Here is a 72,089-nt window from a genome sequence, read left to right as displayed (position 1 = left end):
TTTTTTCGTGATTTGTATGGATGACACACAGCGACATAAGTATTATCAGCTGTATGATGGGTTTTTACCCTGAAATGTTTAATTTCGAGAGAGACCCAGCGCGCGCAGTGCAGGGAGACTAAATAAACTAAAATTAAAGATATCCAGCGCGAGAGAGAAGCAAAGAAAAACGCATGATCTTAATTTATGTTGCTTGTTTGAACTATTTTCGTTTTGTAGACAAGCCTACTGTTTGTTTATTTAGCTGCAATTTCTTTGGCAATACAGATTTAAAATGTCGCAAGAATAAGATTCTGTTTCTTACTTAGAAAATAAACTCTAACTCGATGCAACCCTGTTTTAAATAAATAAACTGCCCCCGACACTTTATTTAAACCTTGAAATGCCCAGGATCTGTTTTTAAAAATTTCTTCCTTTGCTATGGCGGGTATCAATGTCATTCATCTCAATTCCGTGAATGATTCACAAAACAATAATTTAGCAGAATTAAGCTTCGTCATTTTCATTTTCTGACGCGATCGGCTGACAATCTTCCTTCATCAGTTTTCTCGTCTGTCCTCTACTGGAATGTAGCAAATTGATGTTGTAATGTGCCATTGATAACTAAACAAAACGCTTGACTTCAATAAACAGTTACCTATCTAAGCATCAAGAATGGTAAAACATTTAATGCTGTCAGCCAAGGCTGAGATTCGATCTCATTGCTTGAAACACCGCGAAGCTTGTGCTGTTGCGTTGTCCACAGAGCTATCGTCGGCCCGCTGTTAACATCACGTTTTATGCTCTTACAAAGCCTCATTGATGTAGCCTAATATTTTTCTATTGCAATGTTTTGTGCTGAAATGTTTTCATTATTTATTAAATGTATTACATTTAATTTCAGTCTTATGAGTTCATTTAACTACATGTTTCTCTTGAATTGATCTGTTACCACATTTCAATCACTCTCAATGAGCCGCGGCGCGGCGGCAGATTACGCAAGAGAGAATAAACTGACGCTTTTCAAAGTCTGCGAATGTTGCACCTCTTAGCGGTCGAAGGCAGCAAATACACACCCGCAATTTTACCGCCGCGGGAACGGCGGCGGTAAAAGTCGTATTCTGGTTGAGTACCATCTGTATAATAGCAGAGAGGGACAAAAAAGTACTAAGCCAACGCGTTTCCACAACGCGTTTTCGTTCAGAGCCAGCCGAAACCAGCAGAAACGCAGGTGCAGAGCAGTGAGAGGCGCTTGAAACTGCACCGGCAAGTTTAAAAGTCTGGATTGCATTGTTATTATATACCATACATATGCCGCGCCACAGGAGAAGAAAACATCGTCGCCAAAAAAGTCAAAAATAGAACGTAAAATGCCCGGTGGGGATAAATTTATCCTCCCCTCAAAGTGATCATAGTGCTAACAGACGGACCACAAAACTTATCACGGATCCGTGGTTTGATTAAAGTCAATTTTATTTTAAAATGATTAGCCTACTCACTCACTCTTGAGCGTCTTGCGCGAGTGATTTCAAAGACGCGTTTATGCGCGTCTAGTGGTCCTGCGGCGCGGTGTTTAGCGCGGCGCGGTAGACGCGAGCCTCATTCTACTCCAGTTTGCGCGAATGAGGCGAATTGCTATCACAGATAATGTCTTTTCTATCATTTCACTGTAGCTCAGCATCGCGATGTAAAGTTAACGTTATTGCATGATCACAGTTCATATGTGTGGGGAAAGATAAGCTATTAGAGTAAAAATATTGCGTTAGGCTACTTCAGTTAATAAGAAAAAAGATTTTACAATTCCTGCACATGCAGTGATGAAGTTCATGTTCTCATGATTTATTTTTATGAATAACAATGTTTCAAAACACCCCCCCTCGACGAAGTGCTATTAGAAGACATCCTGTCAAAGCTTTTTGGTACATATCGCCTACCGTAGATGCAATGCGCATTTGAAAAAGCGAGGCGCTGGAGAGCAAAATTAGTTTGGATGCAAAATACGAATTCACCACTAGATGGGAGTAATTCCTACTTAGTGTCCCTTTAAGAAAACTGGGTGAGGACTCAAATGCAGAAAGAAATAAAGATTTATTGTAAAAAAGGAAACAAAGTAAAACAAAAACCCACAAGGGGGAAAACCATAATATAAAACATAACCACAACTTTAAAAACAAACATACCACAGGGTCATGGAAAAGCAGGAGACGTATACAAGACAACGATCCGACACAGACTGCAAACATAAAGGAACTAATAAAAGGGACAAATCAGGCAGGTGATGAGGGAACAACAGGTGGGGCAAATTAAACCAATAATGAGATAACAAGGAGGGTTGGGATCGAGACAGAGGGCCTTTCTCAATCTGTGTTCTTGTCTGTACTTGTGTTCTTGTGTTCTTGTGAAACGTCATCTTTTGTGGCCCAAGTACTGTCCCAATACACAAGTTTGCATTATGGCAAGAACGGTTAAAAATCCCGGAAGTGTTCTTGACACGTCCATTTTACCGAGGATGCATCGGTTGGTAACTTGTGAACTTGACGGCTGAAATATCCCAGCATTCATTTCGAATTTCGAGGAAGGAGAGGCAGGTCAATACAGAAAGTCGTTTTTCTACAATTTCGTACGCTATTTCATCACTAAATTCACTTCTGAGGACATTTGATGCGAGAAATCAACTGTGTAGATTTTAAATAGTGGCATTTTTACGAAAATTTATGCCGAATCGAAAATGTGCTCAAACGTTTTCGGAAGTGAGAATCTCCATAAGCACCTGCGGGTGTTAAGTTAGCTTTGCGAGCCAACCGACTCGTTTTACCCCACAGTCAAGAGACCATTGCCTTTTACCGGCGTTTTTCCCCCGCCGTTGGTTAGTGATGTATACACAAACAAACAACAGAAGCAGAATGAAAGGAGACAGGCGTTGCTTTAATGTTATGAATATACATTACAGTGTACGTTACAGTTGTAATCCCTTGAGCTGAGGGTAGGCTTGGGCGATAAAGCCTGGCTGTTATCGTCAATAATTCTCGTTATGTTTGGGTACTGCAGACGGCGTTTGTGCGGGGGTATTATTGCGCAATACCAGCAAGAACACATCGTCTCAAACTGTCAGCAGCGTTCTGTGTGCTCGTCACCTTGTGAGTTCATTCTTCCTAGAACAACTAACAAGATCGTTCTCCCCAAGAACACAAGTCCGTTCTTTGCATTCTTGGTTTTGAGAAACACCCAGAGACAGGAACACAAAAACCCACATGTGCTACACGAGACAGGACAGGCATGTGACACGTATCCTCTCGCGTGGCCTCCTGGGATAGAAAAGTATCCATCCACGAGCTCTTCAGAATCTGGGCAGAAGCAGTAATCCATCCGGGAACTTCTCGCCTACTCTTTTATGAGTACTGAGGTTTCGGACATACTACTCCTTTCACGTACTGTTTTCTCCTACTATATAGTAGGAAAGTAGGCATATTCGAACGCACTATAAGTATACGTACGTCCCAATATCGCAAGAATTAGTACTTCACCCAGGTAATTCGTATACTAAGGATTCGGACATACTATTCGCACGCCTACTGCTTTTTCCCTACTATACTGTTTCGGACGCAGCCACTGTGTTTTCCACAAAATAAAGCTTTTTGTTGAAATGCCTCAACTAAATGGCCACAACTAAAATTCTTTCAAATTTTGAATGATGAAGAACATTATTTCTGAAAAAAATCAAGTGTTCATAAATTGTTCTCTATTTATAATCTCCACTGTAGGGCCCCGTTTACACGATGGGAAAACGCAGATATTTCTCTGCGTTTTGGCCTGTCATTTACACGAAAACGCCGTTTTTATCCCAGAAAGAGATTATTTCTAAAAACTCCGGCCAAAGTGGAGATTTCTGAAAACGCCGGTTATATGTTGTCGTGTCAACTGGGAGAAACGGGATTTTAGGTTCTCTCTTGTCGATTCTGAGGATTCTGATTGGCTTGCATGGCTTTATCCTTCTCCCTACACTGCCGCCCATAGGATTGGCATAGTTATGATGGCGCTCGACGGCGTATTTATGCGGGTTGTGTGCACGATGTTATTATTGAAAACGGAGGGGGGAAATATTAGTTTCTCTAAATACCCGACTAAGTGTAAATGTGGCCTAGGTTAATCCTTTGTGACATGGTAATAGAGAGAACACCCTTTAACTCACCTTACGTTTATGAAGGAAGCTGCTTTCGTCAATAACAGCAAATTCTCTGGCATCTCCAATAATTTGCGCACTTCTTCTTGTATAACGTTTCATAGCACACCTGCAAACCTTTCTTAATGTTGCAGCCATTTTGGACATAGTTCGGGAACTTCTTGCAATCCCATCTTGCATCATGTCGATTTGTCTGAGGTTGAAGCCCTGAGAGAACGTCTCAGGTTACGACTGTAAGCTATGTTCCCTGAGCACAGGGAACGAGACAATACGTCATCGACGCTTTGGGGAACGCCTCAGGCATGACAGGTGTCTGAAATCAAGTATCAACTCACAGCAAATCATCCTGACCGGCGACAGCCCGTGCATCATCAGCCTGAATGATGAGCGCGCAACCTGATGTATAAAAGGGGCTCCTTGAAACCGTAACAACATCCTATCGTCTTCAGGGACTGTTGCAGGCAGGCCCCAAGGCATGGCAGGGAGACGTATTGTCTCGTTCCCTGTTCTCAAAGAACATAGGTTACAGTCGTAACCTGGGACGTTCCCTTTCGAAGGAAACTCAACAATACGTCATCGACGCTTTGGGGAACGAAATACCCACTCTGCCATGCTGAGGGGAGTGCGCATGCCCAAAGGCAGAGACAACTGTCAGAACCAATAGTTCAGAGAACACTGGGACCACTCACCCTTAGGTTATATCGGGCTGTCAGTGACAGCACTCCCTACCGGTCATAGCCCGAGAAATGTACCCTTCATACAATTACATAATCAGAGAGTGTTTGTTTTCAATTCAAATTGGTAGACATTTGACAGACATTTCAAGATTTCTGTAGACATATGTCTCAACAATTTTGCACAATTTCATTTCATACATGATTGAAAACAGAAAGACACCAACCTCTGATGAGACTGATCACTGACCTGATCACGTCGATGTGGTGCAAATTTAAGTGTGTCCAATATCAGCTCTTCAAATATCTTCTCCAAAACTTTAGCATATGTGCGACGACAAGCCTCTCAAAAAAGTCACACATACATATAAGGTAAATTAAAGCAACACTAATTAACTGATTACATTGTTTCAATTTGATCCGTCTCTTCCTGAGCTGACAACATATGCTATCCTAGGCCTGAAAGATTAATCAAATTATACTGAAATGTGAGAAAATTCTGTCTTCATAAGATGTAATTAAGTATCAAGACATTTTATAAGCTTAGAGCATGCCAAACCTGTAGGTGGCAGTGTAACGAGAAGCTCAAGCCCACGTTAGCCAATCAGAATCCCGAAAATAGTTACATACTGTGACGTCGGCTGCCTTAAACTCAGTTTTTCTCAGTTTACATGCAAACGTGCAAAGTTTTCCAAAATCTCCACTCTGGCTGGAGTTTTTAGAAAGAATAGTTTTCAGAGGCGAATTCTCCGTTTGCGTGTAAACGAAGGGCACAAACGAAGGGAAATGTCTCCGTTTTTCAAAATAACCATGTACGTGTAAACGGGGCCTCAATTTCTACACAACTGGTCCAGGTCATGTGGTGTGTTGCATGGTTTCCCTAAAATATCTTGGACTTCTGGTAGTTCAGATGTTGGTTCTCAGGAGGTGTTCAATATTAAGGAGCCTTCCTTCAACTTTATCAAATCAAAGGAATACAGCTTTCTCAAACCTGGAATTTCCTTCTTTAATAGACAAACATATAATATTACTCTGTATGAATGTCATAATTTTTTTTAAACACCTGCCCATGGCCTTGAGTCGCAATAGACATTTTTTGCACTGTGTTCCTGCCCTCTGCTATTCTTTTTTTTTTTTTTTAAGGCATTCCTGTTGACACTCCAGCTACTGGTCTAATCAATTTGATTGTTCTAATCAAAATCAGTTTTGCTATATTGAAAAAGCGAACTAAAGCATATGGACAAAAAGCGAGTCGTTTTATTTTTCATTCTTCGGTTTTAACTAACTTACACATTTGTGTAGTGTTGTAACTGCTCTGTAAATGGCGGGAGCAGTAAACGTTACGTTACTCAATAGAGAGTTCACGCACTGTTGATTTAGTTAACTTCATTAAAACATTAGCAAATGCTGCAAAACTAAGTAAATTAGCATTGTGATAAAGGTATTATATTCATACAACCAGCAAAATTCGCTCAACTTACCTAAAATCTTTCGTCTCTGTCTCCGAGTTGTCTGTCGTCGTCCTCGTCCTGCTGTGTTTGATTGATGGGCGCTCCAAAACCACGCCTATCATGCTAAAAACCATAGACTGCACTGAACGTAGGAATATGGGGAATTGTCACAGGTCGGGGGGGCCAAATCAGGCTGCACCCTCCCCTGAAACCCAGGACCACCCCGAGGAGCGTACCAGAAGGAACCAGACCGACAAGAGGATAAAAGTAAAACAAAGTTTTATTTAGTAAAATCAGTCTAAAAGGAAAGTCTCAAGAGTTTCTTCCGTGTTCCCCACACCAGGACGGGAACGGGCCTTGGACACCCAGGAAAGCGTGAAGCACTCTTCGGGCTGCACGGGCCTTGTCGCACGATGCGGAGCCGATCAACGGTCCTCCTAGGTGGGCGCGTATTCCGGTCAGTCTTCCTTTCCCGAGGTTCCAGCAGAACTGGATTCTGCCGAAGGGCCGGAGGGACGTAGCACTGTGCAGGCGGCCGTTTTGCCCGGACGGGGCCTTCTACCCCGAAGGTAGGTATATTCCAATCAGGTAAGAGGAGCTTACGACTGAGAGGGAAGCTTCGGCGCACCCGATGCAAGATGCTGCTAACGTCCCCTTTTTCCTCCACAGGCGCCACAGGACGTCTCGGCAGAGAGATCAGTCGTCTATAAGACAAAAGGAAGGATCAAGACAGGTACGTACTCTTTATTCGTTGGTGGGGGCTTACGGCTGAGAGGGCGGCTTCGGTGGAACCGATGAAAGATGCTGCTAATGTCCCCTTTTTCCTCCACAGGCGTTTACAGGAAGTCTCAGCAGAAGGATCCGTTGTCTATAGGACAAAAGGAATAATCAAGGCAGGTATGTACTCTTTATTCGTTGGTGGGGGCTTACGGCTGAGAGGGCGGCTTCGGTAGAGCCGATGAGAGATGCTGCTAATGTCCCCTTTCTTCCTCCACAGGCGTTACAGGAAATCTCGCAGAAGGATCCGTTCTCTGTACAACAGGGTGACTCAACACAACATGCACAGCTCTCCAAGTTATATAATAAAATCTTCTTACTGGGCTCCGGGTTGTTAATTTGAGACAGGGGTAGGCTTTCGGAATGGTGAGTGTACGGCGAATTAAGACAATGAAACTTTCAATCCACTCTATCACCCCACTTCAAGCAATCGTCGTGTAAACTCTCCACTTCAGACACTGCATAACCACACTCGGTGAATTAAGGCCAGCACTCACCCCACGATCGCCAGCTCCCATGTCGAGCTGGATTCCGGTCACACCCAGTAGCGAGGCGGTCAGGGTACTCCGTCACTAGCACGGGGAATCAGCACTTATTCACTCACACTCAGAAGAGAAACACAGGGGTTCAATGACTCACTCAATACCCGCTCTCCCAAGCGGCGCGACACTCGTGCTTAGTTCGCTTTACAGTCAATGTTCAGTCTCGGTGCAGGTACATATGTGCAACCAATGTTCGGATCTTGGTACTTATCGGTCCTCCAAGGATAAAGCGTAGCTTAGTCTTCACTGACTCTCTCACAGCAACATCTCATTCCTTCTCCCACATCTCCATTCAGGACGATTTAATCGTGACTAGATCCATTCCACAGCCGCACAGCCAACCCCACAATAATCCTCAGTTACCTTCACACATCAGCCCAGTAGCAAGGGAAAATCCACTTCTCTCGAGGGACACGTCCAAAGGAAAGCCCATCCGAAGAAATCAAACATCCGAGGGAAGAACACACAGGAGGAGTCCACCCCCCTCCGAGGGGAGAGCACACAGGAAGAATCGTCCGCACCCCTTCTCTCCTCTCCTCTCCTCTCCTTTCTCTGCTTCCTTGCCTCCTTCCATGGCCTCTGTACTTCCTTTTTATAGAGCTGCCCCGTCTCCATAATCCTCTCGCAGATCGCCACATCACATCCTCCGCACCAGATGTCAATCGGTCAAATCAGGGTTGTTATGGTGACAACATTGTGTTATGGTGACAACGGTCCGGGCGGAACATAATTCCAGCGGGAACTCAGTTCCGCTTCGCTTTCGTCACCTCGTGACAGAATGATCACATAAGACGTGTTTTCTGATTTACTATAATTGTTGTTTTTAACATATTTTAAAGCCCCTAAGTTTATTCTCCTATATCATTTTCTAGCCTACTTGTTAAATAGTTGCACAATTGTATAGTTGTGACAGTTTTTTTACATCATTACTTTATTTTTTATTTATTTTCAAGGTAAAACCACATTTATAATTGACTGTAGTTGTTTATTTCCTGTTGAATAAATAAATATTCAATAGGCTTTCTGGGATTTTGTTTCTGACTGTAAACTACTTTAACGACAAAACAAAACGTTTTTCAGTGCATTGTGTCACTGGATATACAAATTACTTTTCCGAAGTTGTTTTGCAGAAGTAAAAAACTGTACTAATTTGTAATGACCAATTTTCTTTAAGTAATGTTGTGCTTTCTCGTGTTTGTGTCCGTGGAGGCGTGAAGAGAAGCACACTGAGAATCCGTTTCAGGAACATTACTTTATTTCTTAAGACACACTTGTACAACAACGGGGGTTTTATGCTCTTGCCCAGCGCCGATGGGTTTGTGTACAACCATCTGCACCGGAGCCTGCGAGCATCTGACGTAAAACGTAAACAAGTCATAAACTGATCCCCACGTAATGACATAGCCACATCTGATTGGCTAATAAGAACACATTATGTATACATGAAAATAACTGTAACAAACAATGTATTTTAACTAACACTATAACACCACCCCACTTTTTAGCTCTGCAGAGTCCCTTCTGCACAACTGAGGGTGAACAGTTAACTTTTTGTTGTCTTCTATTTTCTTCTTTAGTCCATATAACGACTTGGGGCTCGAACAAGTCGCCCCCTTTTTGTCTTCGTCCCCTCTTTTCCACAGGGATTAGGGTTACAGTTAGAGTCCATTACAAGGAGGGTCAGAGGCTCTTCCGACAAAGAGTTGTCAAATGTTGACAGGTTTGGTGATTCTGCCCCTGTGGCAACAGGTACCTGAACAGTTATTGGAACCAGGGAGCCTTCCTCGGTGCATGTGTATTTGTGTCGCAGACGCTGCATCCAGGCAGGTATGTGCGATCATGATGCAGTACTTTCTCAATTCGTCTGTCCCTGACTTAGTAGAGCACTGGTCCAAGGCATGCTGTGACGACCAATGGCCCTTGCCATGGGGGTTGGAGTTTTGGACTGTTGCCCTTTCTCTTGCTACTGACCCTCATTGACACAAGATCACCTACTTGGTAGGACTTCTCTCTGGCGAGTCTGAGCAGAGCGTAAGTTCTGGCGCGCTACTTGATGAGCCTGCTGGAGGTTAGCTTGCAGTTCCCTGGTAACCTCGTCCATCCTTAGCCAGATGTCATGTGGCTGGAAAACTTCTCGCCCCAGCATCAGCTGATTGGGTGTGAAGCTTGTCGCTGAATGCACAGTGCTCCTGTACACCGCAGTGAGTAAGGGAAGATGCTCATCCCAATTCTGCTGACTTTGATCCACATAACACCGAATCATCTGCAAGAGCGTTCTATTGAATCTTTCCACTTGTCTGTTCGAAGCCAGATGATATGTTGCGGTCCGGGTCTTGGTTACTTGTAACAGACGACAAACCTCCGTAAACAGCAAACTCTCAAAATTCCGTCCTTGGTCAGTGTGAATCTCAAGGGGAGCCCCAAAGCGTGAGATGAAGTCAAACACCAACCTCTTTGCTGTTGTCTCAGCTCCTTGTTCGGGGACAGGGAATGCCTCTACCCAACGAGTAAACTGTTCAATTATAACGAGGATGTACCTGTTGCCTGACTTGGATTCCGGGAATGGTCCAAGGACATGAAGGTGTAAGTTGGTCCATTGGTGCTCCAACCTGGTAGTTCTTGGCCCTACCCATTGGACTGGTTGTTTTAGAGGAACTACACTGTGGGAACTTTTAGACACATGTGGAGCTGCATGAGCGTCTTTTCCTCCCCTGCATGACCCGCTTGTGCCGGATTGTGACAGGATTGGAGAACCTCATTCTTCAGTGAAACAGGAACAAGTAAGTCCAGAGATGACATACCTTCATTGACATCATCCCAACGGTAATAGAGAACCCGATCTCGCATCTCCACTTGAGACCAACACAGCCAGTACTTGTGAACCGCTGGGCTCTGCATCATGACCTCTTCCCTAGCAGGCAAAAAACCACAAGACATCCATTTATGGAGAACTGAAAGGTCTGGGTCAGCTAACTGTTCTTCCCTGAGACTTTCGGGGCTGCAGCCAGTTTGAGGAAGGACCTGGGTTGTCATCACCTTCTTCATTAACATCACTGGGTGTGTTATGAACACCTCATGAACCGCCAAGGGGATGACATCATCGACATCTTCTTCGAATCTGGCCCATTGATGGGGGAGCTTTCGGCAGAAGCAACAGCCCTTGCATGGCAAGCTATATAGGTATTTTCCTGCTTGATAACGGTCACAAGGTTCTTCATTCAGAGTCCTACAGAGCGTCAGCGCTGGAATGGTGTGTACATGGCCTATGCTCGATGACAAAATTGTACTGACTGAGTTCTTCAAGCCACCTAGCCAGTTGGTCTTCTGGTCTCTTAAACCTGTATAGCCACGTGAGACTGTTCAGTGAGCGTTTCACTTGCAGAAGTTGTTGAAGATTCTATTATTTAGAAAATAAGTAATTTTGCTATATATTTGTACACCATTATTTCCTCTGTGTGTGACTTTGGTTTGACTTTTGGGTGCTTAAAGAAATGTCAGAATGCTGATGCAACAGAGAATTCTATTTAGGTGTGTCACATGGTGTCACATGGTGCCCAAAATAATCTATAGGATGTATGAACATTTTTGGAGGCGATGTTTGTATGTGAAAAGCTAAACGATGTTCGGGAGTCATCTCCTGCGGGAGGTTGCTCGGCTTTGTTTTGTTAAATAATTCTAAATATTTCTGGAATCAAAGATCTTTGAGAAGTGATTTCACAAAAAGATTGAAACCACAACAAATTAGGGCTGTCACTTTTTGTTCGAAAATCGATTGCACAATCGATCGGACCAACCAACACAAGTTTCGAAAATGAAAATAGGGAATCGATTTTAACGGCTTTCAGGACGCAGAATGCGCGGCGCTGGCCGCTGGGTTCAGCATTGCGCTTCAGATACAACGCGATTTGCGCGATTGAACTTTGACCGCGGCGTGCGCACCGCTTGGTCAACCCAGCAACAAAACGTCTCGCTATCTGTAGCCTATTGAATGGCTCAGCCATTGAACCGCACAGTCCAATGGCATAGATCTGACCAATTGTTAATGTGTTTGAGAGGTAAAAACAAAAGAGCTGCTTTCACAAAACAGAATGTCTCGCAAACCATTGAATTGAATGGGTCTCATAGCGCCGCGAATGCCGTGCCCTGTCTGAACGGCGCTTTCTCTCAGAGCGCGTCCAGCTCGTCACGATACGCCCGCAGCGAACGCGCATCACACAGCAACTGCAGGTTCTGATAAACACACATAACAGCAAATTATAGCCTACTTCTGCATAAGGTGTCGCCAGTATTTAGAAAATTTCAAGCATAGGCTACAGATAGCTTACAGACTCGGGCTACAGGCTACGTAGGTGAAATTTGTTTGACATTTCTAATCGTGAAAACAGCCATGCTAAAGCCTGCAGTAATGTTTTTCATTGAGGTTATGGCAGTCCACTCTGCTTTTCGAGAATGTTACACTCCTGTTTGTAATTGTACACGAAATTTCATGTAAATAAATCATCAGAAATATTGTGCGTCTCAAGCGCCCTCTTTACGTTCGTCCTAATGCCTGTTAGTTGTCCGTGGATTGGCCTATATTTGGCGTTGAAAATGGAAATGTTTTTAGACTTTAGACATGGAAAATCGATTTTACAATCGATTCAATGAACACTTATGTCTCGAAAATCGAAAAGGATTTTTTTCACAAAAGTGACAGCCCTACAACAAATGGCGACGAGGATGGGATATGTTAGGAGCTGAAGAAACCACGAAGGGCATCTCTGGTGACCGGCACAGACAACAGTGGCCACTGTACTTTGAGGTGAGCATTTTTGCTTTTGTGTAAAGTATGTGTTGGTCACCAGCTGCCCGGAAGTGGTAAGAAAAGCTTCTTCAAATTTAAAGAACTTTAAAAATTGGAAAAGGGGTCTTTGATTCCAGAAATGATTGCATGCATTGTGATTTCTAATAGGAAGGCCTTGTAGATATCAAGTAGTTTGTAATAGCGCGGGGGAGCTCCCAGTAGTGTTTGCCAGTGCTTATATAATCCTGTGTGGATTTTATGAACACTGGTGTTGCTGATTTGGCGCTAAGGTTTTGTTGTACGTACGCAAGAATCTGTTTGTTTATTAAAATGGCCTCGATGGATAATAACCAAGAGCATGCACACAGATGATTTGTATTTACTGATAAGGATATCAGTTATTGATTTGTGGTACTTGTCAAGAGGGCCTTGTAGCAACAATGACAATGACATCCGGTCAGCTGCTTTTCAAATTAGTGATCCTGATCTCGCAAACACATCTTTCATTGTCTGAAAAGACACGTAACATGACACCCCAACATTCCTCACACAAAGAAACACACACACACACACCAAACGTTTCTTTAAGTGAATCATATTTAAGACATTACCAAATGTATATGATACTTTTCTGTGTTGCAGTTTATGTGCCACATAACATTGGGATTGTTTACAATATTAGTATGTATTAATCAAACTTTAAATGCTTCTCATATGTATATCTTATGCAACGTTCTTCCTATAAGCTTTCATTGTGACGATAGAGATGCGGAAGCAATTGCAAGTGACACTCTTTTTATTATGAAAGATGAACAAGCTTATACAGTTCGTGAGAAACAGGATGGCGACGCAGGGACCCCGATGGTCAGACGAACCCAGTGTGACGAAGTGCAGAGGTGTGTTGAGACAAATCCAACGACGACAATAATCCAAGAATCCACGGGAACAGGAACACGGCAGGCACAAGACTCGACACGCAGACTGGGACACAACTGGGTAACCACAAACAACGATCTGACAAAGGAGATGGGAAGGAAGTGAGTATAAATACACAGTGATGAGATGAGCTGCAGCTGGTGACGGGAGTGATGAACTTGATTGCTGATGAGTGCAAATGAGTCGGCACGCCCACACAATCAACACACACACACACATAACCACAGAACACGATACAAGAAAGAGACAATGGATTTATGAACCGTGACATTCATATGACATGTTTGATATCATTTTAAATCTTGAGACCTAACGGAGTTGAATCCTTTTCAGTCGTAGAAATTACGAATTCCAAGCTCAATCATAAATTATTCAGCAGGGGGTGTTCTCGACAAGACAAAGACAGTTTTTCCGCTTCCGAATCACTGAAGGTGATTGGCCACTCGCGCAAAAGAAGGCGGATCCATACATTCTTTAAAGAGCTAAACCCCGGTTAGCTCCTTCTCTTCCGCACTCGTCTGCCCTTCATCCCGGCTTCGTCATGTGAAAGGTCTCCGGTCATGAACTCCTCAGGAGTTTGCGTCTTCTTTTATTTTCTTTATCTTAGTCTTTTGTTTTCATTTTCAAATTCTCCTTTGTTCGCTTCCACCTAAGAGTAAAACGAACTTAGCCCGAATTATTCCTTCGATAACTTCACTTCCAAGAGGCCTTCAAATCTCCCGCGACCAGCGCGCTCCGGAAACACGAAAGAACGCGCCTCAGTACGAGAACGCGCGCTCCCCTGGTCTCAGACACACAAACAAACGAACTATGCAAGTATAACTCCAACGAGTTTTAATGTTTTAAGGTTTGATTCGTTGTTGGCTCTCAAAAGGTCTGTGATTTTGCTACAGAGATCATTCTGTGATCTCTCTCTCATTCTCTCTCACTCTCTCTCACACACAAACCTCCACACACGCTGCACGCGCGGCCCTGCCCTCGCTCTCATCCTCTCTCTCTCTCCAAATCTCCCTCTCTCATCTGTTATCCGTTTTGTCTTGTATTGTTTAACTGTAAGTTATGTACATAGACATATAATCGGTGTATCTTGTGTAGTCCGTATATTCTGTAGTTTTGCATTTATTAAAACCATTATATCCATGACTGATTCTGTTTGAAGGTTCATAAATACAGTCAATGAGATTTGCCGTTCCAAGAGCTACCAGCGCTTATTATTTACTACATTGAGTAGTTTAATTTTATAAACACAGGAAAATTAATGTTCACGGCTGGAAAGTTAACATTTCTTGGAGTTTGTAAGAAAGGATAACTTTATTGAGAAATTGATAGGTTAATCTTGGTCGTTTGCTGGACAAACACCTATTTGATAATTACATTAATTTCCCTTAAAGGATTAGTTCACTTCTAAAATGAAAATTCTGTCATCATATACTCACCCTTAAGTTGTTTCAAACCTGTATGAATTTCTTTCCTCTGCTGAACACAAAGGAAGATATTTAGAAGAATGTCAGTAACCAAACAGTTTTTGGTTCCCATTGACTTCCATAATAGGAAAAAATATACTATGGAAGTCAATGGGAACCAAAAACTGTCTTCCTTTGTGTTCAGCAGAGGAAAGAAATTCATACAGGTTTGAAACAACTTAAGGGTGAGTATATGATGACAGAATTTTCACTTTAAAAGTGAACTAATCCTTTAAGGATTATCTCATACTCGATCTGAAATAAGATTATTGATATATGAATGAGGAATTATAAGACGTTGTGATTGATTATTCATATATTCATATAATCTATCTATTTTCAATTTTCGATAATTAAATGTAACTGTAATATGCAATATATTAATCATATTCATGATTAGTTATTAAAATTCCCTATAGATCATTTGAGCTAATGTTCAGGTATGACCCAATGCCGTTACAGCCTTGAGGATGACATGGTGTACTGATAAGGATATCAGTTGTTGATCTGTGTTTTACTTATCAAGAGGGCCTTGAGGATGGTAGGTATATAGCATGCGCACAGATGAAGTTTAGCCTATGGTTACCGTCTCGTTATGGGTTTAACGAGAGTCTGCTCAGGTAGGCTGTGTTGAGAAAGAAAGAATGTGTGAAGGCATGTAGTAATGGTCTGTATTAACAAATGTAAAGGAAAACAATTGTTTCAAGATATTAACTCTGCAGATTATTGCAGTATGAAATAAGTTAAAATAATAAAATATTTATTTAATCAAGAAATGTAGCCTAATAATATATATATATATATATATTAGGGGTGTAGCCGAATACGGTATTCGGAAAGGCACAAATAACGTGTTTTTTACAAATACTTATTTCGAACAAATACTTAAAAAAATATTTGTATTCGGGAATTGGAAAAACTTTTTAACAAAAAGCTGCGTTTCCTCATGAGACCGCAGTGCACGACGCCCGGATGAGTGAGTGACGGACACAGGCTGCTCCACAGCAACAGAGAGCGCTCGGCTGAGCGAAAAAACACTTAACTGCATCACTATTTTGGTTGAATAGATTTTGGTACCTTAACTGGGTTCCTGAGGAAGTTTATAACTTTCGGGAAGCGGAGTTTGATCGGGAGATTATTCCATTACACGGCATTATTGACGTCTGCAGTCGGGTGCTCTCATGTTCGCTCTGTTTACGTAACGTCAGCTGTTTAGCGCGGTAATTTAGACAATAGACTGTTGACAGAGTAACGTTAACGTTCGGTTAAAATGCTTGTGTAGTTGTGTCGAATTGTATGCACGTGTGGGAGTTATATGGTATGTTTAAGTTACTCTGTCTTTTGCAGACAGCAAGAAGTAGGCTGTAGGCTTCATCATGTTCACAATGGTATTTTATTAGGTGCCTCAGCCCCTTTGGGATGAGTATACCATTGTATCCGTTAGTTTTCTTATTATTATTATTCTTGATATTTTGGCCAATAACTTTTGTACAATTTGTCAGAAAATCATAAATGTGGTATCTATGGATTCCTAGGGAGGTACCACGTGTCCGCCATTTTAAATTGTGTCATAATTTGCAATAACTTTCCTTGGGAGGTACCACGTGTCCTCCATTTTAAATTGTGTCATAATTTGCAATAACTTTACTATTTAACTATTTGACATATCTTCACAAACTTTAGTATGGATCACTGACACAATGTCCTGAAGGTACATGAGAATATTGAACACAGCGCCACCTAGTGTTCCAGAGATATAAGGTCTTTTGCAAAAACGCGTATAACTTTTTAAAAACATTGTTCAAATTTTGATTGATTTATGTCATTATGTTCCTTGGCTTATGCCGATTCCGACGATATCTCATTTGTCAATTTCCAACAATGTGACTGTCCACCATATTGGAGCAAATGAAAAACAGTTTTTTCGCTACTCCTCTTTCAAATCTTGCTCAATTTTGTCCGAAATTAGATCAGATGATCTTTGGCCTGAGCCGCACAGAAATGACAGAACAGATTTTTGATAGTTGCCACCGTTCCCGAGATATTCCTCTCTGAAGTTGACTTAGCCTGTGTTTGTTGCCTTATGGTAGTTAGCTTAGCATAATAATTGGTTAGCATGCTAACCAGGTGCCATTCTTTCTAATGTGGCTCTTCAGCTATCAGGATAACCATAAGCTTCATTAGCATTAAGCTAGCTTAGCATGCTAATCTCGTTAACATGATTTTGTGTGCTTATTCTTACACTGAAGCCTCTCCTATGCAGCTTTGTAGTTTACGTCCTCTGAGTGGCGCAAGTTGCTAAACCACGTGTCATGAATCCTAAACCGTTCCGTTTGTGGGTTCGAATCCTGTGTGGCACATGAACAGACCGCAAGAAGTATTGTGGCCTTAAGTGGTGTAAAAGTTGCTTCTAATTGTTCTGTGACTTAAGAATACTTTGGTTATTAAAGTTTCCATTGGAAGACTTGGCCCCTGTAAGGCTGCTTGCAGCTTTAATTAGTTGTTGGTTTAACCATGGATGAGGTAATGGCTGATATGTTATTTTCTTTTCAATGACGTTCCTTGTTTTCACATGGATTTATGGAAAAACATCAATCAATATTGCATATCCATAATTATTATAATGGATATAATTAAAGAATACTTACTCTATAAAGTAAATTAGAAGTGTAACGCCAAAATTTTTTGATTAGTACGCCTATTTTAAATTTTACTCGAATACAAATACAAATACTTTTCCCCCCTCAACAAATACAAATACAGATACAAATATTGGCTGCTTTGCACACCCCTAATATATATATATATATATATATATATATATAAATAAGATTGCACATGCTTAATATATGTTATATCTGAAGACATCTTTGTATCTCATTATCCCTAAAGAAAGGGTGGAAAAAATGATTCCATTGTAGATAATTAAGTGTGTGAAGGTGAACAAAATTGGGTGACCAAGCTTCAACAGCCATAAATACTGTTCAGGAATCTTAGAATTGTAGTAAATGGGAATTGTTGATTCAATAATAAAAAATAACAGATAAAAGGAATTCCTTGATGTTGGTTGAGGAACATTTTATTCACCATGCTAGATTATTTTGAACACAGCATGCAAATAAAGTTAGATAATTGCTGATATTGAAAAACAGAAATAGCTTGCTTTTTCCTGCAATGAAGAACTTGCTTTACTAAAAATAGAATGGAAGAACTGCTGTTGTCAACCAGTGAGATTTTCTATATATATATATATATATATATATATATATATATATATATATATATAAAAACCTAGTAAAAAAAGTGACATTTAGATAAAGAGCTGATAGTTCAGACACAATTGGAACTAGTATTTTTAAAAGTTTAATTTGATTTATGCGGATCTCTGAGTGTTCAAATTTCAGATGGCTTCAATGACAGAGACGAATTGAAGCAACAAAAGGTCAAAGACACGACTGCAGAAAGAAGAAGAGAGAAGTGGGTGAGGGGGATTCAGCTCCCCTCCTGAAATTGACTCTCTGGAAAGCTCAGCAAGGAGAAAGACTGATTTAATGCTGGAAAAGGTGAAACTTTCACTTGAGACTTTTCCTAAGGACAAAGAGACTTTTCCTGAGATGCAAAATTTTGGCAGGATCAACTTCAACTTTCAAAAGCCCAAACTGAGAAGAGGCAGAGAAAACAACAGAGCCTAAACACCGGGCCTTTGAGTGACATCATCGGCTGACGACACATGCAGAGCGACAGCCAAGAAGCTTCAACAGACTGATGATCTAAAAACAGAAGAACTGACCCTTACGGGCAACACAGGTGTGGCCTCCTCAATGATCACTCTAGAGCCTGCTTCAAATTTGGTTAATTATTATATTAACTTTATTCATTTTGATTATTCACTGGTCTCATAGCAATTCTTTATATGCTCTGCTAAACTAACCCTCTCTGCTTGTTCAGTAGGTACAAGTCCAGCCCTATAAGAAAAAGAAAATATGTTGACAGACAGAAGTGGGTGCTCAAACTCACCAAATAATTAGAACGGAGGCTGGATTTGGTATAGTGAGGGCTATTAGATTAAACAACTATAGGGCTAAAAGCATGATAGAATTATTCTCTGGCAAAGAAAAAGATATACACAAAAGGTCAAAGAATAATTAGTATTGTTGGCAAAACTACGACACTGGTCACTCCATCTTGTTTTGGTAATTTTCTAGAGATAGATGAATGATTATGAAATCACAAACGTCAAAACTGGGATAATGAGGTGGAAATGTTATTGGCCAAGGATCCAAGATTATGCAGAGATCTCCAATTTTCTTCTTAAACGCAAATCTGCGGAAGTTCGATAAGTTGGATAGAGGTAGCGATATCAAAGCAATCCGATTGTTTTTTATAAAGAATAGTATCGGAGATATGTTCACATGCTGTAAAAATAGAAAAATGCTTGTTTATAAATGAGTGTAAAGAAGAAAATCAAGGATTTATGAATAAATTTGATGGAGCTCCAAACACAGACAAACACGCTGTCGCGACGCATGCGCAAAACAAAATCGTAATTTTGTGTTTTGTTTTGATTGTAAGAGGGCCTTTTACAGTTTCAATTATGTATTTCTTTAGTCTGTATGTGTAATGATGTGAGGATGCAGAAGAATCAATTTGCAGCTTTATTGGAATAGCCAACAGGCCGGGTAAATCAGGGGCAGACAGAACAACGGGGATAATCACAGAGCAGAAGTAGTTAACAGGCAAGGGTCGAGGCAGGCGGCAGGAATCACAGTCCAATGAACAATCCGGGTCGAGGTAGGCAGCAGAAGAATCAGAAGTCGATATAAACAATCCAAGGTCAGTAACAGTTCAGCAAACACAGGAAAAACGCTCAGAAATTGTACGCCGGGGCAATGCAATACTTCGCAATGAACTTGAGAGTGAACGGGGTTTATATGGGTGAGTGTGGATGTGCTGCATGGACTGTTTGTGTAATCAGTCCCAGGTGAGCGGCATGATGGGATATGGAGTTTGTGATGGTTAATATTCTGGTGAAAGTGTCCTACACTGGTGAAGAGGAGGTGAAGTGGAAGCCTGCTCTGTAACAGTATGACCATAAATGATGGAATATTTTAAGTCTATTTTGCCACAATGTGAAGAAAATCCAGCAAACCCCAAAGGGTTAATACATAAGTTTGAGTGTTTTATGTCGGTCGAAGCACGATAAGACGCAAAGGAGAATCCACTGTCCAAAAGAGAGGGGGGAGGGTTGCTTTCTGTAAACACTGATTTGAGTTCTGTATTGTGCCCCCTCAATTAGAGCACTGGATCACAACTGTCAAATATTAATGTTTTTAAATCAAAATATTCTCTTATCATGTTGTGTGAGAGTGTGATTTCAAAATACCCTCTTGTCGTTTCTGCAGGTAAGATATTTTTTGCAGCCTTGGCTTAATGTAGTAATGTGTGTTTCTATTTTTATACTGGACCCACATCTTTTGCCCTTACTGTAGAAGTGAATCTGGGTTAGCTAATGTAGCTTTTGAATTTAATCAAATATTTCTCTGGATGGGGGAATTCCCGGGGTGTTGTAGTCAATTATTTCTTTAAAGACTAGAATTTACTTTGTGTATCCACATCCTCGCTACGATCCCTTAATATTGAAAAGGGCAGGTGCCAACAAGGAAGTTTGCTAATGAGTAACTTTAATCTGTTAAAGAGCAACAGTGTTCAGCTCAGCCTATAAGTAAGTTATGACAACATTGAGTCATTGAAGGAGGATGTTTCTGGGGCTTTGCAGAAGAGCAAGAGATTCACCGTAGACCGTTAACGTGCATGGAGGATGACGAAGTGTAAAACAGACTGCATCGAAAGGCCTCTGTCTCTGGCCTTTGAAAAACTCGGTTGTGTTGTTGGTAGACATCCATGTGTTTTTATTTTATTTGCTCTATGTGTGTCTGCTGCCCTTGGACCTGGTTTCATCTTTCTTCACGAGAGGGAGGCAAATGATATTGAAGACCAGTTTACGCCTGCCAATGGACCTGCCAAGTTGGAGAGGGCGATCGTGGAGGAAAACTTCCCACAATCAGAAGAGTTTTCTCAGCTAAGACTTGCGTCTGATGGCACGTATGCCTCTTTGATCATCACAGGCTTGCACAGAGAAAATATATTAACTGAAGCAGCTTTTAATGACATTATAGAGCTAGATAGACAAGTGAAAAGTATAACGTCAGGAAACACTTTTGAAAACCTCTGTGCCAAAACAAAGGGAAGGTGCATGTCAAACGCAATTTTAGACATTATAAATTACAATGCTACTGAAATACTTTCTTCAAACATAACATATCCGATGAATAATCGCACATTTTTGGGAACAACCATCGGCGGAGTAGAGCCGAATAGCTCAGAGCTGACCAGTGCCAAAGCCGTCAGGCTTTTTTATTTCTTAGACGAGAAGAAGAAAGAAAAAGAAGAAAAGATGATGATGAAAAACTGGCTTGATGGCTTTCTAAATCTCCTCTCAAACTCTACAGAGCGGAAAACAGTAAGTCATGGAAATGATTGTGAGTTATGAGTTATATCTACATGTATACAGATACCTGATGACCATTGTGTGTGTAAAAGTATCTCAAATGACATTAATCAAATAATTTCCAATAACTATAACTCAATTACCAAAATTAATTTAAATAACAATATTTTAATAAAATGAACATTGATGTACATTTTCTTGATTTTTCTCCAGGCTATTCATGTCTTGTCCTAATTTGCCCTAACTTTTTCTTCACTGTGCTTCACCACAATGCAACACATTCATGTATTCAGTAACTATACTGAACTGTGTTTCGTGTTGATTTTCTACAGGTTCATGTGTCTTACTTTACATCCATATCAAGACAGAATGAGTTTGAGAGCAATTCAGACTCTGTCATCCCCCTCTTCTCGGTTACGTATTTCCTGGCCATTACCGTTTCAATCCTGTCTTGTTTGAGGTATCACGATTAATTGAAATAATCACATAAGCACATGTTTCTGTCACTAGCGATGTGATTGATCTCTATAGCATGTCCTCTTCCTCAGGCTAGACTGTGTCAGGACGAAGGTGTGGGTGGCTGCGTTCGGTGTGGTCTCCACTGGGATGGCCGTGTTGGCCGGCTTTGGTCTCCTGCTCTTCTGTGGGATGCCGTTTGCCATGACCGTGGCCACAGCGCCCTTTCTGATTCTGGGTAAATGTCATTAATTTCCTCACCTTAGGTGTCTCACAGCTGATGTCCACAGGCTCACCTCTCTGCTTTCCTCCAGGTGTTGGTGTTGATGACATGTTCATTATGATCTCCTGCTGGCAGAAGACTGAAGTTCATAAAGCCGTGGAGGTTCGTTTAGCAGAGACATATAAAGAGGCCGGCGTGTCCATCACTATCACCACGCTGACAGATGTGCTGGCTTTCTACATCGGTCTCATGACGCCCTTCCGCTCAGTCCAGTCCTTCTGCATGTACACCAGCACCGCTCTTCTGTTCTGCTACATCTTCAACATCACCTTCTTTGGCGCGTGTCTCGCACTGAATGGTAGGAGAGAGAAAGGCAACAGACACTGGCTGACCTGCATGAAAGTCCCAGAAGCCACTGGTGATGATGGAGGCTGTTGTGTTGGTGGGGCGTATGATGAAAACACAGATAAGGAATTTGAAATGCCAATAGATTCATTCTTTAAAAACTATTATGGCCCTTTTCTGACAAGAGTGTGGGTTAAGGCGCTCGTGTGTCTGATCTATGCCGGGTATTTGGCCGTCAGCATCTATGGATGCTTCCAGATGCAGGAAGGTCTAGATCTGAAGCATTTAGCAGCAGACGGCTCGTATGTTGGTAGTTACTATGACAAAGAAGATGAATTCTTCTCTGCCTTTGGGCCCAATGTCATGTTGGTTATAAAGGATGAACACTTTCAGTACTGGAACCCAACTGCTCGTGAAAATCTTGACTTGTGTTTGGAAACATTTAAAAATCTGACAGTGGCAAATTCAAGCATTTTCCCGATTTCTTGGCTTAGTGAATACATGAAGTTTGGGCTGAACTTCAGTTTAGACAATGAAACACAATTCAAACGCCATTTAACTGCATTTCTTAATCTGTCTGGTTTTAGTCAAGATGTTAATTTCACTAACAATCAAATTCATGCATCACGTATGTTTATTCAGACTGTGAACATCCGTACAGCGATCGATGAGAAGAACATGCTGGATGTATTTAGAGAAACCGCAGAAAAATGTGGGAAGTTGCAGACACCCGTTGATCTGATAGTGTACCACCCTGCATTCATCTATTTCGACCAATACGCCGTCATCGTCAGTAATACAATCCAGAATATAGTGGTTGCTACGTGTGTAATGTTAGTCATTTCCCTCCTGTTGATCCCAAACCCTCTTTGCTCTCTCTGGGTGACCTTTGCCATCGCGTCGGTCATCGTGGGAGTGGCCGGTTTCATGGCATTATGGGATGTTAGTTTAGACTCTGTGTCTATGATTAATCTTGTTATCTGTATCGGGTTTTCTGTCGACTTCTCTGCTCACATATCCTATGCTTTTGTGTCAAGTGAAAAATCCTCAGTGAATGAGAAAGCCGTGGATGCCATCACTAAACTGGGCTATCCCATCATTCAGGGTGCCGTGTCCACTATCGCAGGGGTGGTGGTGCTCGCGGCTGCTAAAAGCTACATCTTCAGGACCTTCTTCAAAATCATGTTCTTAGTCATTCTCTTTGGGGCCGTCCATGGCATCGTATTCATACCGGTGTTCCTGACCTTCCTCAGCACTTGTAGTAACAGTCATGAAAAAACCCAACAAAATCTTCCAGAGCTCAGTGACACAAGTGAACGGAAATTAAAGGCAGTCGTGATTCAGAATGTATGGTGTGCTGATCCTGACTGTCCATAGGCACCGTGGCAAGTGGTTTACAAAATGGATGGATGAACTTTTGTCTTTTTGTTTGAGCTTAGCTCTGTATGGCACTTTTATTTGACCACGCAAGTAATAGCAATCATTGTGTTCTGTTCTTATGTATACACTGCATCTTACATGTTTTTGTGTATTTATATTTTAATCAAGTTGATCTTTTTCTTTTATACTTTTTCATGCAGTTCTATTAATTATATGCACATCTATTCATTTAAAGCTGCAGTCCGTCGTTTTTCCTCTTTGTCGCCATCTCTGTTAGAAATCTGCAATTGCAGTTATTCGCGGAATTATTAACTGTGCGTGGGTAGTAAATCGGCATGAAACAGCGCGGATGAACACAATGTATTGAGGCTGCCGCGTCGCTGTGGATACTGTAGCCTACTGTCATCAGCAATCTCAGAGTATACTTTTTGAAAGTGTCAACATTAGAATTTTCATCGGAAAATGTCATCTGAACAAGTAAGTAACATTCACGTTTGTTCTGACCAAATTCGGGGGGTGGGGGGAAGCATTGCAGTAGCTATAGCATGCTGATTAAATCTAACGATTGCTTATACTATCACATCAAAACGTGAAAAATATATTTTTTCTGAAGTCCGAAGTCTTTGGGTTTTACAACTGGTAAATCTCCAGTTGTCACTGGTGATTGTCGCTTTAAACTTTCGGGATCCGCCATACCAAGTGCTAAGTTAAATCTCCACCATCATCCACACACGCTATATAGCCGACTAGCCGGGGACTCCTTCTCTATGTGTACAGAAGTGACGTAATGACGCAAAGACATGCTCGAAATTCCCGCGGAAATCCACCAGTACCACTGGAATTAAAATCATTATTACAAGCTTACCGTTTTGAATCGAGGTAAGGCAAGCAGATAGTTTTGAACACTGGCTGGTTACTTTTTTTTCCAAAAATGTCTTTTTTGATATTTTTAAACCCAAAAAAGTGCCGGACTGCAGCTTTAAACACGTCAATGCAAATACAACTTTGCATTTGTAATCCAGTTACATTCAAGGACATTGATTAGACCACATTACTGAACATTGGGAATTTTATGTTTGCATTAAAAGATCTTGATCTCAGCATAATTGTCACTGAAGTGAATGAGTCAGTAATTTATTGACACATTATATGCATGAATGCATAAACCCCTCTGCCGCTAATGTTCTCTCCTGGATGCCATTATATATAGCAGAGGCAATATTTCCTGGTCAACATTTCCTTGTTCCTGGTGGAATATAAATCAGCACTAATGTGAATTTTTTTTAGTTTGAAACAGTAAGTTGAAGAGTAATTCGTCTATTCTGTGTCTAAAGGTCAATTAAACATTAGCAAAAAGATCCTAACTGACTCTTGTGGTGGCAATTTTATGATATTCATGTATCTTTAGTAAAATATAGATGATTAAAAGAATGTCACATGTGTGTCTCTCACTTGTAGTCAGGACAGGAAGCAGACAGACTGGCTTAACCGACCGTCTGCTAGCGGCCTCAGGTCACCAAGGTCAGATAAATCCCATCATATATAGACTCTTTCACCTAGATATCATCATATAGAGACTGTGTCTGTTCCCCGAACTTGGAAATCAAAAAAACGTCCAAACCCATCTAAGGTTAAAAATTTAATTGATGTTCAACAAATAAAAAACAGATATAATACGGATGAGCAAATGATAAAGCTTGGGTTGCTGAATATTCGATCTCTTACCTCAAAAGCGCTAATAGTTAATGAAATGATTACAGATTATAACCTAGATGTGCTGTTTGACAGAAACCTGTTTAACAAATTAATGAACACTATTAGTTAATAAAATAAGTGATTATGGAATTAATCCACACTTACATATTTAATTAATAACAATTCATATATGAACGAATGTATTAACCAGACAGACTCTTCATTAGTTGCTAATGAGGCAATCATTAATGAATAGCTTAGATAATCATTAGTAATAACTAATGCACAGATAATACTGAATTAATGTAAGCATGAATTAATGCTTATTAGTGCACCCTTATTGTAAAGTGTTACCGACTTTATCAAAGAATTTGCGGACTTTCTATCAGAATTAGTATTGGCTGCAGATAAAGTACTAAGTGTTGGTGATTTTAATATACACATAGATAATGAAAAAGATGCATTGGGATTGGCATTTAAAGACATTATAAACTCAATTGGAGTTAGACAACACGTGTCAGGACCGACTCATTGCCGTAATCATACTCTAGATCTAATACTATCACATGGAATAGATGTTGATGCCGTTGAAATACTGCAGCAGAGCGATGACATCTCAGATCACTATCTAGTCTCGTGTAAATTACATTTAGCCAAGGCTGCAAAGCCGACTCCGTGTTATAAATATGTTAGACCGATCACTTCTGCCACTAAAGATTGCTTTATCAATAATCTTCCTAATCAGTTTCATCATCTCAGCATCCTTAGAAGAACTAGATATTGCGACAGAAACTTTTAACTCTATCTTTTCCAGCACTTTAGACACAGTTGCTCCGCTGCGCTTAAAGAAGATTAAAGAACATAGTCCAGCTCCGTGGCACAACGAGCACACTCAGGCCCTTAAGAGAGCAGCCAGAAAAATGGAGCGCATAGAAGCTTTACATAGAAGGGGGGAATCTCCTCAACCACCACCAATGTGCAGCAATTTACCTTGGATATTATACAATTTGCAAGCATACAAAGTTTGTGGAAAAATACACTTTTTTTCAAGATGTTTCCAACTCTGAACCAATTCTGTAGTTATATATATAAATATATATATGTGTGTGTGTATTGTCTTTGCATTCTTTCTTGTGGCTCAGTGACACCTGAATGAAAGGCTCATTAGTATGCAGCATTAGCAGGTCTTTGTCTTCAGGTGTGAATGAGGACATTATTCATGACCTTGTTGGATCATTCACGCCCACCTGCATATTGCCTTTCCAAACAAAAAGTGTCTTACAAAATTTAAATCAATCTATTGTTTAATGTGAACGATTAGCCCGGATGATTTTCAGATCATTTTAAAGTAAACACTCTAGCCGACAACATCCATTAGTCAAAAGTATTGTGGGAATATGTGAAGTTGGTCGTTTGTGGTCTTATATCAGAAAATTTAAGTTTGAGTTTTTTGAATAACCACGCATAAATAATATTCTCTCAAAAATGCAAACATGTACATACATGTTGCTCACATATTATGATAGCCATGTTCGTGCTAAATAGAGTGTAATTACACCTTTGCCATTCATATATTTATAAGCAACTGAAAAAAATACAAATATCAGGGCATGTCAAAACATCTCAAGGACCCCAAAAACACCTTAGACCCCAGAGGGTTAAAACAACTTGCCTCATTGAAGTCAACAGGGTGCACATTTTAAAAAGAGGATAACACGGTGTAGGCAACACCGATTTTTGTCGTTGTTCTCTGTATTGACAGCACTCCAAATTTACAAAAAAATTAGCTCAATGTTAAAATTGACCGGAGTTCTCCTTTAACAGAGATCAGGATAATTTCTTTGGATTCAAAAAGTGTATGAAGTGCTTGTACACATCAGCCTAATAAGAGGTTTGAATATACAGTCTTAGGATTGTAGGCCAGTTGGGACTTTTTTTCTCCTGAGAAGGAGAAAACTTTGTAAATAATACTGAGAAGCTTTGTAAATAAAGACCCTGTCCAGTCATACCAGTGCTTACAATCCTAGCTATCATTGTCATCCTCAGTGTCATCCTCATCATTATCACCATCATCATTGTATACCAGTGTCTGTATGCTTGACATGGGGAGGGCCTGACACAAGTACAGGTTGTCTACAGGAACAATGTCTGGTACATGTGGGTGAAACATCACAGTGGCTTGATGTTGTTTTCTTTCCAGCTGTTGGAGACGTTGGATGAGAGCAGCTTTTGCACCAGGCTGATCTGTCTCTTTGATGGCAGAGCACAGAAAGGCATGCTGCTGATGAAGATGTTCAGTTACAGTTCTCATTTCCTGGTATAGCTTTTCCTCAGCTGCTCGAGTCTTCATATGTAAGGCATCAATCCCTCGCCTTTTTAGACTCTTCGAAACATTATCTTCTTCAATCTGGAAGACAAAAGAAATAAAAAGTGCTAAGTCTTGTTACCAGGTGGTTTCTAAAATGATGGGCAGGTAGTTGTGGTTAGTAAGCGGTTGTCAGATTGTTTCTAGAGTGACTGCTGTGAGGTTACTAGGGTTAGGTAACTATACTTACAGTGTCATCAAAGCAGAAGTAGACATGCCAAGAGGGATCGCATGCTTCCTGAAAATCAATTGTTGCAGGGAAGATGCTCATCTGCGGTGGCCACTGAATGCTGTTGTATTCTTTTATTGCCTGTCTCATTCTCTTGTTGGAGCTGGCTACCTGCTTGGACAGTCTAATGGCAATGCCTTGCCCAACTGTAGCAAAGTTAGGAAACACGCATGCAGATAAATATATTTATTAAAATGAATTAAATTAGGAATTCCAAGGCACTCGAAAATGTGTGAAAAAAAGTTAAAAAGCCTTTATTTGATGAATGGCTCTAAACATTAAAAATGGTGACAGATCCACCTACGCGTTGCGGCTACAATGCCTTCGAGTGCCTTGGAATTCCTAATTTAATTAATTAGATTCTGTATCCCATCCAAAGAGCACCGAGATTTTACACCCTTAAGCAGCACTTCTATTTGCATTCTTTGCTTTGATGGATATATTTATTAGTTTGTATTATTGTCCTTTTCAAAGTTGATCATAATATCTTTATGTCTCTACTTATCCACAGTTCTTAATGTGACCAAGGTAAAGGGGCGACTCTCCCCACTTACCACCCCGAGGAGCAAACCACACCCACCAATAAAGTTCAGAGGCTTGTCAATTGAGTTTAAAACAATGAATTTATTAAAGTCTCAATTTATAACCATTATTAAAGCCTTCTGCTACGCTATGTCTCTAAGGGCAAAGCGACTGCCTTCCTCCACGAGATGTCTCTGAGCCTGGCTTTAGTCCAGAATTCTCCCACGCTCCCTCACTTAAATGGTGTTGCCACCAAGCGGGAGTAGATGCTCCCTCAGCAGATAACTGGCAGTACGGTGTCACAGGCTTACTGGCCGCGCAGTCCGTCACAGCCCCATCAACGATGCCTGGGGGAAAATCCACAGCACACATCGAGTAATCTTTGAAACAGGAAAACACCGCAACACACCCAGGTTCAAGTGAGCAATATAATCAGCAGGCGGTTGACGCAGAACAGTGACAGGCAGGCAGCACTGGGATGGGCTATTCTATTATTTACATGCCAGGGAGAAGCCGTACTGGATGGTAGGTTTACAGTTGTATGCCTGGGGCGGAGAGCTGGGATCCTTAAGCTACACTGTGTAACTTTTTTAGTTTATTCTTAGCTAAAAACACTTTGTTCTTTCAAAAATATATGTGCTCATTAATGTATATTTACTTCGTTCAAGTAATAAAGTATTCTCGTGAGTGTATAATATGCCATTGAAAATACATAAGGGTGAGGGGTTCGAATGTTGGTCGCCATGTTGCCCCTCCATCTTGAAAGTACATTAGCCAAAGAGGGACATACCCGTTAATTCAAGCTTCGCCTTTCGCGTCTCCGCAATTCACTGGCACCGGCCCTGTTTTTATTTTTTCCTTTCCCTCTAACTCTACCTCGCACCTCGTCACATCAACTGATCTCTGCTCACGGAGAAAATTATATAGCCTACAATGTAAACTTTGCCTTACGCTAGTGATGTCGTACAATATACAGAATAACGATAGCACTGATAAAAGTTACTTTACTAAGATTAGCTTGCATTCGTCTGGGAACCTGATAGCTGATGTTAGCAATGAAATGGTAAAAAAATAACGAAAACATAAAACTATTATTCATTTTACATAGATGTCATAACGTATATGTTAACTGACAAATTAAATTACTGCAAATTATAATAGTTTTCTAAAGTAACCTCATCACTTGAAGGAATACTCATGGACGAGGTCGAACTGGAAGCCATGTTAATCTTGGACTACATTGGCCACCGTAGGAGTTAAAACGAAATCGGTATTGAGAGGAACAGAAACTAATATTCACTGGATGGACATATACCTTTTCACCGCTAGATGGGGGTAAAAATCACACAGTGTAGCTTTAAGCTGCAATGCAGATTTAGTGATAACGAGACAGTATAGAATACTACTGTGAGGCTGGCGAGTCACAACAGCAATGCACATCCCATATGGAAGTCACTAGAATAACACAATGAGGCTGGTGGATCGTTGGCTACAACACTAGCAAGACAGCAGTAATGCACATCCAGTGTGGAAGTCGATAGAATAGTACAATGAGGCTGGTGGATCGTTGGCTACAGCACTAGCAAGACAGCAGTAATACACATCCAGTATGGAAGTCGATAATAGTACAATGAGGCTGGTGGATCGTTGGCTACAGCACTAGCAAGACAGCAGTAATACACATCCAGTGTGGAAGTCGATAGAACAGTACAATGAGGCTGGTGGATCGTTGGCTACAGCACTAGCAAGACAGCAGTAATACACATCCAGTGTGGAAGTCGATAATAGTACAATGAGGCTGGTGGATCGTTGGCTACAGCACTAGCAAGACAGCAGTAATACACATCCAATATGGAAGTCGATAGAACAGTACAATGAGGCTGGTGGATCGTTGGCTACAACACTAGCAAGACAGCAGTAATACACATCCAGTATGGAAGTCGATAGAACAGTACAATGAGGCTGGTGGATCGTTGGCTACAGCACTAGCAAGACAGCAGTAATACACATCCAGTGTGGAAGTCGATAGAACAGTACAATGAGGCTGGTGGATCGTTGGCTACAGCACTAGCAAGACAGCAGTAATACACATCCAGTGTGGAAGTCGATAGAACAGTACAATGAGGCTGGTGGATCGTTGGCTACAGCACTAGCAAGACAGCAGTAATGCACATCCAGTATGGAAGTCGATAGAACAGTACAATGAGGCTGGTGGATCGTTGGCTACAACACTAGCAAGACAGCAGTAATACACATCCAGTATGCAAGTCGATAGAATAGTACAATGAGGCTGGTGGATCGTTGGCTACAACACTAGCAAGACAGCAGTAATACACATCCAGTATGGAAGTCGATAGAATAGTACAATGAGGCTGGTGGATCGTTGGCTACAACACTAGCAAGACAGCAGTAATACACATCCAGTATGGAAGTCGATAGAATAGTACAATGAGGCTGGTGGATCGTTGGCTACAACACTAGCAAGACAGCAGTAATACACATCCAGTATGGAAGTCGATAGAATAGTACAATGAGGCTGGTGGATCGTTGGCTACAGCACTAGCAAGACAGCAGTAATACACATCCAGTGTGGAAGTCGATAGAACAGTACAATGAGGCTGGTGGATCATTGGCTACAACACAAGCAAGGCAGCAGTAATGCACATCCAGTATGGAAGTCGATAGAACAGTACAATGAGGCTGGTGGATCGTTGGCTACAACACAAGCAAGACAGCAGTAATACACATCCAGTGTGGAAGTCGATAGAACAGTACAATGAGGCTGGTGGATCGTTGGCTACAACACAAGCAAGACAGCAGTAATGCACATCCAGTATGGAAGTCGATAGAACAGTACAATGAGGCTGGTGGATCGTTGGCTACAACACAAGCAAGACAGCAGTAATACACATCCAGTGTGGAAGTCGATAGAACAGTACAATGAGGCTGGTGGATCGTTGGCTACAACACAAGCAAGACAGCAGTAATACACATCCAGTGTGGAAGTCGATAGAACAGTACAATGAGGCTGGTGGATCATTGGCTACAACACAAGCAAGACAGCAGTAATACACATCCAGTATGGAAGTCGATAGAACAGTACAATGAGGCTGGTGGATCATTGGCTACAACACAAGCAAGGCAGCAGTAATGCACATCCAGTATGGAAGTCGATAGAGACCATTAGCATCTCTCTCAAAACAATGACCAAAGTGTTTAAATTTTTCCTATTTAAAACTTGACTCTTCCGTAGTAACATCGTGTACTAAGACCGACGGAAAATTAAAAGTTGCGATTTTCTAGGCGTGTATGGCTAGGAACTATACTCTCATTCCTGCGTAATAATCAAGGAACTGTGCTGCCTTACATGGGTGTAGCAGGAACTGCAATGATATTACGCAGTGCAAACACAAACTTAGTGCTGGTCACGTTGGAAGTTATCTAGCTGGGGACTATTTTCATCCGCACCCGTGGTAAGGCAGCACAGTTCCTTGGTTATTACGCAGGAATGAGAATATAGTTCCTAGCCATATCGGCCTACTTCTGACTTGTCATTTTCTGTTGGTCTTTGGTCATTGTTTTGAGAGAGATGCTAAGGGTCTAATCAGATTCAATGATCTATGCTAAGCTATGCTAAAAGTGCTACCGCCAGACCCAGAGATCGGCTGAATGGATACGAAAATGGTAAAACTCAACTGTTTAACTCTGGGGGAGTTGTAAAGTGAGCCTATTTCCAAAAAAAGTGGAATGTTCCTTTAATGGAATCTACAATTCTCCCATTTACAACTATTGTTACCTATTTCTTATGTGCATTGTTTACCTGGTGCCTCTCTGATGACAGATGAGATGTCTTTTTGAGCGAGAATCATTATTTTCTCTGCTTTGTCTAAGTCTTTGCAGGAGCTGCTTTTTTTTCTCATACTAATGACACGTGTACGTTTGTTTGTGTGGAAAGCCCGCTTTTAACAGAAAGGCATTCGGAAATGTCCACAGATGAGCGCATCAGCGCTCTTAACACAGGCGCGCTTGCACGTGTTTCGTTGTCACAGCAACATAAACAAATTTCCGCACACCGGAAGACAGATGTTATGGTAATATTTTACATGTATTTGAATCACAAAAACGATTAATCAGATTTAATCAGTGCAACGCGGAGACTTCCGACACTTAATATGTTTGTGTGGAAACTCAGAATTGACGCATGTTCCGCACACAAAACTAGCCTAATTTACGTGAAAGATTGCATTCGGTGCACATGTGCACCGTACCGAAAGTCCTGTACTGAAATGGTCCGGTACGAATACATGTACCTTTACACCCCTATCCTCAACATATAACATCAGGACAAGACACTTACAGAATTTGTGATAATCAATAAAACAAATAATAATAATGAAAAAAAAATAATAATAACTGGCCCCTAATTCTATTCCGCTACCCTCTCTAGTAACCAGGCCTTAATTTTCTTTTTAAAAGAGTTCATGCTGTAAATAACTTTAATTTGACGGTCTAACTTATTCCACTGAACTGCCCCTATATAGGCAAAAGTTCCTTTCCCTAACACTGTCTTAAAAGTATAAGGACAAAGGTCTGATATGCTGCCACGAGTGTTGATATTGTGTGTGTCTTTTACCTTTACCTAATTAGACACAACAAAAATTTTGGGACATTGCCAAACAGTATTTGCATCTCTGAAACAAGTTTAGACAAACACCAGGTAGGAAAAATGCTAGATTAAAGATGACTTTTAGGCACATCTACTTAATTTCAGATGTGCAGTTGATAGACAGGAAATGGAGGCCAAACAGGGAGTGAATGATGTATGACACAGGTCCTGATGTCTCTATTAAGTCAATTAATTACCTGGCAGGGCAATTTGCGTCCATAAACGTGAAATGCTGGTACGGCCAAGGAGATATTGTGTAGTATGCCCTCCCCTGATTTCTGATAGAACACAGTATGGCATAATTTTGAGTAAATGTGTCAAGGTATTTTCTCAAAACAATAATTCAGGTTTACACAGAAAAAATAAAGTACTTACATGCAAATGTGAGGCAACAACACAGGCAATGTCATAGACTACTCGCAGGTGTAAGTTCTTGTCCTCACATCTTCGAAGTAGCTCATCAATGACATACAGGGGATAGGCTAATCTATTTCAACACACATGTGAATGATGACACTTTATACTGAGGCTGCATTCCAAACCGCATACTTCCCTACTATTTAGTATGGGAAAAAGAGTAGGCGAGCGAAAAAGTATGTATGAATCCAAAAGAGTAGGCGAGAATTACCTGGGTGACGTACTAATTATCGCGAGATTCGGACTTAAGTGCGTTCCAATATGCCTACTTTCCTACTATATAGTAGGCGAAAACAGTATGTGAAGGAAGCAGTACGTTCGAAACATCAGTATTCATAAAAGAGTAGGCGAGAAGTTCCCGGATGGCTTACTGCTTCCGGCCCGATTTTTGAGTGCTCAACCGGTGGATACTCTTCTATCCCAGGAGGCCACGCGAGGGGATACGTCATTATCAAACATCACGGAGATCAGCGACGCGCGGGGTTTCAAATGTGAGTAAACACGGTTCCTTGTGTTAAAATTGCATGTGTTAAACTACTATAGAGTAAACGTTTTAACTGTTGAAGGTGTAAAGGAGTTAGATAGTATAGTATGATTGTGATTTGGCTTTAAAAACACGTTTTATTATGTATAACGTTAGCTCTAGCTGACAGGAGCTCCAGTAAGGACACGTAAGTTAACGTTACGTCTCTAACGTGGATTTACATAAACCATAAACATCTTAAAGACGCTTATTTTAAACGTCTATTTACATCTGACAGGAAAATCTTTTATAAGTATTGCAGAAGAGCACATCACAACATGAAATATACATCTGAGTGATATGTGTGCTATTATGTAGAACATATCTATAAAGTAACTAAACATAAGTTATCTATTTTATTTGTCCATTAGTACTGTTGATAAATTGAGGAACAAGTATGTTGGATAAAAAGTTAAAACAACCTCAACATGTAAATGTAGTGTTGAGCTCATAAATCACAGAGGTTATGGGAGTCTTGTCTGGATGTTACAGGGACAGAAGAACAGATGTGGGTTTATCCGGTGGAGAGAGGCTCATGAAGCTGAAGGCTGTCATCAAAGGCTTTGAGTGAGTATACTACAGAAATTAATAATAATTTAAATATTAAGTTGTAGTTTATTTTAATTATTGTAATTTCAAACAGAGCTATTACAGCACCTTTCTGATTCTTGATTTCTGTGCATTTGCTGCACAGCTGTTGTGGTGGAGCAGGACCTGCAAGGAAAGATGATGGCGGCATTTGTGGAAAAAAAGCGTTCTTGTCTGCTAAATAATACTGAAATCAAATGACATTGTGCTGTTAAAATGACTGCTTTTGTGTTATGTTTGTGCATTTTTGTAGGATGTGAAATGTCAGCAGACTGGTGTGAGCACTGAGGATGAGGAGCACAGAGCTGAATCCTGGAGATGGTGCCATGGACGAGACCCTCCATCACTCCATCGGCCCTTATTGCCTCAGATTGTGAAACACAACACATCACGCAACAACCTCCGGCACTCCGGCACGGCTCACCTCCGGCGGTCCGCTGGTTCATCAGAATAAAGCCGCAGAATGGGAACCGCTGTGTTGAGATGGCAGTAGATGTGGTTCAGTGCCTGTAGCCTATATACATGATTGTAGTTTGAATAAAGCTTTGTTTCATGTGTTGACTTGCATTTGTTTATTGTGTGATGGTGACTTTCATTCATTCATTTACTCCTTTATTAATATTTATCATTGTTGTCAGTAAATAAAATATCATTATTTAATTAATTGTTTGAATGAAAATGTAGATATGTTCACAATATACACATCTAGAGTGTATTCATGCATAGCTATGTCAATGACATACATTACATTTTGTTTGTTTTATTGATTTTTTTTCAGTAAAAAGTAATATAATTAAGTATCGGTCAGTATTTGTCACGGTAAGCCACTTTTGCTTGTGGATGAAAATGTTTGGATATAAAATAAAGAAATTAACAACATATTCAAGAGATGACAATTTTGAGATTTCGTAATAAAAATAAATAATATCGTTAAGGATAAAACGGTGGGTCACATAAGTAGGGTTAAATATAAGAACTTAAATCAACCCTAAATGTATTCACAAAATAAATGGGCAGCAGTTTCTTTAAAAAGACCATAAAATGAGCAAGTTTAATCAATATCAAGATATTTACAGATAGATGAATTAAATGTGTCGTTCAAATCTTTTAAGTTGTTGCACTTGTGATAACGTGGCGTAGGTCACATGATAACGTCAACATGGCAGATGTCCGGTTCGCATTCATACTTAACGAGATTTGGCTATAAAGTACCTACTCTTTTAGCGCTCGTTAAGTAAGTACTTATTGAAATTAAGTACCTACTCATTGAGTATGCGGTTTGGAACGCAGCCTGAGTGTTACGTGCTAAGCGTTTTTCTTCCCTCCCCTTTTTGTTATTGGTTGTTGCGTTTCTCCCCTCTGCTGTTGGTTTCTTCCTGTTTTCCCGCTCTCTGCTTTCTCTAAGTGTGTAGGTGCTGTTATTGGTCGGAGGCAACCAATCATCGGCTGTGGTTCGGCATAAAAGGCACTCTGAAGGACTGAAGAGAAGAAGCTTGGAGTGTTTGTTGGCTGGTGCTATTTTTGTACTGACTTATGGTGGTTCGCTTACTTGCTCTTTTTGTTTGCTTATGCAGAGGAGTTTTGAACCTGATTTAATCTGCACTGGTTCGGAGAGAAGAGAAAAGGAAAGTATGTCACGTGACATACATCTTGCATACATGTAGAAACAATGCTGTTAGACACACTAGGGAAGGAGCGTGTGCAACTCTGTGTAAGTTTTGTTTTGGTTAGTTGGTGAAGTTTTAGTTATGGCGTGTTAAGCGCTGAAGATTTCTTTATTTCCTGTTTTTGTTTTCAGTTAGTTTAGAGGGTGGGGATTAGCGAGAGTGTGTGCTTTGGTTTTGTTGATTTGTTTGTTTAGCACCGCTCATCTCGCTCTCTCTCTCTGTGACTTATTTCAATTATCATTTTTCAATTATTTAGCTTAAGTTGTATATAGCTGTAAATAAGTTTATTTGTTTGTTTTTCTTTATTTTCAATTATAACCTTTGTATGGAAAATAAAGCGAATCACCTGCTTGCAGTAACTTGTTGTCAGTGAGTCATTCGCCCACATACTCCCCAGAGATCAAAACTAGAGGAAAGTGTTCAAATTATATTATGTACGTCTCCCTCATACCTCTATACCATCAGGGGACGTAACACTGAGGAAAAGTAAAAAATAATTATACAAACAATCTCCAGCATCAAATTCAATTCCTAAATCATCAATAAGGGCACTCAAAATGATCCAAACTGTTTTCATGGTTTCTTATAATAGTGAAAATTATGGAAGGGTGGTAAAGTTAAATTTTTTTAATGTTTTAGAATCTCCCATTTACATTCCATGAGGTTCATATTTGGTGACTGAAAATAAATAAATAATAATTTGGCTTATGTTAGTGTTATGCTATTCTAAGCATTTTATGAATAGGTAGAATCAAACGGGGGAATTATCATTATGGAACACTGGTTCAATAGTCAGAGATGTGTTGTAAAGTTTTCTTCCTTGATCGAAGCAGAGACCAGTGAGACAGTTGGGATCGCGTTCAGAAGTTCTTCTTTATTGAGCGCGGCTGCAAGTTCGTCCAAAATCAGTCTAGATACTCAAACAGTATACATTGTAATTTATACATTCCAAGGGGGAGGAGACTTCTTAGGGTGGAGACAAATTCAAACAAATCATACGATAGCAGGGAGGAGTTGATTCTTATACAGCCAAAACCGGTATGGCAGGTTATCTAGAGAGAAACCGAGCAAAATCAGCATATTCACTCTATTGTATTGCCAATCTAATCAGTCTAATTCTTCAACGTCTGAGCTAGGAATCAGCATAACTATTCACATGCTGATACTGGCCAGGAACTCCGGTTCCAAGGGCCATCCCAGAGCCATTAAAGACAAAAGGTGAAAGTCTCCCCTACAGCTAGGCTGAAAGGTGAGAATCTCAGTGATGCGACTCATTTAAAATACAATAGAGAAAACAGGACTGGCAGGAAAGGAGACTCTTGCTGGAGACTCAATAATCATCTGCAGTGGAACCTAAATTAAACATTTAATAAATTTGTTATCCTTCAGATGTCAGTCACTACTGTGGCATAGACTTGCCGTTCTCCTTGGCTCATCTTCACAAACATTAGGGGCATTTCATGGCGACAAGAGGCTCCAAACACTCCTGTAACATCAAGCTTCTTTGCTTGTTTTTGTGACCTCAGCACGTTGCCAGCTTTGAAGTTACTGCAGTCCTAAAGATTTAAGGAAAACATAGATTTATGGGAGGAATAATTATCTTTTTTCACAATTTTAATTAATATTCCATGAAATTCTGCAACTATGACTAACCTCGTGACGCTTTGAGCTGTCAAGATGTGATAGCAGGTATTCCTCTACAGCCTTTTCATCAACAAACATGCGGGTTCCATGTAATGGCTCAACCGCACTTGTTTCCTCACAAGGCCAACGTTGGCATCCAATGTGACAATGATATCTCCATCCGCCTGGAAAACAAACACTTACAGTAATACTGGTTTTGTATCTGCACCAGGTTTATACATTTATACTATTACTATTTTATTATAATACTATATACAAAAAGTAACTAAGTTTGCAGATATTAATTGTATGCCATTAGTTTAATCAAACAAGAACCACGCTGGAAGTAGAACCAACCTCTGGACATGCTGGGCATATGGTTCCATCATCTAATTGTGGGCAAATATCGACCAAACTTCTTTGTCGGAAGTGGTGATGCCTAAAATGGGAAATGGATTCTCCCACCAGGGCTCTGTAGAGTGTGTTAACCGATTAAGCAGAAGTTAGTGAAAACATTACTGTTTCGTATACTTGCATCTGGTGATGGTGGTTTACTCAGAAGTTGTTATTTTATAGGAAAATATCAAGAATACTTTTGCATGTACAATCCTAGATGGTTCCAAAAATGTTTACTTTTAGTTGTGATAATGATGTAGTACAATCAAGGAAGGTGTAATTTTCACATCAATATGGACTCGTCAGTACAGTAACGACAGTAACTGAAATTTTCACTTAACAGACAAGAACACAAACTGACCTCTGCAAACTGACTTACCTCTGCAAGTGTGAGATTATTTTTCCAGCGCAGGGTGTTGCAAAAAACACAATTTGAAGTATCTAATGAATCTGTTGAAATTACTGTGAGTTTGCTGTCTGTATGCAAGTATAGCAATAGCAATGTAAGACTGCATGCTATTGTTCTTACATTCCACTTTTCAGGAAGATGCAGTGAATTTCTGTGAGTCCTCTTCAGGCAAACCGCACAAAACACTGCAGTGGTGCTGCACTCAATGCACCTATAATCAGCATGTTCTAGGCAGACTATACACTGGGTAGTGATTGGTGCTGAACATTCAAACGACACCTTAAGCATGTCATCCTTGACTGCATCCCAGGCATGAAGCTCTCTCTTCTTTGCCTTACTGTATGCACTCTCAGAACAGCTTGGTGTCGCATCATCAGGTTCAGCCTGTTGAGATGTAATAGAAAGGTCGGAAGGGTGGGTCTGTTTGTAGTTGGGCTGGGGAAGACCTTGACTAAGGTAAGAAACCTTTGCAGGGCCAGCGATAGTCCTCCTCACCACCTTAATTTTATTGTTCCTGAAACGTGTGGTCTTAAGTGCTTTTCCCATATCTGAAATCAAAATATTTGGCAATTATTACATAAAGCAAAGTGCAACCTTACTTAAGTGCAAAGTACTTCTTATCACAGCCTAAAAGACAGAAACACATCAGTGAAAATGGGATGCAGTCAGATGAGGGATATTTGGTGCGATAGATAGATAGATAGATAGATAGATAGACAGCTAGATATATAGCTAGATATAGAGATTGCAAGATAGATAGATAAATAGATAGATACACTGCTAGCTTGCTAGAGATAGACAGACAGCTAGCTAGATAGCTAGATATAGAGATTGCAAGATAGATAGATAAATATTAAAGAAAGTTAAACTTTTAAAAGGTGTTTCGTGATACTTTGTGACTCTGCGCATGCGTCGCGACTGAGCGCGTTGTTTGTGTTTGGAGCTCCGTCTAATTGATTCATAAATCCTTGCTTTTCTTCTTTACACTCATTTATAAATGAGCATTTTATATTTTTTCAGCGTGTGAACATATCTCCGATACTACTCTTTATAAAAAACAATCGGATTGCTTTGATATCGTTAGTTATATCCAACTTCCGAACTTCCGTTACTATCTTTAACGTTAGCCCGCTAGCATTGCATGCGTGGTCTCGCCTATCGATCGTCTTATTTACACTCGTATCACTGAAAGGATACGGGTTCTATCCATGATTCCAGTCCTAAATTAGTAGTGATATTGGTAGTATCACTGCTAATTTATTGTTCATCTGCTATAATGGCAAATTTATCGGATGTGTGTCTACCTCTGAGTGCAGGTGAGGACACGTTTGAGCTGCATGCGGTGCGGCTGGAGCTGGAGTCCGTGGAGAAGCAGATCCGTGATCTGCTGGGGAGGCAGGCCGAGCTGCGAGACCGACGATCAGCGCTTGAAGCATCACGCGCCGATGCTCACAAGTCAGTGGTTAGTAACTTTTCGACTCCGTCCTCTTCTACTCCGCGTGTTTCTCTGCACAGGACCCGAGCATCCCTGGTTTCATTCACTCCGGCACCGACACAACACCATGGACCCTGGATGATTCCACAACGGAAGACGCGAGCCAGGACCAGAGCAAGGACCTCTCCGCCCCTCCCGGTCTTCGAGATCTCCACCCGGAACCGCTTCTCCCCTCTTCGCGAGACGGATCGCGACGACGCTGTGATCATCGGCAGTTCCATCGTCTGGTATGTCCGCGCTACCTCAGGTAAAGGTACGGTGCGCACTCACTGCTTTCCTGGTGCTCGTGTTCTCGATGTCGCTGCGCAGGTCCCCGAGATCCTGAACGGTGACGAGCGCGTCGGAGCTGTCGTGCTGCACGCGGGGGTGAACGACATCAGGCTGCGGCAGACGGAGGTTCTGAAGAGGGACTACAGGAGCCTGATCGAGACGGTACGCAGAACATCGCCTGAAGCAAAGATCGTCGTGTCTGGACCGCTTCCCACGTACCGACAAGGACAAGAAAGGTTCAGTAGATTGTTTGCACTAAATGAATGGTTAATGTCATGGTGTAATGAACAGAGACTGCTCTTTGTAAATAATTGGAATCTGTTTTGGGAGCGACCTAGGCTCTACCGTGCTGATGGCCTGCACCCCAGCAGAATCGGAGCGGCTGTTCTGTCGGACAACATCTCCAAGACGTTACACACCATATGACTAGTAAGTCAAAGTCCAAATCACATTCTTGGCTGTCCCAAATTAATTGATATAAGTACCAGTGTAGAACACTATATAGAAACTGTGTCTATTCCTCGTTTAGTGAGGCCAAACAATAAATCTACTGTAGGATCTAGGAAAATTCTAATTGTGATTAAACCAGAAAATCTCAATATATGTGAACAAAAACAATGTCTAAAGCTAGGTCTTCTAAACATTAGATCGCTTACACCTAAGGCGGTTATTGTAAATGAAATGGTCACTGATAACAGCTTCGATGTACTCTGCCTTACTGAAACCTGGCTTAAATCGAATGATTATTTCGGTCTTAATGAGTCCACTCCACCAGGATACGGTTATAAGCATGAGCCCCGTCTGATTGGTCGTGGCGGCGGTGTTGCAACAATCTATAGAGATTTTCTTAATGTTACTCAGAAAACAGGCCACAGGTTTAATTCGTTTGAAGTACTTGTGCTAAATGTTACGCTCCTAGATGTAAGAAATAAATCCCTATTATCTCTAGCTTTGGCTACTGTATATAGACCGCCAGGGCCTTACGCTGATTTCCTAAAAGAGTTTGCAGATTTTCTCTCAGATCTATTAGTCAATGTCGATAAGGCAATAATTGTTGGAGATTTCAACATACACGTTGATAACACAAATGATGCGTTAGGGGCTGCGTTTACAGATTTACTAAACTCCTTTGGGGTCAAGCAAAACGTTAGTGGTCCTACTCATCGTGTTAATCATACACTCAATTTAATTATATCATATGGAACCAACCGATATAGATATTATACCGCAAAGTGATGATGTCACTGATCATTACATGATAACTTGCATACTACGTACGGCTGAAATGTGCCATGTTGCGCCGTGTTAACGACCAGGCAGAACAATCCTTCCAACCACTATAGATATATTCTTGAATAGCTTACCTGATCTATCTCCGCTCCTCAGTGAACCCAAACTAACAGATGAGCTAGAGGAAATGACTAGCAGTATGAGCACCATTTTCTCCAGTACATTAGAAATTGTTGCACCAATTAGATTAAAAAAGGTTAGAGAGAAAACTAAAGCACCATGGTACAACAGTGCTACGCATGTTATCAAGAGAGAAACTCGTAACTTAGAGCGCAAATGGAAACAAACAAATTTAGAGGTCTTTAGAATCGCGTGGAAAGACAGTATGTCACGTTATAAAAAGCCTGAAAGCTTGAAATGTGTACTTTTAAACAAAACTATCAAAAACTAAAGAAAACAGACTCTGCTTATGTAATCTGTATGAAATGTGCATTTCTCTCTGGCGCGTTCACTACAGTGAAGATCGCGAGTCAGCATCGTCAACTTCATCTTTGCAGCCGTCACTGACAGAAAACACTTGTTTATTAATAAAAAATTGAAATGTCTCCTTGCTTTATTTGACATATTCATAATCAATACTTTTTCCGGTTCTTTGTGACATTTTTCATGAACGCGTCACCACCGCTCAATAGTTAATATTGTTCTTTGGTGTTCACTTTATACAGGTTTTTTAAATGTTTTTAAATAAAAATATTTAGTTTTCTATTTTAAAATCTCTATTTTTTTCTATTTTTCTTCTTCTAGTTTATCAATAGGTAGTTCATAGTAGAACTTTATGTAGGCCTACACATTTAGGTTCTGCCCAAACTCAAGCAACATAAATGTAACGTAAAAGTAACGAGTAACGTAAAAAGTTACTTTCCAAAGGGGATAACTAAAGTAGCGGATTACTTTTTTAAGAAGTAACGAGTAACGAGCAAACACTACTTTTTAAAAGTAACTTCCCCAACACTGGGAATAGGAAATGTAGTCGTAGGGATAATACAGACATACTCACCAAGACTTGCAGTCAGCTCTTCTTCTATCTGAGGGACTTCCTCAGACACTGTGTTCAATTGAACTTCGGAAGTTGTAAAGGCCAATACATTTGGTTATCTATTCTATCAGGGTCTTAAAGCATCATATATTTTAGTCCAGAAAATTCACAAAATTCCATCATACATCTGGCTCAGTGAGCTCAAACCATCTTTTCACTCACCAACATTTAGATAATTATCGTTATTAAACTATGACAACATTGTTATAAACAACAAACCTAGAGAGAGTGTGAGAGACTAGAGAAAAACAGAGTGAGAGAGACAGAGAGATAGAAAACAAAGGCACTTTTAAGAGCCACTCTTTCAATGTAAGAGTCTATATAAAAGAGTTATGTAGAACAGCAAATAATCTGTAGAACAGACAAGAAAGCATCAAGAAAGCATCATTAGATATCTGAGATATCTCTGCATTTGGCAGCCACTGACTATGCATGTGATTGTCACTGTCATTGTCAAATCGATCTATATATCTATCTATCTATAGTATATATTATGATGTAAATGTTCTATACAAATAAAATATACTTACTTACTAATGAAAGCTAGTATATACTGCAGAAAACAGAGTGATTGACAAAAAAAATGACAAACTGTCATCAGTTGTGTATACATATACACTTAATCTACTACTTTTGTGTTTTCACCGTAGCATCAACCGATTGTCCCCAAGACAGCAACAAGGATCCTACTGCAGACCAAACTCCCACCACAGAACCTTTGAGGGAATCTACCCATGAAGAACCTGGAAATGATGTCCAGCCTGTTCATGAGGATGATCCAGCAAATCCACCATGCAGCACTGAAACCTGTGGTAAACATGTCCAATCTCTTGAGCAAGAATGCCAAGCTCGGAGGACTGAAAATATGTTGAAGGAAAAAATTAATAGGACTACACTGAACGAAATGAGCTTGCATAACGATGATAAAAGAGTTAATACTCTCACTGGTTTATCAACATATTCAATTCTCATGACAATTTTTCATATTGTGACTTTTCTCAAACTTAAATCTGGTTTAACATGTTTTCAGCAGTACATGTTAACTTTAATGTAGCTTAGAATGAACTTGTCTTTTGAATTTTTGGCTTTTTATTTTGGCATTGACCCAACCACTGTTTCAAAGCTCTTCAAACGCTGTATTAGTGTGATGCATTGTAGACTGGTGCCAAGTCTAGTGTTGTGGGCTGACAGAGAATACTTAAGAAAATCTCTTCCATACGCATTTTGAAACAGTATCTTTGTAAAGACAATTTGCATTAGATTGTTTTGAAATATTTCTAGAGAAACCCAGTAGATTGCTAGCCAGTGCTTAGTGTTACTCATCATACAAATCACACCACACAATGAAATATTTAATTGCAATTGCCCTCAAGGTTACATTTGTTTCATTTCCACTGGATGGGGAGGTCGCACAAGTGATAAGTGTGTAACGGGGGTGGCCGCCCTAACTCTAATAAACAATTCTAAAGAAAATATTCGGGCGCCAGACAAGATTAAACTTGTCACCAATTAAATTAACCCAGGATGGGACTTCTGGTTCCGCTAGCGAGAAGATGGCTGCTTAATTTGTTATCTCCCGACGGTGTCTTAAAATATACCCCTAAATTACTCTTTTTGCTAATACCTGGGAATTTTTGTCAAGATGGAAAAGGGGGTTTCTACCAGAAGTAGGAAAACCGCAAATTTGGCTGAGGACGAGACCACTTCGAGCCACGGTGACCGAGGCAACTCCCCGGAGTTAAGCCCTCAGGGCGGTGATACACCTGAGCCCAGTCTGCAACGTATTCTGGACGAACTACGTGAATTTAGAAAAGATAATAACGTGCAGCTGACGGACATTAAACAAGAAATACGAGGGGTGAACGACAGACTGGATGAAGCGGAGGGTAGAATAGAGGAAACTGAGACAGTGCTACAGGCGGCATCGATGCTAATTAAGAGGCTAACTCAGCGTCAAGCTAAGTTGGAAGAGAGGCTGATAGACCAGGAGGGTCGCGCGCGTAGGGAGAATCTGCGCATTCACGGTATACCAGAAAATAAGGAAGGGGCTGACATGGTTCATTTTTTGGATCATTTGTTTAAAAAAGCGCTAGACCTTTTGGAAGACCGAGACTTGGGAATTGAACGAGCACACCGAGCACTGGCTCAAAAACCTGACAGTGCGCAGGGGAAGCCACGCTCTATTGTGGTAAAGTTTGGGAGCTACCGCACAAAAGAGGAGGTTCTCCGGAAAACATGGCAGAAAAAAAGAAGTATTCTGCGACGATATACGTTTTTTTGTCGACCATGACTTTTCAGTCGAAGTGCTTAAAAAACGCAACGAGAACGCGGGTGCCAAAAAAATACTGAAAAATTAACGTATCAGATTTCAGACCCCTTATCCAGCGAAGATGCGGGTTTTTTATGAGGATGGCACTCGTATCTACCAGGATGCAGCAGAAGCAACGAGAGATATGGCAGCTCGCGGGTTACCTGTTGCCGTTGTTCCGTCCGCAGCGGCCCCGGATCATGAGGAGATTCAACAATTGTCTTCGTGGCAGACGGCGAGAAAACGTCAACAAGTGCGAAGCGGCGTCCAAGAGCTCGGTGCAACAGTGGACAATACACAGAAAAGCCATCAAGCACGATTCAAGAAAAAGCTCCAGGGATTCAGAAGAACACATACAACGGAGGACTGATGCTTCAAGGCCACCTTATAAAGTTGGTTAACGTTAACTTCTAATGGCTTTAGAGGTAATTTATTTAAAGTGTTCCTACTTCCCTCTTTTAGTTAATATAAGGAAGGGTCGGGGCAAACAAATTTTGAATATGCTTATGTTTTGTTCGACACAAAATCTTGCTAGTGAGTGGACAACATATTGGGCCCCATCTCCGCGACGAGGTGGGAAATTTCCCTATTTGGACCTAGACTATTCAGGTCCTTGCAGGGCTCTCTTGATACGAGCCTCAACCTTGGAAACGCGTGTTTTATTTTGCTTTCATCATAACGTTTTCATTGTTTACTTTGTTCGTTTTTTGTTTTGTTTAATACATGTTCTACGGGAGAGATTTTGTTTGTGCATAAGCTTTATAAAACTGGGCATGGGATATATGGAGGAGGTATTATATACGGTTACCGGATAAAAAAATATGAATATACAGGACGTTAAGATAGTATCACTTAATGTGAAGGGCATTTCAGACCCAGTTAAGAGAAGTAAAATTTTATCAAAAATAAAACGAGAAAATGCCCAGATTGTCCTCTTACAAGAGACACATTTGACTGTTATTGAACATGAAAAAATGAGAAGAATGGGATATACAAGGTCTTATTATTCTTCCTATAAATCTGGTCGAAGAAGAGGGGTAATAATATTAATCTCACAAAAAATACCTTTTGAGTACATATCGGAAGTCTCTGATAAGGAAGGGAGATATATAATGGTCTCTGGAAAGATAAATAATGCAATAATCACAATATGTAATGTTTATGTTCCCCCTGGAAGTAGCTTTAGTCTGTATAGGAACATGTTCGATTTAATGGTGAAAGCAACAGGACTTGTAATCTGCGGGGGTGACTGGAATCTCCGCCTTAACCCTGAATTAGATGCATCTAAAAAGGTACCTACTACCTCACTATATAAGAAAGTTAACAATCTCATGGGGGAATTGGGCATATTAGATCTTTGGCGAGACTTCTATCCACTAAGACGTGACTACACTTTTTATTCATTCCCTCATAACACATATTCTAGAATAGATTATTTTTTTGTATTTAAAAGAGATCGCTCCAAAATAAGTTTTTGTGATATTGGCGCTACAGACCTGTCAGATCATGCATCTGTTTCTTGTGGGGTCCATATCAGTGATAATCCACGTAAAACATTGTGAAACACAAGTGTTTTAAACAGTCCATTATTTGTGGCTCAGATGAGAAAGGAAATAAAACAGTTTCTGGAGGAAAATGATAAGGGAGAGGTTGATGCAGTAATTAGGGTTGTCACCCGTCCCTTAAAATACGTAATCGTCCCGTATTTACAAGTAAGATGATGCGTCCCGTATCAAATCAATAAGGGACGCGATTTGTCCCGTATTTTACATTAGGCCCACATATAGTTGAATAAAAACATAAGGATTTTGCAGTCTGGATAATACTAATAGCAAATATGAAGAAATCAATTTCGTAGTAGAGAAGCTCATTGCGTGATTGCATTTTAGCGTCTTTGTTTCTATAGCGACTGAGTCTCGTGAACATGCGCTGTAAACCTGCGCGTTTTTAACCCCTCGTGCGCTGTTCGGGTCTTTGACCCCAAATGACGTTTGCTGAAATAAATAAAACATTATATTTGTCCAAATGATGTGAGACTTTGCACGGTTGAAAACACTTTCTACATCTACAAAAAAAATTAAATAAATTTGAATAATATCTGTTTTGATATTAGTCGGGTGGTGAATGGGTGTCCCTTATTTTGCCACCACACTGAAGGTGGCAACCCTAGCAGTAATAGTGTGGGATGCCTTAAAAGCAGTTATTCGCGGAAAAATTATATCTTGGTGTGCTTACAATAGGAAAAATAAACAACTAAAACTTGTAGATCTTAACAAAGAATTAAAAAACCTGGAAGTGCAACATAAAAGGACACCAACCTCTAATTTGCTGACCAAAATTAAGAAAATCAGAAATGAAATTGACCTAATATATACACAAGAAATAGAAAAAAAGATGATCTTTGTTAAACAAAAATACTACGAATCTGGACCTAGATCGGCTAAAATTCTTGCAAGGAGGTTACAAAAACAAAGAGCAGATAATACCATATACAAGATAAAGCACCCAGTCTCCAATATTTTACAGTATAAACAAGAGGAGCTACAAAATACATTCGAGAAATACTACAAAAGTCTCTACTCACAACCACCATTAGAGAATGAACAACAAATTGAAGCCTTTTTAAAATCACTTAATTTACCAACTGTCTCAGAAGAACATAATACAATTTGGACTGCTGAAATAACTGAAATCGAAGGCTTTCCGTCGGATTGGTATAAAGCATTTCGAAATGAGCTGATACCCAGTCTTCTAGGGGCCTGCAATACGGTTCTTAAAGACTCAAAGATGCCACCCACCTGGAGGGAAGCAGTAATCTCTGTTATTCCTAAAGAGGGAAAGGATCTTTCAGACTGTGGATCATACAGACCTATTTCGGTGCTAAATGTCGATTATAAGTTATTTACAGCTATTTTTTCTAAAAGATTAGAGAAAATATTACCCCAGCTCATACATACTGATCAAACCGGTTTTATCTTACAAAGACAGACGCATGACAATATTAAACGCTCGTTGCATATTATGAATCATATAGAACAGAATAAATTAACAGCCCTATTGGTAAGCCTTGATGCAGAAAAAGCCTTTGATTCGGTCAGTTGGGCTTTCTTACACAAAGTTCTTGAACGATTTGGCTTTCATTTCAATTTTTCGAATGTCATACGGTCACTCTATGATAAACCATCAGCTCGAATAAAAATTAATGGCAATCTTTCAAACACTATAACATTACACCGAGGGTCGCGGCAAGGGTGCCCCATCTCCCCTTTACTCTTCGCTCTCTATAACGAACCCCTTGCACAATGGCTGAGACAGACAGAAAGTATTAGGGGAGTTAGTATAGAAGGGGAGGATCATAAGGTAGCTTTGTATGCAGATGACATATTGATATATTTAAGTGACCCTTCTAATACATTTCCTGATTTAATGAACCTATTACAAAAATGTGGTAGTTATTCTGGTTATAAATTGAATGTACAAAAGACTCAATTGTTGGCTTTTAATTACTCCCCTCCGACATGTCTTACTGACAATTTTCAGCTAAGTTGGGATAATTGTTCATTGAAATATTTAGGTATACACCTACCAAATAATGTTTCACGGCTTGCAGAAATGAACTATGGTCCCCTCTTAATAAAAATTAGAGAAGATATCAAGAGATGGAACTCTGTTTCCTTTCTTAGTCTAAGTCATAGGATTGATTGTGTGAAAATGAATATCCTTCCACGATATATTTTTTTATTTCAAGCCCTTCCTATAGAAATCTCCTTAAAAGAATTTTCGGAAATAGATAAAATCATTTCTAGGTTTATTTGGCAAGGGAAGAAACCTAGGGTTAAATTTAAAACATTGCAGCTCCTGAAGGAAGAGGGGGGAATGGGGTTACATTATTTTAAAGGATATTACTATGCTGCCCAAATTAGACCCTTTATTAACCTATGTTCTCCAAATTTTCAAGCCAGGTGGAAGGATATTGAACTCTCAATCATGAAGGATCCTCCAATTCAAGCACTACTGGCGTGTACGAACCTAGACAAGCTTATAAAAGATACTCAAAATCCGTGGATCAAAACCCAATTAAAAATTTGGAATAAAGTAAAAAGAGAGTATCACTTAAATGATAAAATACAGATAATCCAATGGTGTGCTTTTGACCCTGGTTTCAGGCCAAATTTGACGGATAATCGTTTTAAATCATGGATTTCTAAAGGTATAACAACTTTCTATACACTCACAGAAAATGGGAAATTAAGGAATTTTGAAGATCTGAAAAAGGAATACCATCTTGAAAACTCTGATTTTTTCCGATACTTGCAAATACGCAATTATTTTGAACACAGTATTAAACCTAAATCAGATCTTAATTACCCAATATTAAAAACAATTTTGGTTGCATACAAAAATGTTTCTGTTAAAGGGGTTATCTTTGTAAAGTTTTACAAAGGTATCATGGGGAAAAATACCCACTCCACAGACTACATAAAAGAAAAATGGGAGAAGGAAAGCAATGTGTCAATATCTAGAGATGACTGGTTAAATATATGTGAGTTTCAGTGGAGATGTACAAACTCTCATATATGGCGTGAATTTAATTGGAAATGTCTTGTTCGTTTTTTTATAACACCGAAACAAAAAGCACATTTTGTCCCTGGTAGTAGTAAATGCTGGAGGATGTGTGGCGTTTGGGAGGCTGGTCACTGGCATGTGTTTTGGGATTGCCCAAAGATTAAATCATTTTGGGCAGAATTTCACAAGATCTTAAATACTATTTTCAACAGTAGGGTACCTTTAGAATTTTCCTCTCTTTTTTTGGGGAACTGTGAGTTTTTGACCAGAACTACTGATAAGTATTTATATGCCATTCTTACTTCTGCCTGCAAAAAAGCATTTACAAGACGCTGGCTGCTTCCTGAACCTCCCACGATCTCAGAATGGATAGATTTTGTAAATGACATGTATGTAATGGAAGCAATTACCTTTTCCATTCGTTTAAAGAAAAGTACTTTTGTTAGCCGGTGGTCTAAATGGGTCAAATATGTAAAGCCTTTAAGATCGGACTTTGTTGAGGTACTGAATTAATGATCCTGTGCTTTATACTATATTTTATTTATCTTTTTATGTCAGAAATATTGTAGTAATTGGTACATTATGTAATGCACAAGTTTCCTTTTTTTTTTTTTTTTTTTTCTCTCTCTCTCCCTAATTATATGTTCTGTTAAAAAACAACATCAGCAAATTGACAGCTATTGTTACTACTTGTGTACTGTAACTCAATTTTGCTGTTTGAAAATAAAGAATAGAAAAAAATAATAATAATTAACCCAGGATAGCAAAAAAATATATCCACCTGTTACACATCAAATTATAATAATCAAGAAAAAAGAATTTTCCTTTCACAGAGGATATTTATTTTTCCTACACATGTTCATAGTCATAATTCACATCAAAAAAATAAAGAAAAAAATAAAAAGAAATAAAGGGCACACTAGCGGTCTCAGCTGATCTGTTGAGATCATATAACTGGTCGGGGTCCGTGCCGGAAACCAACCGCGTCCACAGATTCGCGTCCACAATGAATCACAAAAAGGTCCATAAAAGAAAAGAGAAAAAGCAAACAAAACATTGGATGAACATCTCATTCATTCAGTGGTAAATCAACATTACAACAACAGCAACATTCATTTTAACGGCGAACACTAATTATGAACACAACTCAGAATACACAGAATGTGTGAACGTGAAAATTATGTGAGTATGTGTGTGCGTAGTAGCGTGTGTAATGGTGGCGCAGGTGTACTGACCGGTTTTCAAAGAATCAAAAGGCACCAATGAGTTTATGGGTCACCAGACACCAGGAACCAGGATAAGTGGATGGGCAGTTGCCTTGTCTTCAGCTACCTGACACTAGTTGGTCTGGATTGCGAAGCTTCAGCCGACCTTCATGCTCGCACCAGACATACACGCAGCAGCTGCTTGACACACAGCCGTTTTCCACCATAAATCCCTCTCACAACGGGTAACCTCGGATGCAACCAACCGGATGACGCTTCTGATTGAAGGTAAGAAAACACTCCCTTTACATAGACCTTCCTTCCGTCGTTAATTTGACACTCCACCCCTAATTACACTAAACTGAAAGTGAAAGTAAACAAATGTTTTTTCCCGGGACAGATCCTCTTGTCTGCCACAAGTGCATCACAGAACAAAGTAACTTTTTATCTCATTTGCTCCCAGGGGACGTAGTTTTAGCGGACAGAGGTTTTCTTGTTAAAGAGTCTATTCAGAGATGCCAAGCTGAATTAAAGATTCCAGCATTTACTCGTGGAAAGAAGCAGTTAGATCCTGTTGACTTGGAGAAAACCAGATGTCTAGCCTCTCTTAGATACATATTGAAAGAGTAATAGGAGTTCTCCGTCAAAAGTACACAGTCTTGCAAAGCACTGTCCCCATAAGTTTCATGGACATAGACAGAGAAAATGATGTGACCTACCTTGACAAGATTGTGAGCATATGTTGTGCACTTACAAATGTGTCTGAATCTGTGGTGCCCTTCCAGTGATGGGGATGTACAGTAAATTGTACTGATGTGACTGGCTACAGATGTGCTCAACCAGGAAATAAACCTTTTTGGCTCTCACTTCTTGCTTCCTTGTTGTGACATTACTTCGCTATTCTGATGCGATCACCAGGGGTGCAAACACATGTATGGTCAAAAAAGAGAGAGGTAATCGAAGCCCCCGCCCAGCGGCAAATATCCAGATACTTACATTGCCACCAAGCCCTGCCATCCCCGGCCCACCCCATAGACCATTTCAAGGACGTAAACAATAACGAACGCGTTGGAATGCTACTGCGCATGTCTGGCCCTGAAGCACTTCCGGTGATGCTATTTTTAAACCACAGACCTGTCAAAACAAAATGACTAGCACATACTTTTTAAGTCTAGCTAAAACAGACCAGTTGCGATATTTAAAAAAAAATTCAAATAGGCGATAGCGTGGAATTACCGGACCCTTTAAATCAGACGCTGAGGCGACAACTATTCACTCAGAACGCAAAACATTTACCTGAAGTGTCGTATCCAGACGTGTACCATTATCTGGTTGAGACCGAGTGCGTCTTCACGAGAGAAGCGGTCAAGGCATATTGTAGCCTAGATGCTTACAACTACGTCCTTAGTGGAAAAGTTGGAAACATTTGTTCCTACAATGTGGACGATGTTTGTCTTGTATTTGGTGAAGTTGGAGCAAGTCAGACGTTGTCAAATGTACTCTGCGGTGACCGGGGAGGTTATTAGTGGGCATTGCACTTGCATGGCTGGGTAAATATGTCTACTCAAATAATAAATCACATTGCTAATCCTCTAGTAAACAAATGGTTGTGCTCTATTATTACCTATTGCATAATTTATTATTTAATACGTTTGGAAATATTTGTGGTTAGGTTAGGTGAAGTGTGTAGCCATGTTGCTGCAATCCTGGTTGCTGTGGAACAGTGTGTTAGAGAAGGTTTGAATGCTCCATCTGTGACATCTGAGCCCTGCATGTGGGCACGAATAAACAAGAAGGTGCATGCAATTCAATTCTGGCTAACGTGTTTCCCCCCCCTTTTTTTTCCTAATTCATATTAAATTAACATTCTAATTCTAATCAAATCCCTTATGAAAATTAACAAAAAATAGCTAAATTAACCATAGTTTAACCATGGCATTTATAATAAAACTGTGTGTTGCTGCTTTTATATAAAAGTAGATACTCGCAGTAAATGTATAATCCCACTTTGTTTTAGATTGATCCAAAACCAGTAGCAGACATTGAATTTTCCAAGCCTGTCAGACAAAGAGCAATTCAGAGTAGGGAGCCCAACTTACCCACTGTAGTCACACCAGTCCCACCAAGCATGCTTTTTAGGTCATTGAAGGTAAGGAATTAGCAGAAACCTGATGACAATATATGCAAAACACATGTTCCTATATGGTTCCTATATGGATATAGGCACCATATACATGTATCTAACTATATCTGTGAAATACATAAAAACCATAAGAACACATTTCATGTTTTTCCATACACATACAGTATATGTGTGTGTGCATTTGTATGGATTGAATCGTCAAATAGGATCTTTTTAAGGACAAAGCAGGTCATAGAAAAGTAAATTATAATTTTGACTAGTTACTAGATTGTTAATATTGTGTTACTCATTTTTTCCTGTGTAGTTATTCATAAACATAGGAACCATATTCTTAAGTGTTACCAAATAATGTAAACCAAATGCAATACAGATATGTAACTTTACTGACTGCAGCATATACTTTCACTCTTAACATGTTTTTAACATGATCTGTATTTTGAGATGTGCTACACAAATAAATTTGACTGACTAAATGTGATTCTGATTTCAGAATGAGATCCCAGACTGTGCACTGTTTACCACTATGACTGTAGGTAGTGATACAGACACTGCATCTGAGGAAGAGCAGGAGAACACTGACAGGGTTGATGTCCTGACTACAGCTGAGGCAGATTCTAGTGAGGAATCACACGTAGTGGTTCAGAGTGACACACCTTGTACCGACAGCACTGTAAATGCAACAAACTTACCAAAGCCCCTTACACAGCTTTTTGATGGGAAGCACAGTTTATTGTCACAAGATGAACTACAAAATGAGCTAGATAAAATCATGCATCCCTACTTACTTTAATGAAGCGCCTTCAAGAAAGTACACTGGGTCAGTCCTCTTGTGAACAGTGGTTTGAGCAGAGACCGGGTAGAATCACTGCAAGCCACTTTAAGAAGCAAGACAAGTCAAGCTAGCATGACATCTAAAATCATGGGCTACACATCCAGCAGAAATGTACCAGCCTTAGCTTGGGGAAAGAATAATGAAAAAGTAGCTAGAGAAGCATTTACTTGAAACCAGATGACCTGTCATGACAGCTTGGTAGTGGAAGAAATAGGGTTAGTAGTAAATCCAAAGTTTCCTTATTTAGGAGCCAGCCCAGATGGAATAGTCCAATGCAAGTGCTGCCCACGTGCTACACTTGAAATAAAATGCCCCTTAAAGTATGCAAATATGTCCATAACTGATGCTATCAAGAGCAAAGATTTCTGTCTGGTGAAAAACTTTGAGCTTAAACAGAACCATGCATACTATGCACAAGTTCAGGGGCAAATGGCAGTGTGTGAACTCGAAACATCTTTCCTTGTCATTTGGACAACAGAGGACTGCCACATTCAGAAAGTAGAGTTCTCTAAAGAGTACTGGGCTCAGATCAGAACAAAACTGGACCTCTTCTACAGACAGCACATTCTCACAGAAATTTGCACACACAAACTGAAGAAACAATTTCTGATCGCAGAGACTTCCTGTTTGTGTAAAAGCAGGTCTAAAACATGTCACACCGTGCTCTGTCTGTCACAAGGTGTTTCATCTGAGATGTGTAGGCTTAAAAAGGCACCCTGGTGAGCAATGGTTTTGTTCAGTGTGTTCACCATAATTCAAATAAATGTGAAATCATACACAGCCTTCCATGCAATTTGTTAAAAAATTTATTTTAGTAATTGTAATACATTCAATCAATTGCAGGACAACAAATATTCTCATTTACAAACAAATGTTTAATAATTGTAGATAGTTAGAAAAACAAATTTAAAGACCAAACATAGATACAATATAAATCTATATACAACAGCTATACATAATTATGAACACAATCATTCAATAACAAAATAAAAGTTTTTCAACCACTTGTCAGTGTCTCATGTCTAATGTATTTTTTTTACCGAATTAATGACTTGTACAAATTAGATAATGCAGAACAGACCAATAGAATTTTATCTACAGTTGCCACTGTGTCTTTTGATCTTCGCTTCACCAAGTTTATGGGGAGTGTTTGTCTTAAAATGCAGTACTTTTTAATTCGACCAATAGCGCTTTCCACATGAATCCTCAACCTTGACATTTGACGTGACACAGACACTTCTTGTCCTGAAAGCTGTGTCTTTCCACGGGTTGAAGCTGGTATGAGTAGCTGGACTCCTTTCGCAGCAAAATACTCAGGGAAACTGAACCCTCTGTCAGCCATAACACAATGTCTCCCTCTTCCAAAAGATCAATTAAACCAGATGATTTTGTGATTGTTTTGTCACTGGCTCTACCACCCCAAGACTTGGAAAGGAATGTGATTGACCCTGTTGGACTGATGCCAACCAGGAATTTGATGGTGTTGTGGGACTTATAGTTGGACTATGTCATTGTTCTTGCACTGAGTGATGTTGGTCGGTCAATAAAAATCTCGCTGCAGTCTATGATACACCTCACTGAATTGAATGGGGGGCTTTTGAACAGGGCAGGAAGATTCTTTTTAATCTCTTCCCTAGAAGGCCAATGAATTAGAGAGCTGAAACGTGTCATCACGTGCAACCAGTCATGGAATATTGCAGAGATTGTTGCACAACTGCAATGAAACCTGAAGGCAAGATCTTTATGAGTGAGGCCAAGTCTCAGTTTCTTTAAGACTAAGTAAAACTGGAGAGCTGTTGAAGGACTCAGTGTTCTCGAAATCCAAGCAGTGGTGAGATATGTCAAAAGGTCAAAAAGGATGAGTGAAGGCCAGTGTAGAAGTGAATGATTTGATCATCTTTTAAATCCACATCAGATTTCTGTTGTTTCCTCTCACAGGTGAGAGTTTGTACCTTTGAATCTAGGCTTCTCACTTGCTCTTTGTAAGATGTGTTCAGTTACTACATATCTTCAATATCACTCATAGTGAGATCTGTTCCAACACACATATCATTGAAGGACTTAACTTGTGTTACATTTATGTCCATGTCCTGTACTTCCTCAGTAGGCTGAACTCCAATGCTCGTCTCAGAGACCTCTGATATCGGTCCATTTTTCTGGAGGTGTCAGGTCTGTGAGGAAGCTTTGATGGTATGTAATCTGGATTTAAAGGATCATCTGATGGCTTTCCTAAAGACACAAGTAGAAAAACATTATTGGGATAGGTTATATATTTTACTTATCACTGGTTGAAGATAGATTTTTAAAGGAACACTCTGACTTTTTGGGACTTTAGCCTATTCACCTTATCCCCCAGAGTTAGATAAGTCCATACATACCTTTTTCATCTCCGTGCGTGCTATAAGTCTGTTTGACGCACCCACCGCTAGCCTAGCTTAGCACAAAGACTGGATGTAAATGGTTGCAGCTAGCATACTAATCCAAATAAGTGACAAAATAACGCAAACATTTTCCTATTTACATGTTGTGATTTGTATAGTCACAGAGTGTACAAAAAACAAAGTCACATGAGACATAGACATATTTTAACCGTATAAATACTGGGATCTATATTCTCTGAAGGCGAAGCACTGCTACTTGGGCGGAGTGATAACCGTAGCACCTGAGACGCGCTCTGAACGAACTCTCTGCTCCTCACCACGGCGCGTCTCAGGTGCTGCGGTTATCACTCCGCCCAAGGAGCAGTGCTTCGCCTTCAGATAATATAGTTCCCAGTATTTATACGGTTAAAATATGTCTGTGTCTCATGTGACTTTGTTTTTTGTACACTCTGTGACTATACAAATCACAACACGTAAATAGGAAAATGTTTGCGTTATTTTGACACTTATTTGGATTAGTATGCTAGCTGCAACCATTTACATCCAGTCTTTGTGCTAAGCTAGGCTAGCGGTGGGTGCGTCAAACAGACTTATAGCACGCACGGAGATGAAAAAGGTATGTATGGACTTATCTAACTCTGGGGGATAAGTTGAATTGGCTAAAGTCCCAAAAAGTCGGAGTGTTCCTTTAATGTAATAATCAATAAACTAGCTAGCTAGCTAATTATCAGTATGACCATTGCATAATGCACTGTAACACTTTAAAAAGGGTCTCATATTAGTAAATATTTTAGGTATCATGAACAAACAATTAACATTTTACAGCAAGTCTAATATATTTACAATTGTTCACAAGTTCATAATGTACAGATTGATAGTGGCTTATGGCAAAATCGGGTTAAAACTTTAAAACACACAATGATTAAAAAAAGATTTGTAATGAAAGTGTATTACTTTAATATTTAACCCTCTGGGGTCTGAGGTGTTTTCTGGGTCCTGGAGGTGTTCTGACATGCTCTGACATTTGTGCTTATCTCTGTTACTTGTGACATTTTCATGGCTAAAATCTTATTACACTGCATTCAGCACAAACTCTGCTACAATAATATGTCAGCAGCATGTATGTAAAAGTTTGTAGTTTTGAGATAATATAATTTAGTGAAAATTTTTGTGAAAATGACAAAAAAAAGTCACTGAAATAATGTCATGAAACCCAAACTGATTATTTCTACACAAGACATTTGAAAATTGTATCACGTAGCCTAGAATATTTGCTCCAAAACTATGTGAAAATCACCTTGACTACTCATTCAGATAAGACAATATATTTATTTAAAATTTGTAAGAAATGTCTTGTGTAAGAAAGCTTTATGCGAGTAGGCGTAAACCACCATGAATATTGAGTGTTTCACAGCTGAGAGAGACAAAGACCCTCCCATAATGGCCCTATTAGGAGCTCTCAGGCACTATGAGGAACTTTGAACAAAGAATGAGGAGATTTTAAAAAGAATGGCTTTTTGATTGTTTGGATTTATTTACAACACAACAATCCAAAGATACACAACAAATGGCAAAAAAGCACATTATTTAACACACTGACAGATTTAACCAGTCACACACATTTGTGCCATTCCTGAAACATAGTGCATTCCTGTCATTTCCCAGGTGTTTGATTTTTCACTTTACCTCCTCATGCTCATGTTGAAGTCAGCAGGACTATACCTAAAAAAAACAACAACCTGTGAACATGCTGATATCAAGAGAAACTAGGTTTGCACGATTTTGGGAATACATTTTTTCTGGTTAAAATTGCTTTTTACAATTTATAAAATACACACACACACACATACATACATACATACATACATAGCCTATATATATAAAATGAACACCAGGTTTGTTGTGCATTGTAGGCATACGTGCAGGGCTGAATAAAATAATAATAACAATAGTAGGCTATAGCAGGCATCGTTAAAAAGGAACACTTCAGTAACACTACACTAGAGAAAAATATATTTATTATCATATGTTACTTCAAATGTTTACATCGATATGAAGTGTTTCGTTGTCACGGCTACATAAACAAATTTCCGCACACAGGAAGACAGATGTTATGGTAATATTTTACATGTATTTTAATCACAAAAACGAACGTTTGCATCAAGTGAAAGCATCAGGCACATTGGCTACCTATAAGCTGTTTTAAATGTAAAATGTTCAATGTCGTGCTGATGTGGGCTCGGGTCGGGTATCCATCCTATCAAACACACAGCGCGACTGAGAACATTCACTGAAGCATCGAGCAACAGTTCGACTGCAATGTGAAGTGTATGCAACAATACTAACTATTATAATTCAGAATTATTTCTTACCTTAAAATCTTTCTTGTCTTCAAATCGCGTTCTTCTTCTTCTGATGTAAATCCAAAAATCTCACAATGGGCGCGTTCGCGAGACGCATGGACAATTTGCATCTCTATATGTTTTGCGCGTGTGGGTGTGGTCACATTAAAACTAATGAGCAAAGGTTAGAGAACCTGGATATCTTGTTGGTTTTATATAAATTACTTAAACAGAGAATATTTGTTTTCATTTTGAATCAGATAATTTAAAACTACACACTTAAATGATTATAAAGATACAGAGCTCATAAATGTGTGACAAGTATTCGCTGAGTTTTGTTTATGTTTAGAGACGTGCTCAAGAAAAAAAAAAGTTCACGAGACGGAGAGGCAGAAAGCACACCCTGTTTAATTTCTTTATTTTACAAAAGCACAACGTTTTGTTTTGATTTTAAGTGGACACATACAAAAGTAGACATATCACAGATTATTTTTTCATATTTATTAAGTCTGTATGACCATATATGACAGAGAATTTTAAGTTTATTTAGCTGCTATGTAAAAAAAAAAAAAATCGCGCGAATCACGCCGTCGTGATTGCCGACCCCAGAGGGTTAATATGAGATGATTTGACTGCTTTTATTGCCCTCCTCATTTCTAAGTCGCTTTGGATAAAAGTGTCTGCTAAATGATTAAATGTAAATGTAGTTAATGTTTAAATTAATCAGGTTAATGAGCAATGAAAAAAAATAACCATACTGTTATTCTTTAATGCATTAGTGCATGTTGGAATTCAGTTCAGTTCAGTTCTGGCTTTTTTCACTAACGTTAGCTATTTAACGGTACATGCTATCTACATATGAAAACCATGACAGAGCCAAACTGCTAGCTCAATTATTGACTCGTCATCATACGTGACATTTTTGTATTTCTATACATTCACTAGTTGTTTACTTACCAGAGATAAAATGTGTGCTGCATATCCTAGAGTTGCTAGTTGGTATCCAGCCTTCTCTCTTCACTGCCGCAATCCAGGCGTCACAGTGTTTTTTGGTTTTCGGAAATCTAAATGCTCTGATTTCCGAAAGCAAGTTAGTTCCAAGCCTGAGAGAACAGCCAACAACCGAACAGCAAGCTCCTAATTTAAATTTGGACATTTTTTTTAATCAAATGAATGCGAAAATAATCCAACAACTGCCAAAAAAACCCAGCGCCTCCCGTCTGTTGTTTTGAATGTGCGCGATAACTAACCAGAAACGTCTGAGGGCCAAACACGTCACTTCCTTCCATCTACAAACTGCTGTTGAAATGGTCTATAGGCACATAGACTAAAATTAAATTCTGAAAATCAAAATATACAGACGCTAATTTGTAATATTCAATTTAATTTTTTATTCCGAAACATAAACTCTCATTCAACTATCTTCTTGCTTCTTCTTCTTGCTTTATTCCTCCTTCCTCTTCTTCCTGGCCACCTCCTGCAACGTATCCAGGGCCTTGCGTCTGGCTATATAAATTTTCTTATCAACATGTTTGAGACATGTCTACCTCTCTTTGGCCAGAGCAGTGGTCTTGGCACTTTCTCTGCACTTTCACATGTAGCACTACAGCCATACTCCACCTGCCTCTTCTGCTTTGCCTCCATCCTCTTCTCTCTGTCGGTCTTGTCCCTTCTCCCTGCAACCCTAATGTTCTGGCAGATAGTTTTATCAACTGGCCCCATGTTGATGTCATCTCTTTTGAACATGCCAATGCAAGTCTTGCCCCTTGACCTCAGCACATATTTCACAGTCTGCACTGCATCAAAGGTGGAGATCTTCATGCTAGATCTGTTAGCATCAATCACATCTCCCATGAGACTAAAGGAGGACTCTACCAGTGGTCCATGGAAGATGGAGAGGGCCCCTCTGATAACCTGGCTGAGAGCTGGATACTTCCCCAAACTCATGACATGGGCCCACCACTTCACAATGTCATCTCCATCTTCATACTTGGCCAGGTTGGGGTCCACATTGTACCTAATGATCTCCTGGGTGATGTCACTCTCTAGGGCCACTAAATGTGTCATGATCCTAGCCAACTCCTTCAGCTGAGTAACAGCCTGGGAATGGCCCCTCACCACAGGATCAATAGAGGACAAGGCTGTAGGGTCTTACTTTTGAGAGGAAGTATATTTTGTGTCTGCACCACGTTCCCTTTCGAGGGAACTCGCGATGCGTCAATGACGCTTTGGGAACGCTTGCGTGATTACGTCTGAGCACGTATGTCAACTAGTCCAATGGAAAGAATGAGCGTTACGGGCGGGTGACGTCATGACCAGGAAGAGATATAAGCACATCCGGTGCGTTACTCGCGTTAGCTTTCGTGTCTCAGCAAAGCGCTCTATGTCAAAACTGTCTGTATTATTTACTGTTGTCTGTCACTTTATATATATATCATGGCGAAACAGCTATTCAAGTCTTGTGCTTCTCCCTGCCCTCGTTTTCTTACGGGTGGGGATACTCATGAGCTTTGTGTAGTTTGTTTGGGAGTGGAGCATGCTATGTCAGCCTTCGAGGGGGCTGACTGTTTGCATTGTGAGCGTCTCCCGCTCCGCATGCTCCGCTCTCGCTTGTCCACATTTGAGGATGATGGACAAGCTCGCGAACCTCAGGGCGCTGGACCCGCTGCTGCCGAGGCAGCACGGAGAAAGCACACCTGGGGTTCGCAAATGGATCTCTCGGCGGGGTTGGAGACGGGCTCTGCCTTATCTCCGCCTTTACCCGGGGGATCCATCGCTCGCTTGCCGGTGTCGGAAGCCCGCCCAGCGGCTTCTTCCGCCCGGGAAGCGAGCCCAATGCTTCAGTGCTCTAGTTCTGAGGAGGTAGAAGTACTGAGCATTGAACAAAGTGACACATTAAGCACACGTAGGGGGGAGGATTCGCCATCTATTTCCCCCGCATATGAGGAGTTAGTGGATGTTATATCTCGTGCTGTAGATAAATTGAATATTGACTGGCCAGCAGAGAAAAAAGATACTCGTCCTAAGAGCAAGTTAGACGAGCGATTTTTATCTTCAGATATATCATCTCCATCACGGGCCCTTCCATTTTTTCCTGATCTTCATAGTGAGCTAAGTAGATCATGGGATAAACCATATTCATCTCATCTTTTTAGTCCCCATGTTAAAACATACTCTGAGATTAAGGGACTGAAGGAACATGGTTATGGGTCGATGCCCCCAGCGGAACAGACGCTTGCGAGCTATCTGTCTCCTGGATCAGCATCGTCCCTGAAGGCTCCCGTGTTGCCCAATAAGCCGTTAAAAACGACATCGAACTTAGTGGGCAAGGCATATACGGCAGCAGGTCGCTCCCTCTGAGGGGGGTTCAAAAACAGTCAGTTCGGTTGTTTCCTGCCAGTATGCTTCAGGTCACCGAAGTGGCTGTTCCAGTAATACCAGAGGCCAGTCTCGAGAGACTGGTACCCTTAGTAGATTTTCTGACAGAGTGGAAGAATCTGCCGAATATATCTCCTTGGGTCCTGCAGATAATAGAGAAAGGTTACAGAATCCAGTTTTGTTCTCCTCCACCTCGTTACAACGGGGTGTTACTCACGCTAGTACATCCCGAGCAGGCTCTGGTAATGGAGCAAGAAGTAGAGTCTCTGTTAGCGAAGGGAGCTATAGAGCAGGTGTACTCGCCCGACATAGAATCGGGGTTTTACAGCCGCTACTTTATCGTTCCAAAAAAGGATGGGGGGTTGCGTCCCATTTTAGATCTTCGTTTGTTGAATCGTGCAGTCATGAAACTCAAATTCAAGATGCTCACTCTCAAGCAGATCGTGACGCAAATCAGATCCGAGGACTGGTTCGTCACGATAGATTTAAAGGACGCTTACTTCCATGTCTCCATCCTCCCTCAACACAGGAAGTTCCTGAGGTTTTCTTTCAGGGGCAAAGAATACCAATATCGGGTGCTTCCATTCGGTCTAGCTCTATCACCCCGCACGTTCACGAAATGCGTAGATGCAGCTCTGGCCCCGCTCAGGTTGCAGGGCATACGCATTCTGAATTATATCGACGACTGGTTGATTCTGGCGGAATCGGAACAGTTAGCGGTTCGGCATCGACATGTCGTTCTCGCTCACATGAAAAAATTGGGGTTGAGACTCAATACCAAGAAAAGTGTGCTGTCTCCATTACAGAGAACCACTTTCCTTGGTGTGGTATGGGATTCAGTCACGATGCGGGCCACACTATCGCCCGTTCGTGTAGCTGCTATCCTCGTAGCCACGAAAGGGTTGAAGCTAGGCCAGTCACGCACTGTGAAACAGGCAGCGGCGTCCAATGTGATACCCTTTGGCCTGCTGTACATGAGACCCTTGCAGTGGTGGCTCAGAACCAGGGGGTTCTCCCCGAGGGGAAACCCACTTCGGATGATCAAGATCACACGGCGGTGCCTCCGTGCCTTGGTCATATGGAGGAAACACTGGTTCCTATCCCAGGGTCCGGTGCTGGGAGCTCTTTGCCATCGAGTTGCGATCTCGACAGATGCTTCCCTCACCGGCTGGGGAGCGGTAATGGAAGGCCGCTCAGCTCAGGGTCTGTGGAGGAGTCATCATCTCTCTTGGCACATAAATTGCCTGGAGATGATGGCTGTCTTCAATGCGTTGAAATATTTCCTTCCAGACCTGAGGGGCCATCATGTGCTCGTCCGTACAGACAATACATCGGTGGTCTCTTATGTAAATCGTCAGGGGGGTCTGCGTTCGCGTCCACTCTGCAAACTGGCGCACCAGATTCTCCTGTGGTCCCTGGGGAAGATACTCTCTCTGAGGGTAGTGTATATCCCTGGGTGCCAGAATATCGGAGCAGACATCCTGTCGAGGCAGGTGCTGAGGCCAGGGGATTGGAGACTCCACCCCGAGGCGGTGGAGCAGATATGGGAATTTTTCGGCCAAGCGGAAGTGGATCTGTTTGCGTCTCAGTACACGACGCACTGTCCACTATGGTTCTCCCTCACTCATCCAGCCCCTCTGGGGCTGGACGCTATGGTACAGGCGTGGCCGAGGCTACGTCTGTACGCCTTTCCCCCTGTTGTTCTGCTCCCAGGAGTTCTGGAGAGAGTCCGCCAGGACGGAATAAGTCTACTTCTGGTAGCACCACGCTGGCCGAGTCGGATTTGGTTTGCGGACCTTATTCGTCTCCTCGACGGCCCTCCCTTGGAGATTCCTATCAGGAGGGACCTTCTGTCTCAGGCAGGGGGCACAATATATCACCCCCGACCAGAGATTTGGAATTTATGGGTTTGGCCTCTGAGGGGGCCCAACTTATAGAGAGTGGTCTTTCAACTGAGGTTGTGGAGACCATTCTTAGCTCCAGAGCTCCAGCCACGAGGAAATTGTATGCACTTAAGTGGAAAGTTTTCACTTCTTGGTGTCACCAGCATCAGCGGGATCCAGTCAACTGTTCAGTTAACACAGTACTTGAATTTCTCCAGGATCGCTTTTCATCAGGTTTATGTCCATCTACCTTAAAGGTCTACGTGGCGGCCATTGCGGCTTTCCACGACCCGGTGGGTAATACATCTTTGGGTCGAGACCCCCTGATTATTCGTTTCCTTCGTGGCACCTTGAGGCTGAGGCCTGCAACACGTACTAGGGTGCCGGCTTGGGATTTGGCAATAGTTTTGGAAGGCCTTTCAGGGGCTCCCTTCGAACCCCTTGAGTCGGTTTCAGAGAAATTTCTGACATTCAAGACCATCTTTCTTCTGGCTATTTCGTCCCTAAAAAGAGTCGGAGACCTTCAGGCCCTTTCGGTTTCTCCCACCTGTCTCGAGTTTGCTCCTGGGATGGTCAAGGCATTCCTTTACCCTAAACAGGGATATGTACCTAAGGTGCCAACCAATATTCCGAGGCCTATTGTACTGCAGGCGTTCTATCCTCCTCCGTTTGCCTCTTCGGACCAGGAAAAACTGAATCTCTTGTGCCCAGTGCGAGCACTGGACACTTATGTCCACAGGGCTGCCCCGTGGAGAAGATCAGATCAGTTATTTGTCTGCTTTGGATCACCTAAGAAGGGTCTTCCAGCTTCTAAACAGACAATTAGCAAGTGGATAGTCGAGGCTATTTCTCTTGCTTATGAGTCCTCTGGCCAGCCATGTCCTCTGGTGGTCAGAGCTCATTCGACTAGGAGTATGGCAGCCTCTAAAGCCTTATTATCGGGGGTTTCCCTTCAGGAGGTTTGTGATGCGGCAGGCTGGTCCTCACCGCTCACATTTGTGAGGTTTTATAGCCTGGACCTGGACGCTGCCCCAGGGTCCCAGGTGCTTTTATCTTAGTTTGCCGACAGTTTTGTCTGCTGGCATTTTGTAAGTACGGCGTATTGGGTATTCTCGTTCCCAAAGCGTCATCGACGCATCGCGAGTTCCCTCGAAAGGGAACGTCTCAGGTTACTATTGTAACCCTAGTTTCCTGAGAAGGGAACGAGACGATGCGTTGCCCTGCCATACTTCCTGCATCCCTGCGATCGACTTTGCTTCGACTCTTTCAAGCTAACGCGAGTAACGCACCGGATGTGCTTATATCTCTTCCTGGTCATGACGTCACCCGCCCGTGACGCTCATTCTTTCCATTGGACTAGTTGACATACGTGCTCAGACGTAATCACGCAAGCGTTCCCAAAGCGTCATCGACGCATCGTCTCGTTCCCTTCTCAGGGAACTAGGGTTACAATAGTAACCTGAGACGTTTTTCTTTCTGGCAATCTGAAGCATAGTTTTTTTCTCATTTGTCATCATTTTTTTTACTTTAAGCACAACATTAAAGTAATGTTATGACATTTACGACATGACATTTAATCAGAATTTTTTTTTGTAAATGTTTTTATTGCTTTATATTCTGTAGGCTTCTCACAGTCCACAATCTCCAGTCACTAAACCTGACCTCTTCTCTTTCACTTTCTGAACAAGATACAGCAAAAACATTAGTATCTTTGTAAACTGCAAAAATGTCCCAGTTCCAACCTATTTAGTGGCTGCCAAATAGTGGTTTCGTGGACACTGCATTTTTATGCGCACTGAAATGGCCCCAGGACCCAGAAATTGCTCACTCTGTTGCGTCGGGGCTCCCCGATTGGCAAACCGAAAGGGCCCGGGCCTAAAAAATATATTTAGGGCCCAAGCCTTGAAAAGGCGAAGGCCCTATTGTTTTCCAAAGGATTATTCTTCATAACTATTATTATTATTATTATATTACTACCTTTTGGGCACTTTTGGGGGCCTTAACGTGCTCAAACACTCTTGAAACATTGCACAAATGTCAGAACCCGCGGCCATTAGAGCCGGACTGAAGCTGGTACCCGGGCGTGGCAGGGGGGCTCGACAGCGCCCCCTGGAACGCGGTCTGAAAACTTGGTCCATAAATCAAACACGCTTGCGTGTAATAATATGAAACTCGGTACACTTATAGATCTCATCGGTTCATATATCCTTCGTGCTCTGACTTTTAACCCCAGCCCAACAGGAAGTCGGCTATTTGGCGTAGTTTAAAAAACACATGCAATGGAATTTAAAATACTCCTCCTAGAAAATTCAACCAATCACCACGAAACTCGGTGTGCATGAATTCAAGACATGGAGGATGATAAATTGCGAGGGGATTTTTGATATCTCGAACGGTTTGGCCGTGGCGAGGAAACGAATTTATGGCGAATATTGGAAACAGGAAGTGTGTTATAACATCCTCATACATTAACTGATCTTGATGAAACTTCAGCAGTGTATTCGCTGTAAGAGGCCGATCACATGGATGTGACTATTGTGAGTCAAAGTTATAGCGCCACCAACTGGCAGCAGGAAGTGTGTCACTTTCAAAATGCTTTGAAATCACCCTCTTATTTTTACCCGATTTGCTTCAAACTTCATCTGTATAATGTAAACACACGGCAGATGTAGACCTGTGAAAGGATTATTGATATCTTAAATACTGTTGCCATGGCAACGCATCAAACTTTAATATTCTTTTTTAAAGTTTTTGAGACTCTTAGCATACTTGAAATTGCATGAAACTCGACAGACACTTTACATTTATTGCCTACTACACTTGTGCAAAGTTTCAGAAACGGGCGTGGTAAGGGGCTCAGTAGCGCCACCTTTAGTCAAAAATGGGGTATTAGTTTTACCTACAGTAACAAAAATCGGTATCTATATTTATCTCCACGAGCCGGACAACTTTCTAATTGACAGTCATTAGCTCCGACCAACAGGAAGTCAGATATTTTGGTTTGAATGTGTACTTTTGGAGCATTTTCCCTCTGCCCCTCTGCGTCTCTCTGTGTGTGTGTGTGTGTGTGAGGAGGGGGGCTAGTTTAGTTTAACCCTTTCTCTGCTGTGTGCAAAATCTCTGGCACTTTTGAGTATATATATTATATTATTATATATAGAATAATAATATACATGTTAAAAATAGGGGGGGGGGGGGGGGGGGGGATATACACACATACCGGTATATATATGTAACCCAGATAGCATTTACCAGTAAAGGGTTAAAGGAAAAAGAGTGTTCTAGACGGAAAAGACATGTATCCAACCACACATCGTGCTGCAGTGACTGACACCTCTGTGAGCCAATAGTAGCAGCATATTGAGGAAGCCGCCCACAGGTCGCGCGGGCGCTGTCTTCAGCAGTGAGCAGATGAGAGCGCATTAGATGAAACAGCAGCACGGAGTATTTCTTCAGAAACTCTGCGTTAAAGAATGAATCTTGTACAGAACTAAGTGCATCTGGAAAGTTGGACTTTGGATACATTAGCCTGAAAAGTCGTCGAAGAGAGAAAAGAGTGAATTGATGATCGGAGGAGAGCAGATGTAAAGGATTTCGGAGTGAATCGACGTGAATGATCTTTCTTTTATGAAACTGATTCTATATCGCTTTGGTGAGTGAAAATTCAGCTATCAATCCGTTTCATATAAAAGACATGCCAAAATCTCTGAAGTGATTTAGCAAGAGCTAGTTGAACAGTACACGTGTAATGCGTGAGCTGAATTGGATAGCACGTGGGCTAAAGCTACCACATGTGAAAGAGAAATGCTAATTGTGTCATGAAGTGAGAGCGATTGATTTATAAGCATTGATGAGTTTAAATAAATGTGAAGTTAGATTGATGTGTTATTTTGAAAATGTATATTTGTTACAAGAATGTTTGAATCTGAGATTAATTATTGTGTTTGCCTTGTATTTTGCAAGGCTGGGTTTTTTTGTTTGTTCTGTGTTTCTGTCTATGTGATCGCCTGCGAGAGATTCCTGCTTTGTGCCAAACATAATCTCCTGGAGAGGAATTGTCTGATTAAATGGCATGATTGTGTGCGCACAAATGGCGAGCTAGCTGCCCACGGACCCGTTCCACTTTGAACTATGCTTTTTGACCATCAAATGGTAGGACAATTCTGATCTTTCTTGTTTTTTCGGACACGAAAGACTATTTCCTCGAACTTGTTGATTTTTGCCCTTGAAAAGGAGAGACTTTATTTTTTGGAACTCAAACCGATCGAAAGAGAGTTACATGACTCTCTGAACTGAGCCATTTGATCATTTATTTGACTGAGTCAAATTGTTGGGTTTTGTATTTCCAATTACTGTTTTGTTTTGAAAAGAAAAGTGAATTATTGGAAAAACTTCTATATTTGAATTTATTTTGGGTCAAATTGAATATATACTCACACTTTTTGTACATTGAGTTTTGTACATTTTGAATGTTGTATTGTTTTATTATTGTAATTTACTTTGGCTAAGGTGAAAGAGACAGACAAAGTGTTGAGTTTTGAGAGTCCACTTTATTTACATGTTGAGTGAAAAAATATGAAACTTCATTGAATTGAAACCGTTGAGTTGTTGAATCTTTCAGCCTACAAGAAACAATAGAAGAGTTGATGACAATATTTTTATTTTATTTACTGAATGTCATTGATTAATTGTTCACATGTAATTAATTTGAATTGAAACAAACTACAAATAGAACCAGATAGTCAACTATTCACTTACCTGCTTCATCATTTCCTCCCTCCAGTAGATGTTCCTCACTTCTGATCGCATTGGTCCATATTGAATATTATTGCTAGGTGTAGCATATCAGTTACGTGGTGCGCTACATATATATATATATAAATTTTTTTTCTTATATGTGCCCTCGATGCGCACTTTTGCAGAACCCACACTGATGCAAGCTCTAAAGCAGACTTCTTCTCGACAGTCAAAGTGGAGTTACGTTATTGCCCGTCGTGCACAGGAACCCTAAAGGCACCGGGGTGGCGGTTTATATATATATATATATATATATATATATATATATATATATATATATATATATATAAATAAATATAGCTGCAAGCAGCGATGGAGGGCCCAAGCCGGTGGCACCGTCTTCCTGGTGCCTTTAGTGCAACTAAAGGCACCGGGGTGGCGGTGCCACCGGCTTGGGCCCGTAATTGCTGCTTGCAGCTATATTTATTTATATTTTTATATATATATATATATATATATATATATATATATATATATATTTTAAATTATTTTTCATCCATCTCTCTGTCTGCCATTGAAGTCAAACAGGCCCGGTTTCAGCCATACACTCGTCCGGACTCGAAGCGCTTAAAAAAGAGCAAGGCCTGTCCAGGGCCTCATTTATAAACGTTGCGTACGCACAAAAGAAGGCGTACGCCGCTCTCTACGCAATAATTGGTATTTATAAAAAGCAAACTTCACGGGAAAATGTGCGGTCCTTCACGCAAGCTCTGACCCAGGCGTACGCACAAAAACGGGTGAAATGAGAATTGGCCACACCGTCGGCAGATGGAAGAAACACGTGAAAGTGTGTGAAACTGTAGACCGTTGTGTAAAAGAAATGGCAATACTGCCTCTCATAAACATGAAGACTTTACAAAGTAAGTCTTACACCCGTTCATCGACTGCAGTGTAAAACAAACTAAATCAAACGAAAATTACAACAGAAATGCAAATTAACACATATTTGCAAAAAGAAAAGTGAAATATGTTCTGCAATAATATTGGCATGTTATTCAATTCATCCTCATAAATAATATGGTAAACAGAACGAAATAATGTTCAAAACTGATATTCTCGTCAATGTGTCCGTCTGGTGGAGCAGATATAGACGCAATTATATAGACAGATAGATAGATAATTCGATATATACACACACATATATATATATATAGATAGGTAGATAGATAGATGTATTAATTGTCCACTGGGGAAAGTTGTTTTCATAGTAAACATTTCTTCATCAGCTACGGAATCATGGTATTCATGCATTATGCCTTTAGTTTGTTTTATTTTTTGATAAAATAACGTATGACGTATGTCTCAACCATTAAAAAAAAATTAAAAAATACATTTGCACTGAACTATTTCCCATTTCCACGTAGATTATAACCGACATCTGTAGCTTGTCAGATGCAATTAAATGGATGGAAATAAAATGCCCCATCACAATGCGTAATGACGCACAATGGCTGATCTTGTCCGACCATTTCTTTTTTATTTCGGCCACGGTCCGAGGTTGTGAGGCTACAGTATTTACGGCGTCTTCAACATTTTGCCACTCAAGTGCTTTTTTGGCATTAGTAATGCCCACACTGTGCCCTCCAAACAACATTTTTCTCCTCTTTTCCACCTCGCCAACGATAACTTCCACTTCACATTGAGTGAAATTACTTTTTTTTTAATTTCCTCTCTGTGTTTGCCATGATTTCGCAATCAATGAATATTAACTTGTGGGCGTTTCACAGACTATTTATGGGCAACTATAGGCGTGACATGAAGCTGCAAAAGCTGCGCTACATTTAGAATTGATTGTGATTTATTAAGGGAAAACTGCGTAGGATGTGCGTGCGCACGGTTTTATAAATCCGAATATTTCTATGTTTCATCCGTACGCCACTTCTGACGCAAATCCTACGCAAAGTTTTATAAATGAGGCCCCAGGTCTGCTCAGTCACGCAGTGTTTTATGTAAGGGTCGGCCTCAACCCTCTGTTTGGAGGATGGTTTCCATAACAGTGAAATCTCCTCTGGTTTGGGGCAATCGGTCATCCACCCCTCCTGGCCAATCAGCCTCGCCACTTTAGCAGCTGAAGGCCTGCGGAGACTGAAGTAGCCTGAAAAACAGAATGACAAGACTGTGAATTAATGTCGAGTTAATGGGTGCCAATGCTGTGTTGATGGATTTGGAGACTTACCGAGAGGATAATCTTTTCTTTGGGCATACTGGGAGAGGCGCCACTTATCATAGTAATAGCGGTCTATTACTATAAACCCACAATCAGTAAGATATTTAAAAACTGGGAGAAAGACTGCCACGTGCTGGTTTCAGTCCGAACAAGTCCTGTATAAGTGAGGAATATAAAGTTTATAGTAATATACGATAAGTGTGGGCAAGTTGCTAATCTGCTGTACATAGTTTGTGTTATGTCCTTGATAAATGAAGTGACCTTACCCGGCCAAGGAGTATAAGAGCTCGGCTGGCTCATTACGTACCGCACCGGCACTAGTCAAGTCAAGTCACCTTTATTTATATAGCACTTTTTACAATACAGATTGTATCAAAGCAAATTCACAGTGATAACATGAAAATAATACAAAAAACAATTTCATCATCGTCCATCTTAAGGCAGATCTATAATATTGTTGAATATTAAATGTCCCCAACTAAGCAAGCCAGAAGGCAAGGCAACAGTGGCAAGGAACCAAAACTCCATCAGGTGACAGAATGGAGAAAAAAACCTTGGGAGAACCCAGGCTCAGTCGGGGGCCAGTTCTCCTCTGGCCAACGAGCGAACAGTGGATGATTATGATTCAGGAGCATTACAGGTCAGAAGTCAGAATGAATCAGAGTATTTGTCCAGTTCCGGTTGGGTGAAGTCGGAGTGGAGAGGAGGAGAAGACTGGTTGACACTTCAGGTCAGCGGCGTCGTCATGTCCTGGCGCTGGTCCTTCATCAGATCTGGATACGGCCTGGTTCCGGTGGACAGCGGTAAACCTCGGGATAGACAGAGAGACTAATATTAGCGTAGACGTCATCCTTCTTATGATAAACATCAGGACTTACGGGAAGTGTTCCCGGTCCCGGCTGTTCTAATCTATGCAGCCTAACATTGAATTATAGAAGTCTATAATGTGTTATGTGTATGCTAGGCCGAAGAGATGTGTTTTTAGTCTAGATTTGAACTGACAGAGTGTGTCTGCTTCCCGGACAATGTTAGGAAGACCGTTCTAAAGTTTTGGTGCTAAATAGGAAAAGGATCTACCGCCAACAGTCGATTTTGATATTCTAGGTATTATTAACTGGCCGGAATTTTGAGATCGCAGTAGACGTGAAGGACTATAATGCGTTAAGAGCTCATTCAAGTACTGCGGAGCTAAACCATTT

The 72,089-nt window shown here is 40.7% G+C and overlaps 2 protein-coding genes across 2 annotated transcripts; both read left to right on the top strand.

Moving 5' to 3' along the window:
- The first annotated feature begins 20,431 nt into the window (after positions 1-20,431).
- Positions 20,432-24,738, top strand: LOC306988191 (patched domain-containing protein 3-like). The gene is made up of 4 exons (XM_079592998.1): positions 20,432-21,305; positions 21,626-21,753; positions 21,842-21,987; positions 22,064-24,738. Exons 1-4 carry the CDS (start codon positions 20,604-20,606, stop codon positions 23,692-23,694), a joined length of 2,607 nt encoding a protein of 868 aa, XP_079449124.1. The 5' UTR covers positions 20,432-20,603; the 3' UTR covers positions 23,695-24,738.
- A 12,006-nt stretch (positions 24,739-36,744) lies between these two features.
- On the top strand, positions 36,745-50,348 carry LOC306988810 (uncharacterized protein). The gene is made up of 3 exons (XM_079593956.1): positions 36,745-36,803; positions 40,114-40,991; positions 43,539-50,348. The coding sequence occupies exon 2, from the start codon at positions 40,371-40,373 to the stop codon at positions 40,986-40,988; it is 618 nt and encodes a 205-aa protein (XP_079450082.1). The 5' UTR covers positions 36,745-36,803; positions 40,114-40,370; the 3' UTR covers positions 40,989-40,991; positions 43,539-50,348.
- Positions 50,349-72,089: the final 21,741 nt, after the last annotated feature.

The sequence above is a fragment of the Phoxinus phoxinus genome (genome assembly GCF_949152265.1).
Source record: "Phoxinus phoxinus genome assembly, chromosome: 20".
Taxonomy (NCBI): Eukaryota; Metazoa; Chordata; class Actinopteri; order Cypriniformes; family Leuciscidae; genus Phoxinus; species Phoxinus phoxinus.
The sequence above is the reverse complement of the archived record's forward strand: the minus strand, read 5'-3'. Positions and strand labels throughout refer to the sequence as shown.

Bases quoted from the DNA above. Each gene is read 5' to 3' on its own strand.
- LOC306988191 (XM_079592998.1), top strand. From the start codon at position 20,604: ATGACGAAGTGTAAAACAGACTGCATCGAAAGGCCTCTGTCTCTGGCC. The intron at 21,306-21,625 runs GTAAGTCATGGA...GATTTTCTACAG, and splicing joins ACTCTACAGAGCGGAAAACA to GTTCATGTGTCTTACTTTAC. The intron at 21,754-21,841 runs GTATCACGATTA...CCTCTTCCTCAG, and splicing joins TCAATCCTGTCTTGTTTGAG to GCTAGACTGTGTCAGGACGA.
- LOC306988810 (XM_079593956.1), top strand. From the start codon at position 40,371: ATGATTCCACAACGGAAGACGCGAGCCAGGACCAGAGCAAGGACCTCT.